We start from the raw sequence: 68,062 nt of genomic DNA on the forward strand, positions 1-68,062 counted from the left end.
GCATTGTTCCATCCTTCTTTTTCACAAATAATACTGGTGCACCCCAAGGCGATACACTCGGTCTGACAAACCCTTTGGCTAGTAACTCTTCAAGCTGTTCTTTCAATTCTTTCGGAGCCATGCGATACGGTGGGATAGATATAGGCTGGGTATCTGAAGCCAAGTCAATACAAAAATCAATATCACGATCAGGTGGCATACCTGGAAGATCTGACGGAAATACATCGGGGAACTCCCGAACTACAGGCACTGAATCAATAGCCGGAGTCTCTGCAGTAGTATCCCGAACATAGGCTAGATAAGCCAAACAACCCTTCTCAACTATGTGTTGAGCCTTTATAAAAGAAATAACTCGATTAAATGAACTATCAGGCGAACCCTTCCACTCCAGCTTAGGCAATGCTGGAATAGCCAAGGTAACAGTCTTGGCATGACAATCTAGAATAGCATGATATGGAGATAACCAGTCCATGCCTAGAATAATTTCAAAATCGGTCATCTCAAGCAATAGGAGATCTGCTCTAGTTTCATAACCACAGAATGTAATAATACAGGACCGGTAGATCCGATTCACAATAACAGAATCTCCCACAGGAGTGGACACATATACAGGAGTACTCAAGGACTCACGAGAAACACCCAGGAATGGAGCAAATAGAGATGACACATATGAATACGTAGATCCTGGATCAAATAATACTGAGGCATCTTTGCCACAAACAGAAATAATACCTGTAATCACAGCATCTGAGGCCTCTGCATCTGGTCTAGCCGAAAAAGCATAGAACCGAGCTGGAGCGCCAACTTTCTGGCCTCCGCCTGGCTGACCTCCACCTCTAGGACGGCCCCTACCCACCTGTCCTCCACCTCTGGGTGGTCAGACTACTGGTGGAGCAACTGGTCCGGTACGCATAGGCTGCTGACCCTGCTGTACTGGTCTACATCGAAGCCTGGGGCAAAACCTCTGCATATGACTGGGATCCCCGCACTCGTAACAACTCTTCGGTGTGATGGGCTGCTGACTAAGTGTCTGGCCCTGGGGACCTGAATACCCACTGGGAGGACCCTGAATAGCTGGTGGGCGGTAAGAACTCTCTGGAATAGCACTGAGATAAGGTCGCACTGGAGAACCTCAAGGAGGTGGTGGTGCTGGATATGGGGGTCTACTGGACTGTCCCCTCACGAACTGACCTCTGCCCCCGAACAGAGCACCTCTGAACTCTCCAGAGTACCTGAATCGCTTATCTCTCATAATCTGCTCTCGGCTCCGCTGACGTACACCATCAATCCTCCGGGCTATCTCCACAACTCGCTCATAAGAAGTACCCATCTCAACCTCTCGAGCCATAGTGGCCTGAATACCAGTATGTAAATCGGCTACAAACCTTCGCACTCTCTTCGCCTCAGTAGGGAGTATCATTAGTGCATGGCGAGATAATTTAGAAAACCTCGCCTCATAATCGGTCACTGATATCTGACCCTGCTGGAGCTGCTCAAACTAAAACCGCAACTCTTCCCTATGGGAGGTTGGAATATACCTATCCAAGAAGATACGGGTGAACCTGTCCCAAGTCATGGGAGGAGAATCTGCTGTTCTGCCAAGAGCATAAGACTGCCACCATCTACGGGCTCTACCCTCTAGCTGAAAAGTAGCAAAATCAACCCCATTGGATTCCAATATCCTCATGTTGTACAGTCTATCCTTGCAACGATCAATAAAATCCTGTGGATCCTCATGTCGCTCATCCACGAAGACAGGAGGATGTAGTCTAGTCCATCTGTCCAATAGTTTCTGAGGATCGGCGGCTAAAGCTGGCCTGGGCTCAGATGTAGCTGCTACCACAGGCTGGACTCCACCCACGGGTAGTGCACCCTGGGTCTGATATACAACAGCTGCTTGTCCATGAGCCTGCGCGGTAGGGGTCTGTGCTCCCCCGCCCGCCTGAGATATGGATGGGTCTGCCGGAAATAAACCGGCCTGAGTCATATTGTCCATGAATCGCAGCATACGACCCATGACATCCTGAAATCCCGGTGCAGATGTGAAGTCCACCGGAGCTGGCTCTGCCACAGGCACCTCACCCTGCTCCTCAATAATGGGATTCTCTGCTGGATCCACTGGCGGCATAACCAGAATAGTCTTGGGACATCCTCTCCTTCTACCACGGGATGGAGCCCTCCCTCGGCCTCTGCCTCGACCTCTAGCAACTGGAGGAATAGCTCTTCCCTGGTCTAGAATCTCATTAGAGCGTGTTCTCACCATCTATGAGAGAATAAGAGAAGGATATTTAGTACTACATCAATTGCACGATAGAATATGAAGAAAGGTAGTTTCCTAACACCATATAGCCTCCCGAAGATAAGTACAGACGTCTCCATACCGATCCGCAAGACTCTATTAGGTCTGCTCATAACTTGTGAGACCTACGTGAACCTAGCGCTCTGATACCATGTTGTCACGACCCAATTTCACCTATAGGTCGTGATGGCGCCTAACACTACAGCTAGGCAAGCCAACTAATAAGTCATACGTACATTGGTTAAACTTTTATTCTAAGAAAATAATAAAATACCAACTTCTACCAATGTGTGTGTGCCAAGACCCAGTGTCACAAGTGCATGAGCATCTAGTAGATTATACAAAACTCCAAATACTGTCTGAAATAAAATAGACAGAATATAAATATAAGAAGAGACTCTGGTAGCTGCAGAACGACTCAGAAAGGCAGCTCACCACTATACCTCGGGATGACGTGGGTATGTGATGATAGGTCCTCCACTAGCACATGTCTCAGATCCTGCACAAAAAGTGCAGCAAGTGTAGTATGAGTACGTAAACAACGTGTACCCAGTAAGTATCAAGCCTAATCTCGAAGTGGTAGAGACGAGACGACCGACTTTGACACTCACTATGGGTCAATAATAATAACTGAAATATATCTAGAATATTTAAATCAGCATGATTTATAGAATTTACAATAATTTGTTTAATCAGCAGAGATAATCAAATTCTTCAAATGTAACAATTCTCAATATATTAATTAAATTCCTTCAATTCAGAAAAATTCCCATTTATCAATTTAAATCTCATTTACAGGAGTAACAATTAATCCCATAAACAAGCAAGAATAATAATTCATTAAATTCCAAGGATTTTTCCAATTTATTAATTAGCTTCTCAAGCTGAAATAAATTATTAAAGTATCGTGTAATTATTATTATTAAGCACGATTTCTGCCGCGGACGTACGACCCGATCCAGAGTGTCGTGTACACTACCAAGGGACGTGCGGCGCGATCCATAGATGCATCTATCCTGCAGAGGCGTTCGGCCCGCTCCACAAGAAAGGAGGACATTTTCTTATGTGCCTCCGGAAGGAGAGTATATTCATTATAAGATGAATTTGGGAGGAGAACAATTTCTTTTAACAATTAATTGATTTAAACAGACAATCAATCCTATGAGATTTCCATCCTTTAATATCTTTATCTAACAATTCACAATATATTCATATAGATATCAATTAATATAAATAAATCAAAGAATACAATTTACACAAGTAAGGCATGCTTTGAGTCCTAAACTACCCGGACTTTAGCATTAATAGTAGCTACGCACGGACTCTCGTCACCACGTGCGTACGTAGCCCTCCACAATTAGCAACAATTATTTAATTTTTAATCACCTATGAGGTAATTTCCCCCTCACAAGATTAGACAAGAGACTTACCTCGTCTTGCTCCAATTTAATCCACAATTTTGCCTTTTCCACGATTATCCAACTCTGTCTGGCTCGAATCTAGCCAAAATAATTATATACAATCACTAAAAGTTATAGGAAATAAATTCTATAAGGAAATACTACATTTTAAAGAAAAGATCCGAAATTAATTAAAAATTCGCCCGCGGGGTCCACATCTCGGAATCCGGTGAAAGTTATGAAATCCGACAACCCATTTAATTACGAGTCCAACCATACCAGTTTCACTCAAATCCGACTCCGAATCGATACCGAAATCTCAAAATTTCGTTTCTATGAGATTTCTAAACTTTTTCCAAATTTCAATCTCAAAACACTAATTAGATTGTGAAAACGATGATATACTTGTATATGTAGACCAAATCCGAGTTAGAATCACTTATCCCAATATTTTTCCCTTGAAAATATGCCACAAGTCGTCTCTACTCAAGCTCAAGTTCGTCAAAAATGGCAAATGGGACGAATGCCCTCTTTTTATAAAACTGCCCAGCAGCCTTCGGAACTGGTCCTCGAACTGGGCCTCGATCGCGGCATCGAACAGGTGCCTTCGATCAGGGAATCGAGGTGTACCTTCGATCAGGGTATCGAGCTTGGGCCTCGATCCTAGCCCTCAAGCCATACCTTCGATCATGTCCTCGAGCCTTGCCTTCGATCGCGGCTTCGATCACAGGCTCGAGCCTGGACCTCGGTCATGGCCTTCGATCATAGCCTCAATCATGGCATCGAGCTTGAGCCTTTTTGATAACGGAGTCGGAATTCAGTTCCGAAAATTTTCATAGCTCCATTATGTAATTTATGACTTGTGTGTAAAATTTGAGGTCAATCGGAGTTGATTTGATGGGTTCCGACATCGAATGTAGAAGTTGAAAACTCTTAGTTTCATTAAGCTTGAATTGGGGTATGATTCATGGTTTTAGCGTTGTTTGATGTGATTTAGAAGTTTGACTAAGTTCGTATGATATTTTAGGACTTGTTGGTATATTTGGTTGAGGTCCCGAGGGCCTCGGATGAGTTTCGAATGGTTAACAGATTAAAAATTTGAGTTAAAAAGCTGCTGCAATTTTTCCTCTTCTGTTGGACATTCTGGGCTATGATCGATCCCAGATATCGAGCCAGATATCGAGCCCAGGGTTGACAAGGTACAGGCTCGAGCTAGTGTATCAAAGCCATGATCGAAGGTCCAGCTCGAGGGCCAGTATCGAGACCCAAGATCAATCAACTCATCGGTCAAACTTCCAAACTTAAGTTCTTGTTTTTAGCCATTTCATGCCTAATTTAGCTACGGACTTCCAAATAAAATTCCGAACATGCTCCTAAGTCCAAAATCACCATACGGAGCTGTTGGAATCATCAAAATTCTATTCCGGGGTCATTTTCTCAAAATGCTGACCGAAGTCAAACTTAGTACTTTAAGGCCAACTTAAGGAACCAAGTGTTCCGGTTTCACCTCAAACACTTCCAAATCTCGAACCAACCATCCCCGCAAGTCATAATTCATTACAAGCACCTACGGAAAGTTTTATTTTAGGGAACGGGGTTCTAAAAGTTAAAATGACCGGTTGAGTCATTACAGCTTATATACTATGTATATATAGTATAGTATATATATATACACACTATATATACATCTTACTATATTAAGATGTATATATAGTATATCGTAAGATGTATACTATCGATTATGGCTTATATAATATGTATATATAAGATGTATATATAGTATATATATATATATATATATATATATATATATATATATATATATATAAGATATAAGATATATATATAGTATAGTATAGTATATATACTATATATACATCTTACTATATACATAGTATATAAGCCATAAAGAGATATTCAAAGCAATGCGTTATATTTTTATTATAGCATTAAAAATTTATGGCAATATCTTTCTTAGTCTTCCTCCCTCCTATGGAATGAGCACAACAAGGTGCTAATACCACCATTGAGAAGAAAAAGAAACTAATCAAGATGTGCCAAAATATAAGTTACATATTAATTTACATGGTATCTCTTACAAATTTCATAAATCCTTCAAGGTTCGGAGAAATTTCCATTGGTGGTGGCGGAAATGAAACTTAGTCATCACCGCTTCCAGGCGAAGCATCATCCTACGCAAGTTCAGCTAGCATTTCTTCATAAGCTTCGTCTACCTCTGGTTGTGATTCAGCAAGTCCAAAATTTCTTCTTTCCGAACGGATCCAATCTCTGAAAAGTACTGATTTTTCCAAGCTCTCCCTCATAGACGCTCTATAATCATCGAGTTGAAGTCTTGCTTGACTGAAAGTGCTCTCTGATGCCACTATTGAAGCTTGAATAGTTAAAATATCTCGGGCCATCCTTGAAAGAATCGGAAAGTATTTTTCTTTGTCTTTCCACCATTCCAAAATATTAAAGGAGCCGTCGGGATTCACTTCCTCAATTACCTGTGATAAATAAACTTCAAGCTCATTTAGTTGTGAAAAATCACTAGTACTAGAACCTTGAGAACCCCTGAACCCTGCCCAAGCACTAAGTGCTCTTACTCCCGCAGTTCTTTTAGATGATTGAGAACTAGAAGAAGAAGGAGTTGGAATATTTGGTCTAGCATGATCTAATGCAACTTGATAAGCATTATAAATAGTTTGAACATTTATTTTAATTGAGGCTATTGCGTCTGCAAGTGTAAACAACTCCTCATCTTCAAGTGCTAAACCATTATAAACAGTTTCATACCAAAATTGAGGACCTCCTAATTTCATAGTAGGATTTAACAATGCAGCAACACCATAAATAGGGGGAATAGGGAAAAAATACTTTTAAAATTTTTTTCTCATGGAATCAATAGCAAGTTGATAAATTTCCCCACCCTCTGAAAAATGATCAAACAAATTTGCAAGTTCTGCAATATAAACTAAACAGTTAGAAATAGTAGGATAATATTGCCCAGAAAATTCATTTGTAGCAATATAAAATTTTTCTAAAAACTCTATAAGCATTTTAACATTAGCCCAATCCGCATTTGTAAGGTGCTCATCATCATCACTTACATGAGCATTAAACGTTGAGTTTATGAGGTTTCTATATTCATATGCAACAACTAAACTTTCATACATGTAATTCCATCTAGTTGGACAAGGTTTAGGAACCTTTCTTTCTCTTAGGCCAAATTCATCGCATCTTTTAAAATATTCTCTAAGTCTACTTCTACGGTTTGAATCAAAAAGCCAATTAAGAGCCATTTTAACCTTTTCAATTTCAACATTTAAAATTCGCATACCATTACCCATAATTAAATGGTAAATATGACAAATACATCTAACATGAAAAATGTTACTAAATGTATGACTTAGTGTAGTAGTAAGCAAGGCTATAACATTTGTGTTACTAGTAGCATTATCCATTGAAACTGATATTATTTTATCACTAATGCAAAAATATCTACAAATATCCGTAATCGTGCTAGAAATAAACTGCCCTGTGTGACGTGAATTAATTATTCTATAAGCAATAATGCGCTTTTGCATTATCCAATCCTCATCAATCCAATGACTGGTAACAGTAAGGTAATCGCAGTCATTACCACTTCTATCAATATTAGTTGTAATAGCAACACGATAATTTATATGAGTAAATAAATAGCACAAATATTGTTCATATTCATGTTTATATTTATAAATATCACTCTTTACGGTTGTGTGAGGAAAATCTTTATAAGTAGGATTATAAACTTTTCTAATATAATGCACAAAGTGAGGGTTAGAAGGAAAACTATTGGGTAAGCACATAACAGTAACCATTTTTGTCAATTCTTCCCGATCTTTTTTTTGGATCATAATATAAAATACCACCGGTAACAGTGTTAATTCCCGGTTGAAATTGATTTGACCCGGTACTAAGGTCAACCTGACTAGGTGCACTTGTCCCCTCAGCCAAAGCTTTCATACGAAAATATCTAACTTTATCTTGAAGGTGTAGCAATATGTGTCTAGTCAAACTTCCTGCCCCCCCTCCCCCTCCCCCCCCGGGACTTCCAACATATTTAAAAACTAACTCTTTGCCACAAGTTTTACACTTAGCCCTTTTTTTCTCTTAATTGAGTAAAAAATGGCCAAACAAGAGATGTTTCTGCCCGTTTAGAAGGTTGTCTAGAAAGAGTAGGGGCAGTAACAGGAGAGTCAGACGGGGGATCATTTGGATTATTGTTAGTTGGGTTAACTTCAGGAGCAGGACTAGTAGGTGTATCGTCATCCGGTTGCGTTTCATCAAAATCTATTTCTTCATCATCATTTTCATCAATAGTTGGATTACCATAAAGAGCATTCATATATTCATGGTTTAATTATTCATCGGGTGCAATATTATGACAAAATTGACTCTCGGTAAATTATAATAAACTATTATCGCTATCAAGAATAGCAGGAGTAGGACGGGTAACAGGTTTCGGCCGGGGAGCCGGGGGAAGTGGAGGAGGACTAGATTGGCCACTAGATTCACCACTCTTGGATTTTCCCTTATTTTTACTAAATATTTTTTTTTAGGGAATAAGCCATCTTAATTAATCAAGCAAAGTAAATAAAATAAACAAAACTATAATATTAAAACTTAAGAGTTGGAACGAGTTTACCGAATTGACGAACAACTTGTTGAAAAATAATTATCGTTGAAAACTTAAAGACTTCAATTCACCAATTTCACAATTTTGCACAAATTATAACAATTAAGTAAGCAATTATAGAAGAATATTAGAGAGAGTTTGAGAGAGATTGATAATTTTGTGAGAAAAATGAAAGAATGAGGGGGTATTTATAGTTGAAAATAGGAAAAAAGTGTAATTATAAAAAGTTTGGTATTAAAACAAAATTTGGGGGGTTAAATGGCTATTTTGCAAATAGCCAACGGCTATTTTGGCAGACCAAACGGCTAGTTTTTAAATGGCCAAACGGTCAAATTTTTTTTTTTAAAAAAAATTATCCGTTGGGCCTATTTAGGACCGTTTAGGACCGCTTGAACCGGCCCACTTCTCAACCGGTCCCGGTCCTAAACGGTCCCAGTCTCGCGGGCCTCCCCTATGAGACCGGCCCACTACCCGGCCCACCACCCCACGGTTCTGGTCCTATCCGGTTAGGACCGTTTAGGCCCACCGCCCATGTGGGCTTGCGGTCCTGGGCCGGTCCCGGTCCTAACCGGCCCACATGCCACCCCTAATACCAATTGATAAATATGGGAATTAATAACAGAAATGAACTATAAAATAAAGCAAACCAATGTTAGAATGGAACTCAGCCCTCGAGTCTGGATACCCTCTAACTGGTTGATGCAAGAACAATTAAAATATAACAAGTTGATGAACAATCGTATAAACGAGAAAAAGAATTATATTGCTTTGATCTCTCTGAACCGTGGTCTACAAATGATTAGGACCTCCTTTATATAGTAGAAGAATCCCACTTATGGTATAGTTCTAATTACAGAAGGAAATCTCATGATTAGCTAATTAACCGTTTCTGATTTGATCCGTTTCAAGATTTACGCCATGATCCTCGGCCAGTCACCGAGATTTACGCCGTGATCTTCGACCAGTCACAGATATCTCGTCTTTACGTTATTATGCTATCTTTGATCTTGCTCGATGTTTGTCTCATTTGGCTTCGATCGCTACTAGCCTCGATCTCGACAGGTACATCGGTTCTGAACTCGGTACCTTGTCCTCGTATTTCAGTCTGCTCCGTTATGAGGCCGTCCTCTGATGCAGTCTCCCGGTCTCGGTCAAACAGTAAAATCGGGTGGGTCTGGTTTTATCCGTATACAAAGTTCCTAAGGAACAACAAGACATCATATTGTTGGTAAACCTGTAACTGAAGAGGAGCATAAGATTTTTAAGTTTTCAAGTTCAATCCAAGTGAAAGACGATGTAAACTTGTGTTATGAGATCACATTTAACTTTAATCTAAAATGTTATTGTGAGAATAGAAAACTCTCGAATACCTATATCTTCCTTGAAGATGAACCTACAAAAATATGCTTCTCCACAATACAAGGACAATAGGCAGTAGCATGGACAAATTTGTTTGCCAATTTCTTTTCTTTTCTACTTTTCTTGATTCTTCTTCATTTTTTGCCCTTATTTCTTGGGTTGTTAATGTCTTCACTTTCTCGATATATGCATTGTGAAGCAAATGTGAATTTCCATTAAATTAATTCTTTAAACATAAAAGCTTGATCTTTTACAAGGTTCTTAAATCAAAATACCTATCAAAAATTCTTTGGCATTTAAATAGAGGTACAAACCTTCTATTACTCTTGATGAATTGTAAAGTTCACCACAATTGAACTTCCCAAAAAAATGTTTTTGTATGTGCACAAATTTCCAAAACTCTGGAGGAAAACGGCATTTATTTGATAGAATATCCTCATAATATTCAGTTTCAGATAGAAGAGTAGCACTCTGTATTTGGCATTTCAGGCAATCCTCGAATCACCCAACTCATCAAATTATCATAAATAACAATCACTTTGTTAATGTTAGGATCGAAAAATCGGGTAGTACGAAATTTAGACAAATAACGTTATAATGACAATAACAAAGATAATGCAAGTTGATAATAACAACAATTAAAGAAGATAAAGAAGACACAAATTTAACGTGGCTCGATCAAGGTGACCTACGTCCACAAGCGGAGAGGAGCAATTTTACTATACCAACAAGAGTACAAAAGAGAGTACAAAGTTAGAGTAAATACTCTAATTCCCAAATACCCCAAGAGAATAACCTCACAAGATTACTCTAAAGAAAGGGTTCACACAAGTGTTTCCCAACACTCACTCTCTTACAAAATACTCTATAATAAAGGAGGAGAAAGAAAGACAAGAGTGACAAGCTCTTGAATTGGTGTGTTTTCAAATGAGAAGAAACTCCTCTATTTATAGCAAGAAATCCTTGGCCTAATAGTGGATATTATGTCATGGCAAATGTCATGAAAACTTGGTCCACAAATTGTGTTATAGTGGATATTATGTCATGGCAAATGTCATGAAGACTTGATCCACAAATTGTGTTATAGTGGATATTATGTCATGGCAAATGTCATAAAAATTTGGCCCCCACTTAAAAATAAGCCAAATTAATGGTCATATTACAAATCTCTATCTTGGCCTAATTTTGGCTTATATATAGTAAATTTGCTCCACCTTCTCCGCAAAAACTATAATGGGCAAAATCATTCTTCATAAATGTCAATCAAGTCCAGGCAAAGCTTGAACTTGGACACTAGAAAATATTTTTGTGAACATGTCAGCAGGATTGTCTCTAGTGTTGGTCTTCTGAACAGAAATTTTTCTTTCAGCAATGGTTTCTCGGATGAAATGATACTTTATATCAATATGCTTCGTCCTCTCATGACACATTTGATATTTAGTCAAGTGAATGGCACTTTGACTATCACAAAAAATGGTAATACCACCTTGGTGTGAATTAAGTTCTGCAAATAGACCCTCCAACCATAAAGCTTCTTTGATCGCCTCGGTCACTGCCATATATTCTGCTTCAGTAGTAGATAAAGCTACTACATGTTGTAATGTAGCTTTCCAACTAATAGCGCAACCACTAATGCAAAATACATAGTCTATCAGTGATGTTCTTTTGTTAAGATCACCTGCATAATCTGAGTCTACAAAACCAACCAAAGTGTTAGTATTTCTCCCAAACTCCAAACATGTATTTGAAGTAACTCGCAAGTATATGAGAATCCATTTCACAGCATGCCAATGTGCTTTACCAGGACAAGCCATATACCGTCTTATCACACTCACTGCTTATGAAATGTCTGAACGTGTACAAACCATTGCATACATAATATTGCCGACTGCACTGGAATAAGGAACTTGTGCCATGTATCTCTCTTCTTCCTCTGACTGCGGGGTCTGAGCAGCTGATAACTTAAAATGAGCAGCAAGAGGGGTACTAACTGGTTTAGCATCTTTCATGCCAAACCTCTCCAAGACTTTCTCCAAGTACTTCTCCTGGGTCAAAAATAACATGTTGGCTTTTCGATCTCTTTTGATCTCCATGCCAAGGATTTTCTTAGCTGCTCCCAAATCTTTCATCTCAAATTCACTTTTCAGCTGACTTTTCAAATTGTGAATTTCTGTTAAATCCTTAGCAGCAATGAACATGTCATCAACATATAATAATAGGTACACAAATGAACCATCATTTAATTTACGGAAGTAAACATAACTATCATACATGCTACTCGAATAACCATGACCCAACATAAAGGAATCAAACCTTTTATACCATTATCTTGGATACTTCTTTAATCCGTACAAGGATTTTGTCAACAAGCAAAAATAATCTTCTTTTCCTTCAATTTCAAATCCTTCGGGTTGATGCATATATATTTGTTCCTCAAGTTCGCCATGTAAGAAAGTTGTCTTAACATCAAGTTGTTCTAATTCCAAATCATACATGGCAACGAAGGCAAGCAAGATACGAATAGAGCTATGTTTAACAACATGTGAGAAAATATCATTAAAATCAACTCCTTGTACCTGACTATAGCCCTTTGCAACTAATCGTACCTTATACCTCGCATCTTCAACACCTGGAATGCCATCCTTTTTCTTGAAGATCCATTTGCAACCAACAATTGTTTTTCCTCGTAGCAGCATCACAAGAGACCAAGTATCATTCTTGTGGAGAGACTCAATTTTTTCATTCATTGCAATCAACCACTTGGTTGAGTCAGCACTAGAAACTGCTTCTGAATATTTTAATGGTTCTCCAATTTCTTCAATTTCCTGTGCAAATGAAAAAAGTAAATGCAACATAATCTCCAAACCTTAATGGTTGTTTACCTTCTCTTCTTCATTTATGTTTGGCTATAGAATACTCCTCTTCTTCTGGTTCAACTTCAGGAGTCTCAACTTCAGGGATTTCAGCTTCTGGCTCAACTTCAGGAGTTTCAACTGTATTTTGCTCCAAAGTTGATGAGCTTGGCTAAGAAGGAATGACAATCTCAACATCCACTTGCTTCTCTGTACTCTTTCCTTTATCTGTATTACAAGAACTAGAAGACTCTTTTCTAGAATGTAACATAGAGGATTCATCAAAGGTTACATCTCTGCTAATTATAAATTTTGGTGCCGTGGGATCAGGATACCATATTAGTATCCTTTCACCCCAGATGCATACCCAAGGAAAATGTACTTTTTAGCCCTTGGCTCTAATTTTCCATCATTTACATGCATATATGCAAGGCAACCAAATATCTTTAAATCAGAATAATTAGCAGGAGTACCTGACCACATTTCCTCTAGAGTCTTAAAGTTCAAAGGTGCAGAAGGAGCTCGGTTGACAATATAACATGCTGTAGAGATAGTTTCTGCCCAAAAGGCATTTGTCAACCCAGCATTTGAAATAATGCAACGAGCCATTTTCAAAAGAGTTCTATTCATTCTTTTTGTCACACCATTTTGCTGAGGTGGCATTCTCACAGTACGATGTCGAGCAATTCTTTCATTCTTGCAAAATTCATTGAATTCATCATTACATAATTCCAAGCCATTATCTGTTCTAAGTCACTTAACCTGTTTTCCTGCTTGTTTCTCAATCAAAATTTTCCATTATTTGAAATTTAAGAAAACATCACTTTTATTTTTCAGAAAATAAATCCAAACTTTCCTTGAATAATCATCAATGAAAGTTAACATATACCTGGCACCACCTTTTGATGGGGTACGTGAAGGACCCCAAAGATCTGAATGAATGTAATTTGGATAATACCTTTTGTTCTATGAATCGTTGGAGATTTGATGCTGACTCTTTTCTACTTCCCGAACACACAACTTTTACAGAACTCCATATTTTCGGTACTTTGGCCACATAAGAGACCTCTTTTGCTGAGGATGGAAAAACCTTTTTCACTCATATGCCCCAATCGCATATGCCACAATTTGATGATATCAGAATTTGATTTATCTGATATTGAAACTGCAGTAGCACCTATAACAGTAGATCCCAAAAGAGTATACAACGTACCAGATCTGCGTGCTTTCATGATCACAAGAGCACTATGAGAAACTTTCAGAACTCCACCTTCACCTGTGTACTTGCACCCAAGAGATTCTAGAGTGCCCAAAGAGATGAGATTTTTCTTCAAGTCAGGAACATGTCTAACATCCGTGAGAGTTATCACCATACCATCGTGCATTTTGATTCGGACTGTACCTTTTTCAATAACTTTGCAGGTAGCATTGTTGCCCATCAAGACAGCTCCACCTCCAATATATTCATATGTAATAAATAAATTCCGATTGGGACACATATGATAAGAACAACCCGAATCTAAAATTCACTCATTGTTAGATTTGAAACTATTATTAGTTGCTAAAAAAATAGTTTCCTCAGTCTCATCAGCATCTACAGTTGTTTTGGCAGTGTCAGTATTTTTATGCTCATTTTTCTTTTCTGTATGCTTTTCTTTGTTTTTCAATTTAAAGCATTCAGAAATAATGTGACCTTTCTTATGACAATATTTGCACATGACATTTCTGTATCTGGATTTTTACCTTGATTTAGGTTTCTCACTACTTGAATCTTCTTATTGGATCTACCTCTTATGAATAAGCCCTCCCCCTGGTTCCAACTAGTTTCCCCAGTAATATCTCTATCTATTTGTTCTTTTGATTTCAAAATAGATTTGATATCTTTATAAGAGATATTATCCTTTCCATAAAGTATAGTATCTCTTATATGTTTAAACGATTGGGTAAGGAAACAAGCAATAACACAACTTCATCCTCATCTTTGATTTCAGCATCTATATTACTTAAATCCATAAGAAGAGAATCAAAAGTATCAAGATGTGTAAGTATAAAGGTACTTTTATCCATACGAAAAGTGTAGAGTTTTTACTTTAGGTAAAGCCTGTTTTTTACTGTTCTTTTCATATATAGGGTTTTAAGCTTTTTCCATATGTCTTTGGCTGAGCTTTCTGCTGCAACTTGACGCAAAACCTCATTTGAAAGATTTAAAATAATACCTGCTTTTACCTTTTTGTCTATGACGGCAAACTCTGCATCCGTCATTTTATCCTGCATCTTCTCCTTTCCTTGCAGTGCCAAATCTAAGCCATCCTGAATTAGGATAGCTTCCATCTTTAATTGCTACATTTTGAAGTTTGCACTTCGGTCAAATTTCTCAACATAAGACTTTGTTAGAGTCATTTTGGCTACTTAAACTAACTCGGTTAGATCTGGCTCTGATACCAATTTGTTAGGATCGAAAAATCGGGTAGTGCAAAATTTAGCCAAATAACGTTATAATGACAATAACAAAGACAATGCAAGCTGATAATAACGGCAATTAAAGAAGATAAAGAAGACACAAATTTAACGTGGTTCGGTCAAGGTGACCTACCACAAGCGGAGAGGAGCAATTTCACTATACCAACAAGAGTACAAAAGAGAGTACAAAATTAGAGTAAATACTCTAATTTCTAAATACCCCAAGAGAATAACCTCACAAGATAACTCTAAAGAAAGGGTTCACACAAGTGCTTCCCAACACTCACTCTCTTACAAAATACTCTATAATAAAGGAGAAGAAAGAAAGACAAGAGTGAAAAGCTCTTGAATTTGTGTGTTTTCAAATGAGGAGAAACTCCTCTATTTATAGCAAAAAATCTTTGGCCTAATAGTGGATATTATGTCATGGCAAATGTTATGAAAATTTGGTCCACAAATTGTGTTAATAGTGGATATTATGTCATGACAAATATCATGCAAATTTGGCCCCCACTTGAATATAAGCCAAATTAATGGCCATATGACAGTTAATAATCGTGCTAACAAGTTCGCGTACTAGTGTGCAAACTGGCTCGCAGAGATGGGCTGTTGCAAAGAATGAAGGGATATTAACACATTTGGAAATTTGTAAGGAGCATTAGGATTTGAAAGGGGAGTTTCAAGGAATTAAATGTTTGGGGTCTTACATATTCAGGGGGTTGAAAGACAAGTAAACGGTTCATGGGGTTTTAGGATCGGAGAAATAGAAGGGGCGTGGTTGGTGTTTCACTGGATCGGTGGAGGAACCAAAGTAGGAGCTAGACTTGAAACACGGGCGGAACTTTACTCTTTTTTAGGAGAGTTGCGACAGGTATATTGTACGGTAACTTTTTAAGTACACTTATCAGCCATTGGAAAGTTTTGCGAGGTGATAACACAGTTAAAAGGACTAGAAAAGTATTTAGAGAAGAGAAATCTTAGAATTGCATCTTGCGGATAACACATACAAGTGTATATATAGGTAGAAAGTATGACTTTTGAACTCTTAGTTACATGTTTCATATTAATGACTTATGTACAATGAATTTTGGTCGCATAGATAATCTAAAAGTCATATGCCGCTATCAGAATTAACTTTGATCATAGATAATCTAAAAGCCACATAATGCACCTAATTAATGTTATACACCTAATTAAGAAATGTATACAAAATCATTCTCCACATCAATCCTGTAGTCTGCAAAGTTAGAACCAGATTAGCTGTTGAATTTTGCTCTTACTAACAGACATACAAGATCATAAACTAGTCTGAAACAAGATTTTAAACATTGCAGAATCAAAGAAACTGAAAGCAATATAATGAACTAGTATGAACCAAGAAACAGACAGTTGACTGATTAATTTAAAGAAAAATGAGAAAAGTAACCAAAATACTTGAAAATTCTGGTGAAAAGCAAGTCTATCTTGTGATATGCGCAATGAAAGAATCCAACTGAATTCGAGAAGCTCCCCCTTTCTCTGTGGACTGCCTTACGGCTTCTCCCAATTCTTTTACTCTTTTTCTAATTTCATCGCCTTCTTCTGATGCCATTAACTTCCTAACAACATTCTCAATGGTGGATGCACTCACCAACTCCTCGCGCTTCTCCCACTCCCTAACAATCATGTCTATTTTCAGTATTTCCGTCACCAAGAAACCATTTTTTAGTTGGTCAGAGTGCATAGGCCAAGCAGCTATAGGAACCCCCATAGTAATGCTCTCTATGCAAGAATTCCAACCACAATGACTCATGAATCCTCCTGTCGACGAATGAGCCAAGATTTCTGGTTGTGGTGCCCATTCTCTTACCACAAGTCCTACATCTTTTACTCTTTCCTCAAACCCTTCTGGCAATTCAACTTTTCTAGCTTCACCAGTAAAAATATCTCCTCTATCGGCATCTCTCAAAACCCATATAAACCTGTGTTTGCTCTGCTCTAATCCCATCGCGAGCTCCTTGATTTCCCTATCGGAAAATGAAGTTGTTGTTCCAAAAGATACATAAAGAACTGATCTTGGAGGTTGTTTGTTCAGCCACTCCAAACATATATTGTTACTATTTGAGATGTAATCGAGTTTAGCTGGCAGAGTTGGTCCAATTGCCCATTGTTTCTTGTTCTGTGTACTTGTTACTTCTACCATCAAATCAAGAAACTTGCCTTCGATTACTTTGCTCGTATTATGGATATCACCTGCTCTAATATCCATGTATGGACTCTGAGAAGCTCCAAGTTCCCTGACTTGATCTGTCACAACTCCTTCAAGGGAAGGTAGCTTTTTAAGCATTTCTTCTTCAAGTTGGACAGGCATCCCACTAGACAAGCATATACAACAGTACAAAGTGAAAAATGAAATGCAATTAAATATATAGGATTCTGCATTGGACAAGGATGAAACATCCTGAACATTATAGGACATTAAAGAATCATGAACAACAACAACTCGTCTTGCTTTATATGAAATATCGCGAAAGAATGAAGCAATAGGCTCGCGCAGAAGCATAGAAGCATCACATGATGGCTGAAGATGCGAGGTGAATTTGCTTAAGGAATTAAAGTCAGGTGGAGATGAGTCAAATTCAGGAGTTGGGAGATCGTGGAATCAGATTTTGGCTATGTCCGAAGGATTTAAGGCATTGGCACGAACCCTAGCTTGGCGATTATGTGTAGCTGAGCTGACATAATAAACGGGGAGACCATAGGAAGAGATTAAACAGGAAAGTTGGAGAAGTTGGTTGAGATGGCCTTGTGCTGGAAATGGAACCATCACTATAGCTACTTCATCTTGTTTTTTCAAATTGCTGAGTTCATGGCTTTGTATATTCTCATAGCTATCCATGGAAAAAATTAACAGGTTTTTAGTATACAACTCTTTTGTATTTCTTCAAAGTAAAAGCTATGAGAATTGAATAAAAGTAAACAGAACTAAGACTTGGAAACTTTGGTTACCTTCCATAAAATTGTTCTCCAATTATTTATAGATATACACATGTATAAATGCGGCATACAATTTGTTCAATCTCATAAGAAACAATATGAATCCTCACTGACCATATTTAAAAAAGGCAGCTCGGTGCACTAAGCTCTCGCTATGCACGGGGTCCGGGGAAGGGCAGGACCACATCCACAAAGGTCTATTGTACGCAGCCTTACGTTGCATTTCTGCAAGAGGTTGTTTCCGCGGCTCGAACCCGTGACCTCCTGGTCACATGGCAACAACTTTACCAATTACGTTAATGCTCCCCTTCTCACTAACCATGTTTCTAATATTACACAAAATAAAAATAAAAAGCATTACAAGTTTTTTTATATTTTCTAGTGACATAAAGATCTCATATAAAGCTAAAAGAACTCCTAAAAAGTATAAGACCTAAGTAAACATACCAATATGGCTACAATATATTCCACCTAATTGGATCGTCTATATAGATATTTTATTTTTCATTGTGCCATATCTTTCGCTAATTAAGTATTCTTTGATAGATTCGAAGAAATTATATGTCTTTCGAGACTTCTTTTTACATGACACTAGGTCTCCCTCGTCATTTTTAATACCTTCACTCGCCATGATTTTACACCTACAAATCGGTGCATCTGAAGGTCGATGTAGGACATGACCAAATTAGTAACTATTGTCGTACCATTGATTTTAAATCAGGTCCCTTCCACCTTGTCACAAAATGAAAAAACAAATTATATGGGGGGGGGGGGGGGGAATTGAACAAAGTTTTCACGATTTGGTTTGATCGATTTTTACCTAAAAAGACACCAAACAACCAAAGTAGGTCTTGTTTCAATATTTATCGTTTTTTTATATTTAACATATAAATTCAATTCATTCAATCTCCAAGAGTCAAAAGGTAAATTTTCTCAAATTTCGCTATATATATATATATATATATATATATATATATATTCAGTAGGAATCAAATAAATTGATGAACCTATTATCAATTGAAACATCTATGTAAAAAATACCGTGAAATTTGCTTTCCTAAATCAAACAACAACCTCCTATATCGTGACCAAAGTTTTGCAGTCTTTCACGAAAGTTCCCATCAAAAGATTTGGCTTCAGCACAAAAGAAAAGAGACCTACACAAAATCCTAATAAGAAAAAAACAAATTTAAATGGATACCAAAAATACATATCGACAAAAAAACTACGCACTCAACCTACAGTTCTAGTAATCGCCGTTTCGACAAGGTTTTTTTTTTTTTTGGGTAGAAATTACACTAGACAGCCATTTAACGCTGCTATCTAGGAATTAGCTAATATATTCTAAATTTTAATTTTTCAGTTTAATTTTTTGGGATAAAATATCCTGAATTATCATGTAATTAAGATTTTAGTTCAAATTTTCAGGACAAAATTATTGGGATTGAATAACATGATGCATGCGAAAGCCAACAAAGATAACTTTGATAACGATAAATCAGGCATAAACAAAAATATCAAAAGAGACTATCATTTAAAAGTGGTTTGGTCAAGTTATCTACATCAATTTACTAAAAAAAACTTATAGAGAGAATAAATTCTCTCCCTAAATAAAACTCTTTGAAAAAACTACATTGTGGTTATTGTTGTTCTTGTTGTTAGAAACAGAGATCATCAATTTATAAATGTTCAAGACGTTTCCTTCAAGAAAAGAATAAGGCATATGCAGAAGAGTTATTCCTTTTAAGAGTCTTTTTTCATTTTTTCAAGAAATAGAGTCATAATAGATTAGAATTTCAGGGCAAAACCCTAACAATTTTCCCACTGGCCTGAATTTTCTTGACAAAACTTTATCCTTCTTCGTCACATAATCTTCATCACTGTTGCTTGCTATGGTTAAAAATAGCTATGTGGGTAAAATTAGAGCCATGTGCGTTAAAAGTGAGCAAGGGTTAAAAATATTGAAGCCCATAAGTATGGTTTAAAATTGATGATTTGCTTCTAAAGATGCAGCAATGAGAATGTTGAAAATATGGTTGAAAATTTTATCTTCACATGTAGTTTTCAGAATATTGTTTTGACAAAAAAACTTCATTGTCGTCAAATTGGCGTTGCTTGATTTTAGTCTTCAACCTCATTTAACCATCAGTTCTGATACCACTTATTCGGATCGAATGGTACATGTGAAAGCCAACAAAGATAACTTTGATGACAATAATCAGGCATAAACAAACATATCAAAAGAAACTATTATTTAAAAGTGATTTGGTCAAGTGACCTAAATCAATTTACTAAAAACAATTATAGCGAGAATACATTCTTCCTCTAAACAAAAAATAAATTATAGATATTATTATTCTTGTTGTGAGAAACAGAGATCATCAATCTATAGATGTTCAAGACTTTTCCTTCAAGAAAAGGATAAGGCATATGAAGGAGATTTATTCCTTTTAGGAGTTTTTTTAACCATCCTTCAAGAAAGAGAGTCCTAATAGTTTAGAAATTTAGGGCAAAACCTAACAAAAATAAGTAATGGCTAATCCCTAAATAGCAGCCCTAAGAATGGTTGTTTGTGCACTTCCCCCAGTTTTTTGCCATTTTGTAGGACTGCTTATCAGATGGATCAGGGGGATATTTTATTTAACAGCTTTACTTATCGGTTATCGTCTTGTAAATGTACTAACCCGCTAGCCATCCGATAAGATATCGAACGGATTGGTATCGGGTTAGCGATTATCAAGCGATTTATCGGCTAAATCAAATAGAAAATAAAAATTTCATTAGTAAGCAAGACAATAAACAATTGATAGACGATCCAATTATAATCACACTCCAATAGGCTATTGAAACTCTCATTATTAATGGCAATTTCTTCTTCTTTACTTCTTTTACAATAAGCAAGGTATTATAAACTCTTGACCGGTAATAGAAGTTCAGTTAACATAAATTCTAGATATAATTTTGCTTCAGTTACCAAGTTAAATAATTTATGTGAGCAAAAAGGTATCATGAACTATCCAGATCCGCCTAATTCTATCCCAAAAATGAATTATGATGACGTTGAAGCTTAGATGCTAAAAAGTTGCTTCATTGTAAGTCTGACCAGTGTCGTTATTTCCTAAGGATTGTTGACAGAAATAGAGAATGTTGGTGAGTGCTGCTGTATTTAGGGAAATAAGAAATTAAGGTTTCAAATAGTGGAAGAGATACTTTATATTCATAAGGGTAAAAATATAAATATAATAATTCTTAACGGCTTAACGGTTTATCTGATAAGAAAATTGAGTAAAGTACTCCCTAACCGGTAAATCGTTCATTATAAAATTTTAAATCGTTCACCAACCATTAATTCGATAACCTAATTCCAATAAGTCAATAAACCATTTTTGTCGTTCGGTTAGTGATTACGGTTTGATTTTGAACAACCCTACGATTTTGGATTTTACTATTGTAATATGTGGGTTTACCTTAAACCTATAGTTTTCAAATGAGGAGAAACTCCTCTATTTATAGCAAAAAATCTTTGACCTAATAGTGGATATTATGTCATGGCAAATGTTATGAAAATTTGGTCCACAAATTGTGTTATAGTGGATATTATGTCATAAAAAATGTCTTGAAGACTTGGTCCACAAATTGTGTTAATAGTGGATATTATGTCATGACAAATATCATGCAAATTTGTCCCCCACTTAAAAATAAGCCAAATTAATGACCATATTACAGTTAATAATCGTGCTAACAAGTTCGCATGCTAGTGTGCAAACTGGCTCGCAGAGATGGGCTGTTGCAAAGAATGAAGGGATATTAACACATTTGGAAATTTGTAAGGAGCATTAGGATTTGAAAGGGGAGTTTCAAGGAATTGAATGTTTGGGGTCTTACTTATTTAGGGGGTTGAAAGACAAGTAAACGGATCATGTGAGTTTTATGATCTGAGAAATAGAAGGGACGTGGTTGGTGTTTCACTGGGTCGGTGGAGGAACCAAAGTAGGAGCTAGACTTGAAACGCGGGCGGAACTTTACTCTTTTTTAGGAGAGTTGCGGCAGGAATATTGTACGGTAACTTTTTAAGTACACTTATCAGCCCAATTTTTTAACTTTTTAAGTACACTTTTCTGTGGACTGCCTTACGGCTTCTCCCAATTTTTTTGCTCTTTTTCTAATTTCATCGCCTTCTTCTGATGCCATTAACTTCCTAACAACATTCTCAATGGTGGATGCACTCACCAACTCCTCGCGTTTCTCCCACTCCCTAACAATCATGCCTATTTTCAGTATTTCCGTTACCAAGAAACCATTTTTTGGTTGGTCAGAGTGCATAGGCCAAGCAGCTACTCGCTATACAAGAATTCCAACCACAATGACTCATGAAACCCCCAGTTGACGAATGAGCCAAGATTTCTGGTTGTGGTGCCCATTCTCTGACCACTAAGCCTACTTCTTTTACCCTTTCCTCAAACCCTTCTGGCAACTCAACTTTTCTAGCTTCCCCAGTAAAGACATCTCCTCTATCGGCATCTCTCAACACCCATATAAACCTCTGTTTGCACTGTTTTAATCCCATCGCGAGCTCCTTGATTTTCCTATCAGAAAATCAAGTTGTTGTTCCAAAAGATATATAAAGAACAGATCTTGGAGGTTGTTTGTTAAGCCACTCCAAACATATATCGTTCCTATTTGAGACATGATCAAATTTAGTAGGCAGAACTGGTCCAATGGCCCATTGTTTCTTGATCATTTTGATATTTTGTTATCAATTTGATTACACGAGAAGACAAGATCCTTAATAATCTAGTGATCACAGCATTAAAGGAAATCCTTGGACAAATTTACATTCTTTGAAAGAGTTGGATAGTCATCAACCCTTTTTGAATGAGGAACTCTGAAACTGACTATGAGTTACGATATGAGTATTCAAGTGACTACTCCAAACTATGTACATTCTTGAAGATAATAACATGTCAAACCAAGAAACAAGATCCTCGGGACTTGGCTGAGACTGTCCTGAACTAGGATGTACTATTTCCAATATTCTCAATACCACTTTGCAAAGCAATGAATGTCTTAGTCCAACCTTGTCTTGAATAGCAGTTTGGAGACAATCAAGAGCAGAAAATTGAACTCCATGGCAATAACTTGATTGAACAAAACCATTAGAAATTATGGGAGTGTTTGGTACGAAGGCCAGAAAATATTTTCTAATTTTTTCATGTTTAGTTGGCTTAAATGTTTTGAAAAATATTTTTCTCATTTTCCTCCAATTGGAGAAAAATATTTTCCCAATCAAAAGAAAGGAAAACATTTTACAAAACTTTTTTTCAACCTTCCCTACCATATTCCTCATCTCCACCAACCCCCACTTACTCACCCCCACCCCCAGCCCCCCACACCACACCCACCCTCTCCCCCTGTAACACCCCAGAAAATTTTGAAGTATTTCAGTGTAAAGCCCCGTAAATTTCGCAAGTGAATTTAAGGTTTTGTGGTGCCAGAGTAGGCTTACGTGTTTGAGGATGGTATAAAATCTTCGCTGCGAGCTTACTCGCCGCGGTTCCGACTTTTTGGGTTGAACAATGCACCGGAAAGTGAAGGAAAAAATTTTGGCAGAAAAATGCATTTCTGCGATCCATTATGCGACTGCAGAACCACTCTGCGGGCCGCATAATGGCCGCAGAAGTGAGCAGGAGAAGGGCCAGTCTGGGGGCAATTATGCGGTCGACTATGCGACCACATAACTGTTATACGGTGCATTATGCGATCGCATAACAGTTATGCGGACCGCATAGTGACCGCATACACGGACAGATTTTTGATCGTTTTGGTCTGTAATTATGCGACCGATATGCGACCGCAGAACCTGTTTCGGAGCTTTATTTTTGGGTTCATACAACCCGACCCTACTTCGTTAAATACATGCAAAGGGTTATTTTTGAGCAAAAATTCTAATATTTTAGAGAGAAGGGAGAGTGTTTTAGAGAGAGAGGAAACCCTACGCTAATTATTCATCAAGTCTTGCTCAAATCTTGGAAGACTAATAAGGAAAATCCACAAGTTTTTCATCTAAGAGGTAAGGTTCCATACCCTAGTTTTTAATTTCGAATTTGGGTAGAAAATGATTGATTAGGAGTATGATTCATGGGTATGAGATTATTATTTATACATGTATGTACCAATAAGAATTGTGGGAAGATTGTTGAGCTGAAATAAGTAAGGATTGGGTTTTGGAGTGAAGAAAATCTTGTAGAAGAACCTTGTGGTTAAATTTGCACACCTAGTGTCTGATAAAATGCTCAAATGAGCTGAGACCATGAATATCTTCTTAATTATGGTTCAATTTTGTTATGTCTCAAAATAGGTCGGGATTGCTAAGAATTGTGGATCATTCTAGAGTTAAGGAAGCTCGATTGAGGTATGTTGGCTAAACTTTCTCTCTTGGAATTGAAGTCCATAATATTTCCGTAAGATTCAAAGTATGGGTTGCGTATTAAAAGGTTATGGCTTTGAGTCGTGTTTCAATGAAAGATATTATGCTAAATTGTGTGAAAAAATTTTAATATTCTTAAGACTCTTAATTGCTCATATGTGTACCTAAAGTCTTGATTTGGAAATGTCTTATTGTTGATAATCTATAAAGATAGTTGGAAGTGAAATAAGTTAATTGGGGATATAGAGTGTGGCCAACGTGCCAAGAATTTAAGTTATGATTGTGTCTAGTAGTGCAAATAATTTGAGAAGATACGATAAAGAATATGAAATGAGCCTCGACTCAATCATTTAAAAATGACTTCGAAGATAGAATTACCTAAAAGCTTTTGTACTCAATTCATGCCCAGTAGTGGTTGCTTTAACTAATGCTTTGCTTTATAAATATATCTAGTGTGATTCGAGTTCTATATACTCATGTGTTGAACTGGTACATTGTCATTGCTAGGGAAGAGCATTGTAAGAATAAATGGTGTATTGATTGTTTATGATTTTCATGTGTATTTTAATTGTTGGATGGTATGCCTCATTCTTTGGGAAAAAATCATTTGTGTTTGAAGTTTCCATTTCAAATGGATTTGAAGTATATGATTTCGGAAATATCCTATATGTTGATACTTGATGGTGATCTTTGAAATTGAAAGAAATGGAAGTGTGGAATATGAAATACGGCCATCGTACCAGGAATAAAGAATCTTTTGAATGGCCTAATGAGCCAAGGAAATATTGTCGTTGTTAATGAATGGGAATAATAATGAGAATTTATACAATGTGAAAGATGTTGAGGTGAGTACAATTGTATTTATGATATTTCTGTTTGCAAATCAAATCAAAAATATTTTTGGGAGCATCATTAGCAAAACCGAGGAAGGGTGGGTCATAAGACCCACACCTTAAACTACACGTGCCGGTGTGGGGGTGGATTATGATTATTCCCCTTATTTGGGATGAAATTGGAACCTTTGAGAAATTGTGATATTATTTCCCTTAATTGGGATAAAACTGAAACCTTTGTAGATTGGAAAAGTCAACCCGCACGGCATATGTGGGAAGGCGACCTAGTTAATCGGGTGGAGATCAGACGCCATATTGAGCATATGGTGGTACTACTCTAGGTAATAATTTTCTTTCGTATCACATGTCAAACCACATTGTTCGTGGGGATATTACCTAGCCGATCGGGCTTGATCGGACTCCGTGCTAACAAAGACGGTGGTATATCAGTACTAATGATCTCCCAACCAAAATTGTATATGAAGTTCGTATTTTGAAAATTATTATGTTTTAACTGAACATTTGGATATTGTTGATTATGACTTGTTGTTTCTATGTGTTGCCTTTTCTTATGTGGGTATTCTATTTTGAAAGAGGACTTTTATCTATGCATACTAGTGCTATTCGGCAGTACTAACGTCCCTTTTGCCGGGGGCGCTGCATCTTTAATGGATGCAGGTGGTTCAACAGCAGGCGGCATTGATCAGTGATAGCAGTGCACTCTTTTCAGCTGATTTGGTGAGCCCTACCTCATTTCGGGGTCATGTATCTTTTATTTCTCACGTACTGTATTTTGAGGTATAGCCGGGGTCTTGCTGCTGGCATTTCTATATTACTCTTCTATTGTATTTAGAGGCTCCGTAGACAGGTTGTAGGTTGTGGTTGAAGTTAGGAATTGGACTAGAAATGTTGATATTTGGAAATCATGTTTTTCATTAATTCTATAAACTCTTAATATTTTGGAATTATGAATGAAACTGCTAATGAGAATAAAAAAGGACGTTGTTAATAAAAATCTTTTCAGTGAATGATTAATGGAGTACATCTCCTCTTTATTCATGGATGAGTTTGGATAGAAGGAAATCTAATAGGCTTGCTCGGCCGGGTCTCTCGGTTGAGCGCCGGTCGCGCTCCCTGAGTTTGGGGCGTGACACCCCCACCCTAAATAGATATTATTAATATTACTTTCTTTTCATGTTATAGATAGCGTACTTTTTTTAATTTCAACAAATGAGTATTTTCTTTTCATGATTTTTATTTTATTTTAACAAAAAAGTACTTTCTTTTCATGATGTAAAAAAGCATTTTCTTTCATTTCAACAAAATGATATAGTAAAAAGTATTTTTTTTTATTTCAACAAAATGATGCAGTAATTATTTTTTTTTTCATTTCAAACGATCGATGTGAGGCCTAGGTCAAGGCAGGAAGTTAAATTGCGACTTTCCCTGTAGTTGGGGTTTCTTTTCATGATATAGAAAAAGTATTTTCTTTCATTTCAATCTATTCATAATGTAGAAAAAGTATTTTCTTTCATTTTAACAAAATGAGTATTTTCTTTTCATGACGTATGTTGGTTCCCCAAGTACACGCAAGTATACGTAGCCGTCAAGTAATAAAGTAACTCGAAAGTCGGATATCGAACCCACAGAGACTTAGATTAACCGTTAACTAAGCAAACAAAAATCAATTTACTATCATCAAGAGTTTAACTTTTTTATTATAACTACTATTGTGAAATTTAAACACGTAACCAAGGGAGATATTAATTTCAGGGTTCTGGTCGGTTTATCAATCCTATTGAGTTCATAATTACACCTATTAATCCAAATTATCTATGATTGCTAGTTGACCGGATCATTTATATAAATAGCATGTTCTCACAATACTATCCGTCTATCCATAATATTTCAATCCTATATTCCTATGGTCTTGAATCTATCATGAACGAATATAATACGGTATTCAACTAAGCAAGACTGTTAAGTATATTGCTACCCTAACCGCGAAATCTTTCCCCGAGCCACGGGTTCAAAAACAAGTTCTCTCCAATTCTACTCTAATCTAAACACGGCTTTCCCTAGCATAGCATAGATAGTAAATAGAACTCAACTGCTGGCCAAACAATTAAGCAATTATGCACAGAAATAGAGAAACAACCAAAGAAGATAACTCGAACTAACGGTAATATAATTAATAAACTTCAATATTCATGACAACCACAATCCTAGAATGTGGAATTTAGCTCCACATAGCCATGGTAGCAAAATAATAAATCATCAAGAAAAAGTAAAGATTACTAAATTTGATGGAAGAAAGATGGAATCTGATGAATTTCGGCCTCCACGGTGGCTCTGTGCTCTCCCTCGATTCAATCTCAGGTCTCCCCCTCTAAAAATGGTGTTTAATGACTATTTACATGTGTAGGAAAAAGGCCTAGATGAAATAACCAAGTCAAAAATCAAAAAGGAGAGAAAATAGACTTAAAACCCGGACCATGCGTCGCCACGCGAAATACACGATGAACCTCGCACTAGACCTCGCGTCGCGAGGCAAAACGCGAGGAGAATTGCTCGCCTCGCCTGCTGCTCTTCGTTTGCAATTTTGATTTCTTTGGTTAGTGCTAAAGGTGTCATGTGGGCCGATCCCGGGCCTAAGTGGGCCGGTCCTAAGTGGGTCGGTCCAGGTCCCATGCCGGTCCCAATTTAAACGGGCTTCGCAGTCCCGATCTTGGTGGTCCTTTTGTAGGAACCGGCCCGGGATTGGGCCCACGAACTAATGGTCCCGGGCTAAGTGGGCCCAAGTGGGCCTAATTAGTCCCAACGGATATTTTTTTTAAAAACAAAATTATATAAGTTAGAGAAAATAATATGGTAATAAAAATATCTAAGGCAATTCCTTGTAAATTATATTATAGAATTGTGAGCTAAATTTTTTAATTCAAATTTAAAGACAAAAATATTGTAAAGAGATATTCAAAGCAATGCGTTATAATTTTATTATATCATTAAAAAAACAGGGCAATATCTTTCTTAGTCTTCCTCCCCTCTATGGAATGAGCACAACAAGGTACTAATACCACCATTGAGAAGAAAAAGAAACTAATCAAGATGTGCCAAAATACAAGTTACATGGTATCTCTTTCAAACTTCATAAATCCATTAAGGTCCGTAGGAATTTCCGTTGGTGGTAGGGGAAAAGAAGCTTGTTCATCACTGCTTCCGGGGGAAGCAGAATCCTCCGCAAGTTTAACTAGCATTTCTTCGTAAGCTTCGTCTACCTCTGGTTGTGATTCAGCAAGTCCAAAATTTCTTCTTCCGAATGGATCCAATATCTGAAAAGTACTGATTTTTCCAAGCTCTCCCTCATAGACGCTCTATAATCATCAAGTTGAAGTCTTGCTTGACTGAAAGCGCTTTCCGATGCCACTGTTGAAGCTTGAATAGTTAAAATATCTCGGGCCATCCTTGAAAGAATAGGAAAGTATTTTTCTTTGTCCTTCCACCATTCCAAAATATTAAAGGAGCTGTCGAGATTCACTTCCTCAATTCCCTGTGATAAATAAACTTCAAGCTCATTTAGTTGTGAAAAATCACTAGTAGTAGAACCTTGAGAACCCCTGAACTCCGCCCAAGCACTAAGTGCTCTTACTCCCGCAGTTCTTTTAGATTATTGAGAATCAGAAGAAGAAGGAGTTGGAACATTTGGTCTAGCCTGATCTAATATAACTTGATAAGCATTATAAATAGTTTGAGCATTTATTTTAGTTGAGACTATTGCTTCCGGAAGTTTAGACAACTCCTCTTCTTCAAGTGCTAAACCATTATAAACAATTTCATACCAAAATTGAGGACCTCCTATTATCACTATCAAGAATAGCAGGTATAGGACGGGTATGGAGTTTGGGTCGGGGAGCCGGAGGAAATGGAGGAGGAACAGATTGGCCACTAGATTTGCCAGTCTTGGATTTTCCCTTATTTTTACCAAAATATTTTTTCTAAGGAAGTCATCTTAATTAATCAAATAATAAAAAATAAATAAAACAAACAAAACTATAATATTAAAAATTAAGAGTTGGAACGAGTTACCGAATTAACGAACAACTTGTTGAAAATTGATTATCGTTGAAGACTTGAAGACTTCAATTTACCAACTTCATAATTTTTTCACAAATTGTAACAATAAAGTAAGCAATAGTAGCAATTATAGAAGAAAATTAGAGAGAGATTGATAATTTTGTGAGAAAAATAAAAGAATAAGGGGGTATTTATAGTTGAAAATAGGGAAAAAGTGTAATTATAAAAAGTTTGGAGTTAAAACAAAGTTTGGGGGTTAAATGGCTATTTTGCAAATAGCCAACGGCTATTTTGGCAGACCAAACGGCTAGTTTTTAGATGCCCAAATGGGCAAAAATTTTTTAAAAAAAACTCTGACTGTTGGGACCGTTCGGGACTGTTTAGGCCCGCCAAGGTCCAGTCCGGTCCCGGTCTCAAACGGTCCCGGTCTTGCGGTTTTTTTGTGAAGGACCGGCCCAGAAGACCGGCCCACCTCCACGGTCCCGGTTCTAACCGGTTAAGGACCGTTTAGGCCCAGAAGCCCACATGGTCCGCGGTCCCGGGCCTGGACCGGCCCACATGCCACCCTTAGTTAGTGCTAGTTTCCTAACTTTTCTTTCCATAATTGCTCGTTCTTTTCCTTTCATTTTCAATTTGCAATTGTCTTTCTTTTGTCTTCTTTTATAATACTAAACTTCAATCATTGTCCAATAATTAAATAATCATGAACCATTCTTGTAGTGTATAAAATACACATAAAATCTTTAGTTCGCTCCCAATTTCATCTCCAAAATACCTACACATAAAATAAACTCAATTAAGCACACATATAATATAATTTAGCATTAAAGCACCTAAATGTAAGGTAAGTAATGCACTAAAAATATACAATTATAACCAAACATCACTAACCCCACACTTAAATGTTGCTCGTCCTCGAGTCAACCCCACACTTTATATTTACCACATTTGAAGCACACTACACCAATGACCATGGTTGATAGCAACAATTAAACTCTAGCATATGCAATCACATACACTTCCCTTTTCTTATGCCATACTTCACAAATATTCAAACAAAGACAACATGATCATAACAATCTTAGCCTCAAAAACCAGCTCAATGTCACAATGCACTCATGGCTTGAATACCCAACATCATAAAGAGAAGTCTAATAACATTACCTATCCCTTGTGAAACCATGTGCCCTTACAACAAGAACAAGAGAGTAAGTTGAATCCATACATTCAAATCAAATGATCAAATATATTTTAAGGACTCAAATATATCAAATAAAATCTCTCTCTCTCAAAAAAGAAGTTGCATGTATGTAATTGGCACCATAGGTTTTCCCTTAATGTAAATCTCTACTAATGTAGGTGTCATGACCCAAATCGTAGGGCCGCGACGGGCACCCGATGAATAAATCAACCGAGTACCATCGTAACGTATCATTCTTATCATACTATCATGGGTAAATGAACCGAAAAGGCCTTCATGAGATAACTAGAATAAAACATAAGGGAATACTAGACATAGAACGACCCAACATGATATAGAAACTTATACATGTGACATACGAGCCTATAAGGCCGACATAATCATTTATATACTCAAGACATAGGCCGATAAGGCAATACAAGTATCCATATACATGTCATCCATCTACAAGCCTCTAAGAGTACATAAATGTCATAAAGGTCGGGACAGGGTCCCGTCATACCAATCAATACATATTCAAATCATACTGACCAAATAGGAAACTCCGGAGCAACTGGAGTTCACAAACACCTTCTGCTGAGATGATAGCCTACTAGGAGAACTCTCAACCTCTCTATCAGGAACTGCGAGCATGAAACGCAGCGTCCCCAGGCAAAAGAGACGTCAGTACAAATAAAGTACCGAGTATGTAAGGCATGAAAGAAACATGGAATAAGGAACTCAACCAGTAAGTTTGAATAGCTTTGTGAATCATGAAATTATTTATAATGTCATGCATGTACATATAATTGTCATACCATGCATAAGTATATGCGTACATAATATCATCAAGCCTCTGAGGGCATCCCATCATATCATCTCACCCACTATGGGCGAAATCATCAACGTATACCAGCTGATCAGGTGGTCGTGCGTATATAACGCCATAACATTTTCCCAAATCCGATATACATATAATATACGTGTATATAACGTCATCTGGTCATGGTTCAATGTACATATATAAATGAATGCAATGCATAATGAAGTAAGTCAGTAAGAGGTTTTGGAATGTCATAAGATCAATATGCCTTATGATAAACTTTAGCAACTTATGTATTTTTCTAATACCCATGAATAGAAGATATAATAATAGGACACATGGGGAATCAAGAACATAGGCACCCCTAGTACTTCTATGAATAGAGCCATTTATGAAAGTTCTTGCACGTTTCGTTTGTATCATATGGATCATGACAAAAGAAAAGAAGGGATAGCCTTGACATACCTTAATTCCATTGAGTCCTTAATAATTTCCAAGAAATTCTTCAAACAACTCAACTCAATCTACCATAGCATAAGGAGATTTAAAATCAGTGTTGAGTAAAGGCTAAGTCCGCAACTTAAACTAGTAGCTCGTTTACGTAAATTTGGACAGCATCTCCCCAGTAACTAGGCCCTCCTCTAATATCGTATACCAAAAAAATAAGAATACAACAATAACAACATGTAAGCATCATTTTCCAACCTTATCTCCATCACAATATACCACAAAATAGCCCACACACCCTAATCACTTCATACATAAAACGACTACCAAAGTAGTGTCAAACAACTTAAACAATATACCGACGAATGACCACCCCACCATTACGTCATTATGTGGTGTTTATCCATGACATTTATCCTCCAAAACTCCATTAAATAGTAGAAAAATAGACAGCCCAAAGGCAACACGAAACATCCCACAAAACTGTCAACTACAAGTCAAATAACTCGAACTCACGGCTTTTGATCACCGTCCCGTGAGTTCTAACTATTAGGAAACGAATTTATCAACCTTCCTTGATATTTAAGCACTTAAATACAGAAAGTATATGTTTTCTTAACTATGAAGTACCTTCCAAAACTCAAACTACAAAACAAAAGAGGGGATATAGCGATACTACGTCGCAGAGATCGTTTTAATGTTATCGCTTCTTGATTTCGTGCGCGGGATGATAAGCTTGTTTGAAGCTCTTTCATAGAGATTAAGAGTAAAGTTAGGGATCTTATTTGGTTGTGTGTTCTAGAAAATTGAAGAAAGAAACGAGATAAGGATATAAATATCCATTTTTGTTTGAAAAGTCAAAAGGTGCTGCTTGGCACCCTCGCATTGGTTCTTTTCCAACGCTTATAACTTTTTATTCGGATGTTGTATGAAAGAACGGTTAAGATAATTGGAAACTAAATTCCAAGACCTTCAATTTGGTATATACTATGTCCCAAAAAGACCTCATATATCATATGAAATTTATTTCTCAAAAAGCTTTGTTACAAGGCAAATCCTTAGTCGGATTTTCCGCAACTTTAATCCGATTTTTTCCAAACTTCATATTATCTATCCAAACATCATATATAGTCATATTATGACTTTAAAATTATTTAAATCATGATTAACAAGTCTCATATTCATTACGTCACAGGGTGTAACAAACTTCTCCCCTTAGAAACATTCATCCTGGAATGTTAAACTCCTAGAAATCTATAGAAATGTTGGTAAAGTCTCCTTCATATTCTTGTTCCTCCAAAGTACTTTAACTGAATCTATGTCCTTAGTTCTTAATCTCTGAACTTGTCTATATAGTATAGCAATGGGAGCTTTCTCATATGATAGCTGCTCTGTGACCTGAACATCGTCAACTAGAACGACTCTAGAAGGATCTCCAATACACTTGCGGAGCATAGACACGTGAAAAACTGGATGTACTGACTCCAAGTTGGAAGGCAAGTCTAACTCATATTCTACCTGGCCTACTCTGCATATGATCTTATAAGGTTCAATGTACCGAGGGCTAAGCTTTTCTTTCTTACCGAATCTCATAGCGCCTTTCATCGGTGATACCTTTAGGAATACCCAGTCATCTACCTGAAACTCCAATTCTCGTCGTCGATTATCTACATAGGACTTCTGACGACTCTGAGCTGCTAATAGCCTTTCCCGTATAAGCTTAATCTTCTCAACTGCCTGTTGTACCAACTCTGGTCCTACTAACTTAGTTTCCCCAACCTCGAACCATCCAATAGATGACCTACACTTCCGTCCGTAAAGAGCTTTGTATGGAGCCATCTGAATATTGGAATGATAACTATTATTATATGCGAACTCAATAAGTGGAAGATGATTATCCCAGCTACCCTGAAGTCCATCACACAAGCCCGTAGCATATCTTCCAGTGTCTGAATAGTATGCTCAGCCTGACCGTCTATCTGGGGATGAAATATTGTACTAAGACTTACCTGAGTCCCCAATACTTTTTAGAAGGACCTCCAGAAATTATCTGTAAACTGGGCACCTCTATCTGAGATAATAGATATAGGGACACCATGAAGTCATACTATCTCCCTAATGTAAAGCCTTGCATAATCCTCTGCTAGGTAAGTAGTCCTGACAGATAGAAAATGGGATGCGTTTGTAAGTCTATCGATAATAACCCATATAGCATCGAACTTACGTTGGGTACGAGGTAAGCCTATGATAAAATCCATATTAATCACTTCACATTTCCATGTCAGAATCTTTATAGCCTGTAATAATCCACAGGGTTTCTGATGCTCAATCTTAACCCGCTGACAATTAGGGCACTAAGCAACAAACTCTGCTATATCTTTCTTCATTTCGTCACACCAGTATATTCTCCTGATATCATGATACATTCTCCTGGATAAATAGAATAACGACAATAGTGAGCTTCTCCCATAACCTGTCGGCACAACCCTGCCACATTAGAACACATAATCGACTTCGATATCTGAGGACTCAATCTCCTGTAATCTCGAATGGTGTATTCTTCTTTTGAAGGGATGTATCGCTGTAACAAGCTAGCAAAGGATCCTCATACTGGCGTTCCTTCACTTCAGTTACTAAAGAGGGTGTTGCCTTTTCCGAAATAGTAACTCTGGTATCACCTGAGTCCAGTAATCGAACTCCAAGACTAGCTAGCTGATGAATCTCATGGGCTATCCCACACTTCTCTGGCTGTAAATATGACAGGCTATCCATAGATATACGGCTGAGGGCGTCGGCTACTATATTCGGCTTCCCCGGATGGTATAAAATATCAATGCCATAGTCTTTCAGTAGCTCCAACCATCTCCTTTGGCGTAAATTCAATTCCTTTTGATTGAAGATATATTGAAGGATCTTATGATCCGTATAGATATTAGCATGAATACTATATAAATAGTGCCTCCACATCTTTAGTGCATGAATCACCGCAGCTAACTCTAAATCGTGGGTCGGATAATTCTTCTCGTGCTTTCTTAGTTGTCTTTAAACATAAGCAATTACTTTTCATGGTCGATCTGCCACTTGTTGCATAAATACATGGCTTATATCATTGCCCACAAATACTGGAATTTCCTGTAACTCATATGATCTCAAATATCATCTTTTGATTTATTTTTTTTCCCGCTCATTAGCCACGATAGGTGCCACTTTCTTATGGAGTGCATACAATGTTGTTGTGAGACTATTGTTACAAGACCATTTCTTCCTTATGTCACTATGCTTAAGTTGAAGCCTTCTTCCTTATTCCCTCAGCTAGCCTTTCTTTGTAGTACTTAAGAGAGACCCTTTGACTCCTGTAAAGCTGAGAGCTTATTACATCGTATACCCGAAAGATTTTTTTTTTTTGGACGTTCTTACTCACCTATAATTATCCTTAATTACTTACCTCTACGTCCTTGTGCTCGTAAGGTTGATTCTGGACTGAAATTTTTGACTGTACATCCCCAACTCCTATCTAAATATTTCTCAAGGATTACGATGTCATCATATTTGCAAGACTGAATTCCCTATGTTGGGTTTCACTATGTTTATCTTGCACAACCTGCTGATTTTTCTATATCCTCTTGTTTAGCCATGGCTAGTCTCTTCCTGAATCAACTACTAACTACACGTTAGTCCATTCTCATATCTATATTATGCGTAATCTCTCTTGGGTTATATCTTTTGTCTTAACTTATCCTGCACACTAGCTCCTTATGTATCCAGTGTTCATTTGCACTTATTTATCAATAACATCTAGTGATGGAACCCTTACTGCCTCTCCCCGTCATCATGCTTACATAATGTTCTGGAGTCGTATCATATCCGTAGGATCTGAATAAATGCAATCCCATTCCTTTCGCCTTTCTACCACATTTTTCCTTTACTATTCCATAGTTACCTTAACTATATAACTCCGACTTAATACCATATCACACCATCTTCCCCCTTTAGGGGAGTACTAACATTTATTGCTATGAAGATTTACCTATAAATGTTTCACCTCTTCATATTTGGTGTCTTTTCACATCTTCACAGACTCTTACTTGCCTTGCGGTAACCCTTCTGTATTAGGGATAATTTAATTTCTTACATACAAAGGTGACACCAAGTGTAACTAGCACACTTAATCCCTTAAGGTTAACTCTGCTCACAGCGCTTATTTTAGGGAAGCGTCTTCCTGAATGACCTTTAAAGGTTATTCATCTGTTATCCATTCAATTATCACCAGAACACGATCTCTGAAATTTTCATGATGTCAACTATTATCAAATCGTTTGGTCCCGAATTCATGTTCAGATTATCTTATTCACTAGCCCATACTAATTTCTATTACTCGGGGGTCTAACTTTTCCTTCTGATAATCACGTATGATTCACCAACTCATTTCTCGAAATGGGGACATGACTTTATGGCTTATACTCTTTTATTGTCTCAAGGCCCATAACTTCTTGTCTTTTCCTTCACTTGACTATAGAATCTGTAGTCCTATCATATTTTGATTTATCGCTATCATCCATTTATCACATCTTACTCATAATGCTTCATTCATTTTTTTCTTATTCTCCTGCTAATATTTCTGTCTATCACCTTATTATGAAAACTTCTTCAAAATATTCTTTCACTTTTAGCCCCCCTTGATTCAACTCACTGGCTATTCGGGTCGCCTAACACTCTCTCTTTACTATGGACGAGAGCCATACAAAGGTAAATATTTATCCCTTCTAAGATTCCAATGCCAATCTTCTGAAATTTCTGAACATTCTAGTATTCATCTCTGATTGTACTATTCTAGAGTGCACCGTCTGGGTGTCTCGCAAGGAGAACCATTACCACGTTTGTAATATCCCTCGAAAATGTGAGCTAATGATAACAATCCATCAAGAATTTTGGGTTAATCTAACCCTAGCCGGATGTTGATATCCCATCCTTCTCTTAAATTATATAAGTTAGCTCCCACGTGGCATAACTGAAATGGGTGTTGTCAAGTGAATATATCTTTGTTATTGTTGAAAGTAACTCAGAAGGCTTATATTTCTCTGCCTGAATTGTAAATACAGATAATCTTCACTAACTGGGTACCTCGTATCCTTCTTCACCTAGCTTCTTTTACTTGTTGAAACTTGTATCTACCTTCTGATTCTCTCGTTGCTTTTTACCATAGAGGTAGATAGATATTCATGCCTTAGGGCTCTTTATCAAGAAGCTCGCACGTCGTAGTACACACATAATCTACTGAAGGCCTTACATTTTCTCATCATGAGCATGATGCAAAATCGAGTTCCTCTTACTCAACTCTTCCACAACCACATTTAATCTCTTACCAACTGTCTTTCTAGATGTAGATGTCATTGTATAGCGAATAAAATAGAATTTAGGAGTTTGAATTTCTTACAACTGAGCTCTACCACACGATCTGGAGTAAGAAGAAAGAGTGACAGTCCTAAATGCCATGTAGCCTCCTGCTTATAAGTGTGGTGCATAACACACCCATAAATAAGACTCTACTAGACACAGCTTGTAGACTCCCTAGGACAGAACTGCTCTGATACCACATTAGTCACGACCCAAACCGTAGGGCCGCGACGGACACCCGATGCCTAACTCAACCGAGTACCAATGCAATGTAACATTCTTATCATACTATCATGAGTAAATGAACTGAAAAGGCCGTCATGAGATAACTAGAATAAAACATAAGGGAATACTAGACATAGGACGACCCAACATAATATTGAAATTTATATATGTGACATACGTGCCTATAAGGCTGACATAATCATTTATATATTCAAGACATAGGCCGATAAGTCAATACAAGTATCCATATACATATAATCTGTCTACAAGCTTCTAAGAGTACATAAATGTCATAAAGGTCGGGACAGGGCCCCGTCATACCAATCAATACATATTCAAATCATACTGACCAAATAGGCAACTCCGGAGCAAGTGGAGTGCACAAACACCTTCTGCTGAGCCGATAGCTTACTAGAAGAACTCTCAACCTGTCTATCGGGACCGGCAGGCATGAAACGCAGCATCCCCAAGCAAAGGGAAAGTCAGTACAAATAAAGTACTGAATATGTAAGGCATGAAAGAAACATGGAGTAAGGAACTCAACCTGTAAGTCTAAATAGCTCTGTGAATCATGAAAATATTTATAATGTCATGCATGTACGTATAAATGCCATACCATGCATAAGTATATGCGTACATAACATCATCAAGCCTCTGAGGGCATCCCATCATATCTTCTCAGTCACTGTGGGCGAAATCATCAATGTATACCAGCTGATCAGGTGGTGGTGCGTATATAACGCCATAACATTTTTCCAAATCCGATATACATATAATATACGTGTATATAACGTCATCTGGTCATGGGTCAATGTACACGTATAAATGAATGCAATGCATAATGAAGTAAGTCAGTAAGATTTCTCGGAATGTCATAAGATCAATATGCCTTATGATAAACTTTAGCAACTTACGTATTTTTCTGATACCCATGAACAGAAGATATAATAATATGACACATTGGGAATCAAGAACATAGACACCTCTAGTACTTCTATGAAATAGAGTCATTTATGAAAGTTTCGCGTTTGCACGTTTCGTTTGTATCATATGGATCATGCCAAAAGGAAAGAAGGGATAGCCTTAACATACCTTAACTCCATTGAGTCCTTAATACCTTCCAATCAATTCTTCAAATAAATCAAATCAATCTACCATAGAATAAGGAGATTTAAAATCAGTGTTGAGTAAAGGCTAAGTCCGCAACTTAAACTAGTAGCTCGTTTACGTAAATTTGGGCAGCATCTCCCCTGTAACTAGGCCCTCCTCCAATACCGTATACCAAAAACAACAATAATACAACAATAAAAACATGTAATCATCATTTTCTAACCTTATCTCCATCACAATATACCACAAAATAGCCCACGCACTCTAATCACTTCATACATAAAACGACAACCAAAGTAGTGTCAAACAACTTTAAAAATATAACGATGAATGACCAGCCAACCATTCCGTCATTATGTGGTATTTCTCCACGCCATATATCATCCAAAACTCCATTAAACAGTAGAAAAATAGACAGCCCAAAGGCAACATAAAACATCCCACAAAACAGTTCACTACAAGTCAAATAACTCGAACTCACGGCTTCCGATTACCGTCCCGTGAGTTCTAACTATTAGGAAATTAATTTATCAACCTTCCTTGATATTTAAGCACTTAAATACAGAAAGTACACGTTTTCTTAACTATGAAGTACCTTTAAAAACTCAAACTACAAAAAAAAAAAAAAAAAAAAGATAAGCGATATAGCGATACTTACGTCGTAGGGATCGTTTTAATGTTATCGCATCTTGATTTCGTACCCGGGATGATAAGCTTGTTTGAAGCTCTTGCAGAGAGCTTAAGAGTAAAGTTAGGGGTCTTATTTGGTTGTGTGTTATGGAAAATTGATGAAAGAAACGAGATAAGGATATAAATATCCATTTTTGTTTGATAAGTCAAAAGGTGCTACTTAGCATCCTCGCATTGGTCCTTCTTCCAACGCTTATAACTTTTTATCCGGGTGCCGTATGAAAGAACGGTTTAGAGCATTGGAAACTAAATTCCAAGACCTACAATTAGGTATATAATATGTCCCAAAACAACCTCATATAGCACACAAAATTTATTTATCAAAAATCTTTATTACAAGGCAAATCCTTAATCGGTTTTTCCGCAACGTTAATCCGATTTTTCCCAAACTTCATATTTTCTATCCAAATATCATATATAGTCATATTATGACTTTAAAATTATTTAAATCATGATTAACAAGTCTTATATTCACTACGTCTCCTTGGGACGCACATGGTGTAACAGTAGGCTCACTCAGTCTAAAATCAATTAGGACTTTCCTATGGTTGTAATGTGGGCTAAGGGACGGGAAGGATATATTTAGGAATATTGGCTAACCCTCCTAATCACTTTAACACATCACATAATCAATTGTAAGTGCAAATTCTTCAATCGCAATTTTAATTTCACAACTAAAATCATCCATAACAATGTTCCATCTTTCTTTAAGCACTATTTTAATTCATTCCCACTAGCAAGAATAAAATATCAATTTATTCATCTAAAAAAAAATTTTCTTTTTCTCTTTTGCAATTTCCACTAGTGGTGTATTCTCTTACAAAACAAGTGCACCTTTCTTTCATTCACTGGTTCCACTCAAAAGCCACCCCACACTTAGTCATTTCTTACTCATTTTAGCGCTCGTCTCATAATTAAAGTGCTTTAAGAGGTAAAACAAATTCAAACAATGTCAATTTAGAACAAAAGAGGTTTAGGCTTGTAATGTGGGTGCCAAATAAAAGTCTATAAGCTCAATGGTTAACTAGAAATATATTTTATTTGTGATAAACATTAAACTCAAAAAGAACAAAGATAGCCTAAAATTATTTTTCAAACCGAGTATCACCTAAAATTTCGCTTCGACTCACCTACCGGGCAAGTTCTAGACACAAGCACAATAACATGGACTATACAAAAATCTCACCACACATGGCACATGACTTACTAAGGACGGTTTCATTCCAACTCTCAAACTAATGCAAATATTCACGGAGCCACGAGATGTTAAGCATTAAGCACAAAGTGAACATAAGTCAAGAAAATGAGACATAGGCATCACAAAATATGTTATCCAAATAACCAAGGCAACATAAGTAATTTTAGCACATAGGGAAGATAGTACACATGCCAAAGACTAAATATGCTACTATTAAACAAGTCAAGGGCGCCTAGAAAACTCATCTTTCTTCCTCCATTTTTTCCTAAGTCCTACCCTAAAAAAATTAAAAATAAAAGAAAAAACTACTACCCGGTTCAAACTACATCCCATGAAAAAGAACCGAGGCACAAAAAAAATCCAAAGGGGAATTACTACACTACATACAAAGAAAATCTTTTTGTCCTTTTTCTTTATACTTAACTCCCTCTAGAAAATTGTCTAGGAGATCGATCGTCGGGAATAGTCCAATTTTTCTACCTTTTTTTCGATTTTAAAAAAATTAAATTAAGCTACTAAAATACTACACCACTACGTAAATAAAAATAAAAAGTTAACATTTTTCTGACATCCTACTACTAATTATTTAGAGAATTCTCCCACCCTATACTTTAAAGAGTGCAGTGTCCCCAATGCACAAATAAAGTAAAACAATAATGAAGGTGGACAAGAAACTCCCTGAAAGGCCAAAGGCCGAAGTAATAGCGGCTCACGGGTACTCAGACTTCCCCCAGGCATGGTCCTTTGTGTAGTCACCCCACACTTAGTTCTCACCATCTAGCTCACTTTTGCACTCTTTCAATGGCTTTTCCTCATATGCTTATAATCCTACAAAATAAAAACAGACACTACAACAATAATAAGATAAAAATAAAAAATAAAAGAAAGCAGTAAAGATAGGTTTCCTCCCAACAAGCGCCTGATTTAACGTCACGGCATGACTTGAAGCACTTTTTGTCTCCATCTCGAACTTATGAATTGTACCCCTAACTGGGCATCCAGTCTGTGGCTATGCTCTTTCGGTGGGGCTACAAAGAAAACCAGGCCAAGCAATAAAATTTTCGCTCTACACTTCTTGACCTTTAGATGAGGAATATAATTTTTGCTTTTTGGCACAACACATTCAAGAACATAGGCACCCCGTTCCTCGTCCATTGGCTCCTCCAAAGGCTCAGATGACTCGATTTCCATGTCATCATCCAAACACAATGTTGAAAAATGCATGGAATGAGGACCAGTACGCCCCAAATCTAGAATTTCATCACTCTTTACATCCTCATATGTACACAGACTAGAGTCTTCACATATAATATTATCTACTTCCTCACATGACTCTAGAGTGCTTCCCTCAACATGGACATCATTAATAAAAGTACGGTCGAATGATTAACTCTCCGCTTTTAGCTCCTCAATTTGGCGTATAATCTCTTTTTCAGTTTCACACAATTCAGAACTATTTTGTTGGGCGTTAGACGCATCAACCTTTGCAATCAATTGAGCTCCCAAGTCGTGAATAGCAGTACCAAATTTTTTGATCTCTTGTCCCAGTTCAGCTCTCCCTTCTATTAAGTCTCTTATCTCATCTGTAATTTTCTCATGTTGAGCTTCATACATTTCAAATCGCTTAGCTTGTTCCATTAGCCAAGTTTGGCTCAAAATCTCATCTTCTTTGAAATTTTTCTCTTATTGGAACTCACTCTTCTCGAATTTGAAGCTCTTCCTGACTATCAACTAAGGCTGCAACTTGTTGATCATCGAATGTTTCAACCCATTTTTCTATTTTGGCCTTCATTCTCTTATTTATTGCCTTGAGATTTTCCATCTCTTTTCGACGTTCATGAGTTTGCTCCCTTAAAAATTGAGTTTGCTCCATTATTTGCCTCATCATATCCATTATATGAGCATCATACTCCACATTCTCCACTTTGTTCCTACACGAGAGTACGACAAGTAAATCCAACACCAGAATTACAGAACACAAAGAAACGGAAGAATGAGCTCACAATGAAAGGCACGACAAATAATAATGGTTTCATACAAGAACAACTCAACAAGGGGAGAGATAATGTGTAACGACGATATCCAATAAGAGTAACTCAACAATTGAAGGGGTGACATGTAACAATGTTTCCAAATAAGCACAACTCGACGATAAGAGAGATAACAGGTAACAATGATTCCAAATACGGATAAGTCAACAATGGAAGGAATAACAAAAACTTCAACTAAGGTTGAGCAATTACGGAAAGAGACAGCATGGCAATAAAAGAGGTAACAACATCAATTAAGGTACATAAGAGTTTATTTGGCAACAAGGTAGAACGTGAATCAATCAACTCCAATTAAGACACGTAAGATTGAATTTAGCAAATGGAGAAATTAACATGATAAGACAACTTCATTTTTAATGAGCATAAGAACCTAAGAGTCTAACACGGTCAAATTTCTACAATTAAGCCCGAGTACGTACTCGTCACCTCGCGTACACGGCCTTCACATGACACAAATAGCACTAACGACTCAAATTCTAAGGGGTAGTTCCCCCCACAAAGTTAGGCAAGATACTTACCTCAAAGAAACTAGACCGATATTCTAAAATGACCTTCTCATGTGAAAAAATCTCCGGACGGCTCAAATCTAGCCAAAATAACTTAATATCATAAATAAAAATCATAGAAAATAATTCCAGATAATAAACCTTCGATCTTGAAAGAGAAATAAAAAAGTCAACTCAAAAAGTCAACTCGGACCCGCGTCTCGGAACCCGATCAAAATTACAAAATTCGAACACTCATTCGATAACGAGTCCAACCATACAAGAATTAATCAAATCCGACTTCAAATTGACTTTCAAATCTCCAAAATTTAGTCTAAGAAGTTTTCACAATTTTTCTCAAATTTCTAACTTAAAGCACTAGTTAAATGGTAAAAATAATGATAGATTCATGTATAACAACCAAAACCGAGTTAAAATCAATTACCCAATTAACACCTTGAAAACCCCTTCAAGAATCGCCCAAATCCGAGGTTTCTAGCTCAAAATATGAAAAATAGTTTCAAACGCTCGATTATGAAATTAATATATGCTGCCCTTCGCGAAGCACACAACTCAACTGCCCAAAAATCCTCTTACGCGAACGCAAAGGCTCCCTCGCGAACGCGATGCTTCACGGAGCTTTTCCTATGTGAACGCGTCACCCTGACCGCGAACAAAACTTAAGGCCTGGTGCCCAAGCCGGCCTCATCTTTCTACGCGACGTGAGCTCTATCTCGCGATCGCGATGCACAATTTTCCTAGACCTTCGCGAATGCGAGGCCTTCTTCACTAACACGAAGAACAATCTTCACCTGCCTCCCATATACTCTTCACGAACGCGAGACCTCTCTCGCGAACGCGTATAAGGAAACTAGACACCCAAAAAATTTGCAGCTCAACAAGGCCCAACTCAATCTGTAATCAATCTGAATCTTACCCGAGGCCCACCCGGGACCCCATCCAAACATACCAACACATCCTAAAACATCATACAAACTTAATCGAGGCCTCAAATCACATCAAACAATATCACAAACACGAATCGCTCCCCAATTCAAGCCTAATGCACTAATGGATTTCCAACTTCTACAATCAATGCTGAAACCTATCAAACCAATTCTGATTGACATCAAATTTTGCACACAAGTCATAAATGACACAAGCCAACTCTCAGAATCGAAATCCGAACCTGATATCGGCAAAGTCAACTCCCGGTGAAACCTCTCAACCTTCCAAAACTTAAACTTTTTCAATTTTTGCCAAAATGTATCAAATCAACCTACGGACCTCCAAATCCAAATCCGGGCATACGCGTAAGTCCAAAATCACTATACAGAGCTATTGAAATTATCATAACACCATTTCGGAGTCGTCTACACAAAAGTCAAACTATGGTCAACTCTTACCACTGAACTTTCTAAAACAAGGATCATCCTTCCGAATCAATCCTGAATCATCCGAGAACCGAACTCAACCACACTCGCAAGTCATAATACATAACACGAGGCTACTCGAGACTTTAAACCACCGAACAGGACGCTAATTTTTAAAACTATCGGTCTGGTCGTTACATGAAGTGCATGCCGAACTAGCTTATTTCTATCCAAGCATTTCTCAGGCAAATGAGTCTGAATCCTGACCGTAACAAGCTACATGCCATTGCAACCTCCAATCTTAGACGGGCCATCATTCTAATGAACTGAACTAGCTAACTAATGCAAAATAAAATCGAAATCAAGAGAAGCGTCACCTATCGCAGCATGCTGCTTCCTGCCATGGTTTTGGTTTTAGTTTGGTGGTGAATGACCAAGATTTTGCCAAACCCCATCTCATCAGAACTTTAAGATTGTTATGCTTTCCTACTTATATTATATAAATTATACAACAAAACACGATAAGCAGGTATTTCAGACACTACCTTTGATCTCTTCACCTTAAGAATGGATTCTCTGAGGTGGCTCGAGAGTAACTCCATTTGATCATGCTGGCATCTGAAGTTACAACACAGCCCAAGAGCTTCAATGGCAGCTCAGGGATAATGGATAAACTGAGGGACAAGCCCGAGAGAAAGGTATTCTTCACAGATCACAGAGGATTTTGCATTGCCGAGACAAGTGGAAGCCACTTTGAGAACTGATCAAATGAATTCCCAACGCCCTTTTCATCTTTTGTGATTTATATATGGGAAACGTGAATGCTTTAACACACGCTTGGTTTTGATGAAAAAATAATTATTTTTCTACCGTTCTGATCACAGTTCAGTAGTTTTAACCCGAATCATGTATTTGTATTAAAAAATTCACTTAATATGTATATATAAATAATTTATCTAGAATTCAATAAGTTGCCTTTCCTATAGTTCAACTTCAAAATCCATAAATTTAAAACTCTAGGTCTGCATTTGTTTACAAGTTAAGGTTTGACCATCTTCACTATTTGCAATCTTCCCTATGAAGTTATTATCAAATATTTAAAATTTTTGAAGCGTATTTGAAGTAAAATAAAGATTTTCACTCACAAAAATTTAAATATGTTAAACTAGTGATATAGGCCACGAGAATTTTGTAATGACAAAGATACTCAAGTAATATATTTCTCTACTGGGGAAAAGTCATTGACATTTAATGTACGGGGAAAAACTATGTAATGTAGCCATTTCGCCTTCTCTTCCTATTCAAATAATGCTCATAATTTAACTATTGTAAGTAAATACTTTTATTAGAGATTATGTTTAATGTATATGTTATGTCAAACGCTACTTCCCAGGAATACATAACCGGAGAGATAAAAAGTGCTTGTCACAACCTGGATAAGAAAATCAGATTGCTCGAGTCAAAAACTCCTTTGTGTTAGAACTACATATTCTAGGAATATAGCCAAATTGCGGCAAGCCAACAATAAACAAAATTATAAAAATAGCATCAGCATAAATTTTTGTTCATTACGAATCAAGTTAAAAAATTTGGAAAGACTTTGGCAAAGCAATAGCTTCGAGCTCGCCTCTCTATTATTCTGGAAGGAGTAACGGATAGGCACATATATAAATCATAACGATCTGCATAATATATACTGTATAACGGAAGAAGAAACCGTTAAGGTGTAGTTATTTAAAAATTAATAAGGCAACCGTTCAAAAAATGATCCAACTGTTGAAATAACATAAATGTGATTTAATTACGGAAAAAAATAAAGAGGGAAAAGAAATGTAGGAAAAAGGAGATAAAAGATAAAATCAAATCGTGGCCAATGAAACATGCCACATCACTTGCCAATACCCCTCAATTTATAAATATATATATAGATAGATCATAAGTTTATGAATAAATATAACTTGCTTCAAATATGAGTACTTTTTTTTTCTCCAAAGTTCAATCATATATTATCCAAACTCCAACTAAACAAATTGAAAGGAAATATTAAAACTTTTTCTAGTTTTCACAAAATGCTATTAACGGTCATGCTAATTTTGCGACCCCTATTTTATGCCCTAGTCAGACAGACATACGCAGAGACTCCATAGTTTCCAAATTCAACCATGGCGATGAGCAAAGCTGAATACCTACCCCAAGAAATCATCATTGATATACTCTCCCGGCTGCCTGCAAAAGCCATAGGCCAGTTCAGATGCGTGTCAAAACAGTGGCTCAATTTTCTCTCAGACCCACAATTCATCAAATTTCACCACACCATCCATTCCCATAAAGAAGATGCGAAACTCATTTTCGTATCTAGTTCTGCCGCTCTTCACACTATCACGTTTAACCAAAACCCCCAAAATGCCATTTCAAGAAACCTTAATTTTCCGCAGCTCTCACACAACTGGGTAAAAGTTGTTGGCTCATCTAATGGCTTGGTCTTGGTGGAGAATGCGGAAAATATTAAATATTTAATCAACCCCACAACCTTAAAGTACCATAGAATTCCAAACTTTCATTTGGCTCTTCCTGTGCCTGGTATCTTTAGCATGTGTGGTCTAGGGTATGATTTTGCTAGTGATGACTATAAGGTGGTTACGCTTTCTCGATATAAACGGGATTTAGACAATATTTTTGTTGATGTCTACTCTGTTAGAATGGGTCTATGGAGGAGGCATGGGAAGCTACCTGTTGATCATGGAGTTCCTATTGGCGGTTCTGGGGTTTTAGTAAATGGGGCTTTGCATTGGTTGGCTAGGAAATCTCCTTATTATTCCTCTGTAATTGTTGCTTTTGATTTAAATGATGAGACATTCTTGGAGCTGCCAGTACCTAATGCACTCGATGACAATAATTTTGTGCTTTGTGATCTTGTGGCTTTTAGAGGGTGTCTTTGTATGTTGTTGAATGATACAGAAGAAAACAAAATTGAGTTTTGGATGATGAAAAAATATGGGGTTGAGGAGTCTTGGACCAAACGTAGGATTGCTGGACTGGATTTAGTGCATGGTTTGGTGCCATTTTGTTCAATTAGTGATGATGATGTTGTATTGAATGTCGATAGAGAGAAGTTGATTGTCTACAACATGAAAGAGGATCTGTGGAGGGATATGAAGGTTGGTGGAATAACTGCTAAGTTTGAAAGAACTAGATCTTTCATGGAGTCTCTTGTATCTCCTATGTTAGGCAAGGATACTGATGGTTACGGTATTGCTTGATGCAATATTCTGCGATGATGTTGTACTCAGGTATATCATCATTTTTTTCATGATTTTTTAGTCATTTTTAGTGTATTTTGTATAATATTTTTTATTTGGTCCTCATATTTGATCCAATAAAATGAACCCTTAGAGTTTTATGAATGGTAGTTCTTTTGTCCTTGAAGTATGTTTTGATGGTAATTCTTCGATCCCAAAGAAAAGTTAACTGTATTAAATGAAGGAAAGAACCTGGATTTGTAGATTGAATTAATTCAGCATTATAGAATGGTGGCGTCTTAAAGAAAAGAATAGTTCAATTTTGAGCACACACAATGTCTTAAAGAAAAGAATAGTTCAATTTTGAGCACACACAATCTTGAAAAGAAATAGATTTAGATGTTTTTACTCTTCTCTGAATCATGACACTGGTCTCAATAAACTCAGGTAAAAATTAGTCTTGGCCACTTCTGTGCGTACTTTTTTTAAGCAATTTGACTTTAAAACTGTTATCTAGCTGCTTTAAAAACAGAATTCATTTTATGTTGTATGCCTCTTTGAATGTATAATTGTCAAGATCAATCACTACAAAGACCGTAAAGATATATATCGGGTTAGTGGTTCATCCTATTTCTATCCTAATTAAGATGACAAAGGTTCAAAGAAGCTATTTTATGAAGAAGCTTGTTAATTTCTGTTTATGATTTATTTACTACAATAGAATGGCTTGTAGATAATTGTCATCTTTTTCCAGTAATTTTTTCAATAGCTGCTGTGTTTTCTTTACCTTGGAAAACTCTGCTTGTGATTTTGTTAACTAATTCAGCAGCATTATGAGAATTCACTTTTAGCCAGCTCCACTGCCTTCTAAGGAATGGTTTTCGTATTTATTCTTTTTTTTTTCTTTTTTCCAGAAGCTACTATCACGTTACATTGGAAATAACCTCTCTATCTCCACAAGGTAGGGGTAAGGCTGCATACACACTAGTCTCGTATAACCCCACTATGTGGGATTATACTGGGTTTGTTGTTGTACTATCATGTTACAAAATACAGTCTGCGTGAACAGCCTAAAGAATCTCCCGCACCTTTCTCCTCCCCGCCCCCACCCCGCCCATACAAGAGAAATGGTTTCATCAATTAAAGAGTTGGATTTTTGAGGATACATGGTGGTATTTCATGGATTTAAATAATAGCAAGCAGAGAAAACTCGCACACCCGGTGTTTCCACTATATCAATGAATGTACGAGATATGTCTTTTATACACATTTATCTCTTAACTATAGTTAATTTGTGTGTATTCTCATCTCAAGTTATTCTCAACTGCGGTAAATTCACATGGTTTGGTTTAAACACCATGTGTGGATAAGTTTCTCTCGTTGCAAACTGATACTTGTTCTGTGCCTTGCACATGAATTAATCTACTCTAAGCTGTGTACGGAGGCTTGGTGTTTTGTGTGATAAGAATGTGCCGCATAGACTTAAAGATAAGTTTTACAAAGTGGTGATTAAACCGACTATGTTATATGGGCCATTTAAGAACTCTCATATCCAAAAGATGAAAGTAGTCGAGATGAGGATGCCGAGGTGGATGTGCGGGCATTTCAGGAGAGATAAGATTAGGAATGAAGTTATTCGGGATAAGGTAAGCGTGGCCCTAGTGGATGACAAAATGGATGAAGTGAGGTTAAGATGGTACGAGCATGTGAGAAGGAGAGCCACTGATGCCCCCGTGAGGAGTTGTGAGAGATTGGTTGTGGTGAGCATGAGGAGAGGTAGAGGTAGGCCTAAAAAGTATTGAGGCGAGGTGATTAGGCAGGACATGACAAAACTTCAGCTTATTGAGGACATGACCCTAGATAGGAGGGTATGGAGGTCGATGATTAGAATAGAAGGTTAGGAAGTAGTTGGGTGTATTCCTTTGTCATCCTAATGGCACTAGTATTAGTCTTGTAGTTTTTTTTTTCATTTTCCTGTTCGTAGAGCTATATTCTTACCTGTTATTTCTTTTGCTTCAGTTATTTTACTATACCGTTGTTGTTTATATAACGATGTTGTTATTGCTTATTGCTACTGCTCCTTTTCATTTTGTCCTTGAGCCGAGGGTCTACGGAAACAATATTTCTATCTCCACAAAGTAAAGGTAAGGTCTGCGTATACACTATCCTCCCCAGACCCACTTGTAGGATTATATTGGGTATGTTGTTGTTGTTGTAATCATAGGCTGTACCGCACGACTGGTGATTAACATTTTAATTATGTGAACGATCGAAGGTGAACATGAAATAAATGAAGTTAGCTAGATTGAAGGAAAAGATGTATCAACTTCACCAACTAACTAAAAAAAGATAACGTCGTATAAGCGTGACTCCAATAGCAAGACACCTATGCTCAAGGGCGGAGCTACAGTGATGATTGCGGGTTCGGTCGAACCCTATAGCTTTTGTTCAAACCTTATATTTGCATTAAGAAATTCAATGAATAAGTATAAATTATTAATTTAGAACCGAGTAACTTAGAAGGATTATAATTCCGAACCCATAAGATTCAAATCCTAGCTTCGCCTCTACCTATGCTTTCACTTTGGAAAAGACGCCCTTGGTCACTAGTGGAGAGTAAAATAGAAATTAACGCATGTAGGTTCCTGCAATGGCTTTGGTTTTGGTGGTCTAATGACCAAGATTTAACCAAACTCCACCACCTAATGGGTATTGAAACTCCATTGCTAGGAAAGGTTATGATCCTAATTGTGATAATAAAAGTACCTGGTCAAACTATGGCAATCAAAATACTGACACAAGTTCTAGTTCATAGCATGTTTGACAAATTTATAAGTTATCTTTATTAGCCTTATTGTCCTCAAATAGGAAAAGCATTCAGTTCCATGTCGGTTCAAGTTGAAGATTTTAACTTCCGGAAAAAGGTTTCTGACTTCCCTATTTCTTGTGGGATTTGTGCTTAATTCCATACTACTACAGTCAACCTCTCTATAATAACATCCCTATATAACAACACTTCTCTATAAAAGTTAATTTTTATGTTATGTTATAATATATGTTCTCTATAACAGTACCTCGCTATAACATCCAAAAATATTCTTAACAAACGAGGCTGTTATAGAGATGTTTGACTGTATAGAAGTTTCTTAATAAATCCTTTACTTTTTGCAGTGCCATATTGTTTGCTAGTGTTCATTCCGCAAGTGGTATCTTTTCCTCTTTGTCCAAGAAACCTGTAGAGCAGATTTAGCTCTTATATGTTCATTTTTGGAATTTATCCTTTCTTCTCTGATTTTTATACCCTCTTTTCACCAGAATTAACCATGGCGCCCAACATGCTGAACACAAAAAGGTGCAGACTTGAATATCATTACCAGCATCCAGCTGGAAGCTCGAGCTCAAGCACACCACATCATAACAAAACTGAAGTTCGAAGTCTTATAACTCCTGACTGAATGAGTGGGTTTTCAGGCAGTAAAAATAAAGAAAGAGCTCAGTTATTTGGTAATAATAGTTACTCGGTACGAATCAATCAAGATCATAAGATGCATAAAGTTGAAATGGACTAGCTTGTATCTGGTTTAGCTGCACTAGCATCATCAATTCAAGTTGAGGCAATTCATATTTTTTGCAAACAAAGTTTCAATCTTTCCTTCTAATTGCAAAACCATGGATAAAAAGTGCAATGGGTGTGTTTGGTACGAAAGAAAATGTTGTTTTCAGGACTTTATTAATTTTCAAGAATTTAATTATTCTTTTAAAAATTCATACAAACCCAAAGGAAATAATGCGTTGCGTTATTTTTTTACGCAAAAACAACGTTGAAATTACTCTTTTTTGGTTGAAAAAAAAAGTACTTTTTCTATAACATGTAAAAAAAGTACTCATTTTGTTGAAATGAAAGAAAATATTTTTTCTATATCATCAAAAGATTGAAATGAAAGAAAATGCTTTTTCTACATCATGAAAAGAAAATACCCGTTTTATTGAAATGAAAGAAAATACTTTTTCTACGTTGATGTTTGGTTATAATTGTATATTTTTAGTGCATTACTTACCTTACATTTATGTGCTTTAATGCTAAATTGTATTATATGTATGCTTAATTGAGTTTATTTTATGTGTAGTTATTTTGGAGATGAAATTGTGAGCGAACTAAAGATTTTATGTGTATTTTATATATTACAAGAATGGTTCATAATTATTTAATTATTGGACAATGATTGAAGTTTAGTATTATGAAAAAAACAAAAGAAAGACGTTTCATTACCACGAAGTTGAAGAAAACAAAAAGGCAGGACTACGGAGGGACTTAGAAAAACCTACTAGCAACCTCTCTGCTTCCTATACTTAGAAAATGATCCCAATGAAGCCAATGGTGAGACAAAAGGAACCCCAGGATTGATTATTCCCTTAGGCCTATTCTCACTCCTTCAACTAAGAAATTCAAATCAGCACTTGAAGCAGGAGTCTAGCTAAGGCTAGTGCGCTAGAATTCAAATGTCTTGTTCTATTCTAAGGCTCGGACGTGGAGCTGGCTCTATTAATCGATAAGCAGCGGTTGCTTACCCACGGACACCTAAGCCTTCTAGGCAAGTGCATAAAGAGAGAGGGGAGGTAGCTTCCAGAAAGATAGAATCCGCGAAATGGATACAAAAAAGGTGGCAAGTTTTTTCTCAATCGAGAGTCATTTCCCTTAGTGCGGAGGGGGTTCGATTCCCGTTATACGCTATGTGGCGAAAAAGACTGATTCAACGAGATAGCTAAGCAGATAGATAGACTCCTTTCCCGCTGCTGTCCATAACTCAAAATAGGTGACCTAACGTCCGCCGCCCGACTAAACATACCAATAGTCACCAGGCATTACTATAGTGGGATTTCAAAAAAAATGGGCTTCATTTTTTAAGCTTCTTATCACCTGCAGGAGTCCCACTGCCATTAGCACCTTTTTTAGTACTCCTTGAGCTAATCCCTTATTGTTTTCGAAGGTTTCTGGAAGCATCCTTTACTTTGTTGTTCACAGTAGCAGCTTGCCAAGTGGGAGAATGAGGACCGTCGGATCGAGGGCATGAAGGCTATAACATAGAATTGCAAATTGAAAAAGAAAGGAAAAGTACGAGAAATTATGGGAAGAAAAGTTAGGCAACTAGCACTAACCAAAGAAATCAAAATTGTAAACGAAGAGCAGCAGGCGAGGCGAGCAATTCTCCTCGCGTTTTGCCTCGCGACGCGAGGTCCAGTGCGAGGTTCATCGCGCGTTTCGTGTGGCGACGCATGGTCTGAGTTTTAAGTCTATTTTGTCTCCTTTTTGGTTTTGGTTTTGGACTTGGTTATTTCATTTATGTCTTTTCTCTACACATATAAATAATCATTAAACACCATTTTTAGAGAGGGAGACCTGAGATTGGACCGAGGGAGAGCACAGAGCCACCATAGAGGCCGGAATTCATCAGATTCCATCTTTCTTCCATCAAATTTAGTAATCTTTATTTTTTCTTGATGATTTGTTGTTTTGCTATCATGGCTATGTGGAGCTAAATTCCGCATTCTAGGGTTGTGGTTGTCATGAATATTGAAGTTTATTGATTATATTACCGTTAATTCGAGTTATCGTCTTTGGTTGTTTTTCTAATTCTGTGCATAATTGCTTAATTGTTTGGCCAGTAGTTGAGTTCTATTTACTATCTATGCTATGCTTGGGAAAGCCGTGTTTAGATTAGAGTAGAACTGGAGAGAGCTTGTTTCTGAACCTGTGGCTCGGGGAAAGATTTCGCGGTTAGAATATGAATATACCTAACAATCTTGCTTAGTTGAATACCGTATTATATTCGCTCATGATAGATTCAAAACCATAGGAATGTAGGGTTGATATATTATGGATTGACGGATAGTATTGTGGGAACATATTATTTATATAAACGATCAGGTCAACTAGCAATCATAGATAATTTGGATTAACAGGTGTAATTATGAACTCAATAGGATTGATAAACCGACCACGACCCTGGAATTTATATCTCCCTTGGCTACATGTTTAAATTTTGCAATAGCAGTTGTAATAAAAAAGTTAAACTCTTGAACATCTTGAACAGTAAATTGATTTTAGTTTGCTTAGTTAACGGTTAATCTAAGTCTTTGTGGGTTCGACATTCGACTTTCGAGTCACTTTATTACTTGACAGCCACGTATACTTGCGTGTACTGGGGAATCAACAAGTTTTTGGCGATGTTGCCGGGGACTTAGTTATTCATTGTTTATCTAAGTTAAGCTTTTAATTTATTTTTGTTCAAGTTTTTAATTTTCTTATTTAATTAGTATTTTGTTTTCTTTTACTTACTTTCACATGGCATCTTGGAATGTAAATTGTTCGAATGATACTTATTCTTATTTTGATGATCCTTGTCCATATTGTGGAGGACCCCACTAGTAAAAAAATTATCAGAATATCCCCGGGAGCGAGTTGTGCGTACAATCTCAATCCTTTTCGTGGAATATTTGTAATATATGTGCTGGTCAAGGTGGCCATTGGGATGGCTGTCCTAATTCTTTTTATCCTTCTTCGAGCCCTAAGTATGATGTTTCTGATAATATTTGTTGTTATTGTTGTACTCAGTGTGGTTGAGCCGAGGGTTATGTGTGGTTATGGTATTGGAATTGGTTTGAGGAAATATTGTGCATATGGGCACATGTGGTGAAAGTCATTATATTGTGTTGTTATATTTTTTGGCACACGTGGTATTTTAAAAGGATTGTCGGGGTGTTCGCACGTGAGTTGTCTGTGCTATTGTTATTATTGATATTTGCACATGCGGTGTGACAAAGCGGGCTATATATGCGGGTTTGCGCATGTGTCGAGACCAGGTGGAAATAATATCATTATGCGCGTGCGGCAAGACAAGGCAGGCATTTGTTTTATTGTTGCGCACGTGGCGAGACAAGGTGTTCTATGTCGGGGATGATGTGTGATGACTTGTGATGGCCCGAGGACATTGTTATTGATGATATTTGTATAGTGGTGTGCCTACCTTGTGTGAGTTATACATTTTTCATTGTGTTGTGTTGTTTCCTACGTGCCTTTCGTTGTCTTCACTCTTACTTGTCGACTTGAGTTGTGATAGAACACTTGCACAAGCATACATGTAATTAATCACCCGTATCAGGTTAAGAAGATGAATCCTGATATTATTGACCATTTACATGTACTCTCGTTTACTTGCCTTCTGTGTGAGAGGCACGTGAGTTGTCCGTGCGGTCATGAGTCACTGTTATTGATGGCACGTGAGTTGTCCGTGCAGATATGAGGTATTAATGGTATTGGCACGTGAGTTGTCCGTGCAACACGTGAGTCGTCCATGCAGCTATGAATTGTAATGTAGGCACAAGATGCCAAGTGATTAGGGTTCATGAACTGAGACCCGTGAATTGTGACTATGAGGTGAAGTACCTCAGAAAAATTCTTAAACAAATCTTGTGTGAAAGTGGTTGCTCTTATTGAGTTGTTACTTGTTTTCCTTACTTGGTTCACCAGATTTAAACTGTGTTCAGCTTACTCTACGACATTATTACCTGTTTGTTCCCTGTTGCTAACTGATGTTTCTAGTATTCTATTGTGAGTATTGTTTTGCTATCTTTACCATGCTTAGCTTTATATTGACATCGTTTCCCTGTTAGTTTTACATTCATACTTGTACAGGTTGTTAAGTCTAGTAGGTGTCTTGACTGTCCTTCGTCACTACTCCACTGAGGTTAGTCTTGATATTTACTGGGTACCGTTGTGATATACTCATGCTACGCTTTTTACATATTTTTTTGTGCAGATCCAGGTACTTATGAGTCGGATGATCACTAATTAGATGATCGGGCTTTGCCGTGGAGACTCAAGGTATACCTGACATCGCGTTCGCAGGCTTAAGAGTCACCTTCTGATATTGTACTTGTACTGTTTATTTCTATTCCGAAACAGTTGTACTTAGAGATTTCTTAGTAAACTCAGCAGAGCTTATGACTTGTACTACCGGTTTTGGGGTATTGTATTGCACTCGGGAGTATTGGTTTACAATAGAAATTTCAGTTTCATACTTAATAGTTGCTTCTGGTTAAATTCTGTCATATAATTCAGTAAGTGTTAGGTTTGCCTAGTCTTAGTGACTAGGTGTCATCACGACATCCTACGGAGGGGAAATCGGGGTCGTGACACTTCAAGGCTGTTTTTAACTCATAGAAAAAAGACTCAACTATTTTGACTTATTATACGATCAGAAGATTCTCTATCTATTAGCATACTCACACTGGCAGTTACAGTAAGTGGCTGCAAGAGAGTTGATTGTCTAATATTTATCAAATAAGCAATCTGTACCATTTTTCCATCCAAAAATAGAAATAAGACAGGGAAGCACAATTATTTGATATGCTAACAAAACATTGCAAAGCTAAAGATTTGTTTACTGAAATTCAAAGGATAATCCTGCTTTCACAAGAGGAGAAGACTTGATGTAAAACAACCTGTTAAATGCGCGTTTATCGCTACTCAGATCATCTATTAAAACTCAACTGAGATATGAACGATCAAATCTCAAGTATGAGGGTCTGATCAAAAGGGACCCTTTCTCCACACGTTGCTACTACTGCCTTTGCAGGCTTCAAAATATACCAAACACAAATGCATGTCTCAACTACTACCTTTGTATACTTCATCACATTATACAAACCACTATTGGGATTAAACATATCGAGATGCAGGCCTTTGTGTACAACTCGATTTTGATAAGGCTTTGTATACATCTCTCTTAACTTGTATTGTGCCTAGAGTAGATTAATTCCTGTGCAAGGCATAGAAAAAGTGTAAGTTTGCTATGAGAGAAACTTATTCATACCTGGTGTTTAAACCAAACTGCATGAGTTTACCATAGTTGACAGCTATATTGCACGGACTCTCCAAAATGCTGCTATACCCGTGTCAAATCCTCCAAAAATACACTACTTTTGGAGAATCCGACACACACCCGGCAACATTTTCGGAGAGTCCGAGCAACATAGTTTAACAGTAAATTGATATTAGAATATACACAAACTAACCGCATTTAAGTGATAAAATGTGTATGAAAGGGATATGTCATATATTCATTGATATTGGAAACACCGGGTGTGTGAGTTTTTTCCATTGATATGGCGTAAATCCATGAAATACCACCACGTGCCCTCAATAATTCTACTCTTTAATTAATGAAACCATTTCCCTTTTATGGGCAGGGAGGTAAGATTCTTTAGGCCGTTTGTCCATAGACTAATTTTGCAGCATGATAGCAATTGGTGCAATCAAACAATCCACGCTCCCACGTATTGACTCGGATCACTCTCCAATTATCCTAGAGTGTGGTCATTGGGCTAGAAATGTCTCTTATTTTAAGTTCAAAATATGTGGTTAGAACACCCTAATTTTGAAGAATTGGTTAGAAATTGGTGGATGCCTTTCAATATTTTGGGCAGCCCGGATTATATTTTTGACAAAGAAGCTCGAGTTATTGGAACTTAAGCTTAAAGAATGGAACAAGCCCTCTTTTGTCTTTTGGAGAATAGGAAAACTTCTATACTGAGTGAAATCATGGAAATTGATCAAGAAGCTGAAGAAACACCACTCTCGGATGATCTCTTACACTCCAAAGCAATCCTTCATATGGAGCTTGAGGAGATTTTCAAAATGGAAGAAATCACCCGGAGACAGAAGTCTAGGTGCCTTTGGTTGAAGCAAGGGGACAACAACACTGCTTTTACCACAAGATGGCAAACTCTCATAGTAGATTCAATCATATTGACAGGCTGGAGGTTGGGGGAGTACTTTATGAAAATGAAGAGGTCATCAAAAAATGAGATTCTTAGTTTTTATGAGGCATTATACAAAGAGAATGAAAACTGGAGAACACATTGGGAATATGTCAATGCTCCATGCATTTCCAGCGAGGAAAAGGAGTGGCTTCACAGACCTTGCCAGGAAGAGGAGATACATGGGGTCATCAAAAGTTGCGAAAGTGACAAATCGCTGGGTCCAGATTGGTTCTCAATGTGTTTCAACAAAAGGTGTTGGCTGATTCTAAAAGTTGATTTGTTGAATGCTATTAATCACTTTCATGATTGTGAATATTTTGAAAGTTTAAATTCTTCTTATACAGCTCTTATCCCTAAGAAGACTGATGCAAAGGAACTAAAAGATTATAGACCTATCAGCTTGATAGGTAGTTTCTATAAGATCCTTTCCAAAACTTTGGCGAATAGGCTTAAAAATGTGCTGCCAAGTCTTGTCAGTCCTTCTCAGATGGCTTTTCTTAGTGATAGAAACATCATAGATGCAGCCTTGATCGCCAATGAATGTTCGGATTCAAGGATGAAGTCGGGAAAGCCGAGAATAGGTTCACTTAAATTGAAACGGGAGGAGTAATATAGAGATTGATATGTCTTGATTCTTGAGGCAAAATTGTGAGGTTATTCATTTTAAGGGCCTTTTTTCATCGTTAGTTACTCTTATCTATGTATTGCTACTGTAGATATCTATCTTAAGAGTCTCTCCACTCTCAACAATGTGGTTAGCTTCTTAAGTAGTAATACCACCCGATATCTATCTTAAGAGTCTTTATAGTTATAGATCTTGCAATTATACAATCAACGAGGTAGAAAGCTTAAATTTGTTTCCTTTTTTAGAGCAGCCAAATCATAGTTCTACTGTCGGTATTGTTTAAAAATGGTATCCATAGGAGTGGCAAACACTAATTTTACATGAGTTCATTGTGAGATTAACTTATGATTCGAAGAAGCCAAAACTTCTAAAATTATTCCTTTTCAAGACTACATGTGCTCAAAATTGAACTATAAGTTTTCCTTAAAGAGCCACCATTCGATGATGTTGAATTGAAACAAGTTACAATTTCAAGTTTTTCCCATTTCAAGTGATACAATCAATCACTAAATCTATCTTCGGGGTGGAAGAATTACCATCACAAACTCTATGAAGAAAGAATTACCCTTTGCGATCCTTTATGGGGTTTATTTTTATTGAATCAAATACGGGGACAAAATTAAACATACTATACAAAGAAATTGTAAAAATGCCTTTATAATACCTGAAAGTGATAGTGTGAAAAGCATGAGAAACAGAGATATAAATGAGTTTTTCTTCTTTTTTGTGGGCATGGATAATGTGGTGAGCTTTGATGAATTGTGGGTCTGAGAGAAGATTGCGCCACTGCTTTGACACGCACCTGTATTGGCCTATGAATTTTGCAGGCAGCAGGGAAAGTATGTCAAATATGATTTCTTCGGGTAGGGTTTTAGCTTTGCTCATCGCCATTGAAGGAGTGTAGGATTTTTCTTCCGTAGTTTTTCAATTATTGGGAAAAAATGAAAATAAGGAATTTACCGTTTGGATGGGAAAGCTTTTTTCAATTTGTTTCAAGTATTGCGAAAATTAGAAAAAGTTTTTACCCACCAAATTTTCTCTTTTGATGTAAATTTGAAGTGCAAATTGAATAAGAGTACTTGAAAGTTGAAATTGTATTTGGGCATAAATTTACTCCAAAAGTTGTATTTTTTTACTTAAAACCATTATTTCACTAAAATAAGGTTTCAGTATTTGTGAATAGTCACTTCCAATATTTGAAATATTGTGTAATTAAAAATACTTGTTTGAGGACTATTTCAAGTGAAATCATGTAATACACTAATACATCAATTTTTGCACAACTTATTGCAGAGTGTTATTTTACGGTGCAAACCAAACTGCATTGCTTATGCCAGACTTATAGCATCTTTGGCAAAGTTTCTCAAGAGGTCAAAAGTATTTTATTTTTTTTTCAAAAGCACTTTTTTTTCTTACTTAAGGTGTTTGGTCAAGCTTTTTTGGTGAAAAAAAATAATTTTGGGAAGAAGCAGAAGCAGTTTCTGATAAGCAAAAAAAAAAAGTAGCTTCTTCCCAAAAGCAGTTTTGACTTTTTTTCTTACCAAAAATACCCTTAATAAAATATAGTATATACCAAAATAACCGTTAAACCTAATGCTTAGGATATTAATGTATAAATATTTCTTATTATTTTTAGGATAACTTTCTAATATATAGTGATTTTAGGAGTGAATTCTTTTATATTTGTTGAATGATTTTTAATATATTTAACTTATATTAAAAGAATTAAGTACTTTTAAATTTTATTTTCATATTTTACTTAAATAAAATAAAAAAATTAATTATTGCCTGTAATAATAATTTTTTGAGATTATTTATTTACTTATAATACTAACTATTAAGTAAATCTATTCATGTCCTTATTCGTAATTTAATACTTAAAATTATTTTCTGAAAAGTTTGGTCAAATATAAATTATTGTTCAAAAATATTTCAGATTAATTAGTCAAACACAAACTGATTCTCTCCAAAAGTACTCTTTTCAAAAGTTCTGGACATTCTTCATTAATAAGTGGGATTAATCATACCATTCTCGTTACCGAAGTAAGTTATATTTGCCCTTATTGACTAATGGAGCTAAATAGCATGGTGCAAAATGCCGTATGTCCAAATCTCAATAACGAGAGTAGTCAAATTTCTTTAACTGTGAGAAATGGTCTACATATGCCTCTGTAGCTTAAAAATTATCCCATTTTACCCCTCCCCTAAAATACTGTATTCATTTAATCTTTTTAATCGATAAACAACGATAATCTAGAAAGATGAACATAGTGGGAAAAAATTAAATTAATTACGGGTAAATACAACTGAAACAACAATGCTACCAAAATTGGCCCATATTTTTACTTTGGGAAAAGGGTCAAATATACTCCCCTACTTTGATATATTGTTCACATGTATCCTCCGTTATACTATTGAGCCACATCTACCCTTACCGTTAGCCAAACTTTTTAAAAATACCCTCCACCTAACGGAAAGCCACCAAATTAAAAAAAGACTTATTTTTTAACTAAACCCATTAATAACATGTTAAACCGCTTTTATTTACTGTATTTTTTCTCAAAGATTAGTCATCTCCTTCATATTCACTTGTTGAACTGAAGAAGTGAAAGACATAAAAATACCGACAACCATATATTCATTTATATATTCAGTCACAATTCTTTTAATATCATTATTGTATGTTTATTATATTCAGCCTTTTTCGATTTCTTTTTTCTTCTTCTAGTTTTTCTCTTTGTTTTTTTTTTTTTTCGTCATGTCAAACTGTATCAAGTATTCACCATGATTTTCTTTCCACCATGACTTGAATATTTATAGTATCTTATTAGGTTGACAGTTCTGAAGTCTTAAGGCAGCTACCGAGGTATTTTTTCCTCCATTTGTGAGCCTTTGTTGATGAGTATTTAAGCATTATGATTTTCTTATTCTACTTTAAGCATTTGAGCTACGAGTATTATCGTCAAATCACGCCTTAAGAACCAAAGTTAGAGTCCAAGCTATGGGGTGTGATCAGCGGCGGCCTCACCCTAAAGCAAGTGAAACACTTAATTTAGGCCCCAAAAATTTAAGGGCCCCAAAATTATTATTTTTCTATATATAGTAGTATATTATTTATATAATTATCTCTTATTATTGATAAATTTATTTCTTTATTGTCATATTAATTTTTAATAACTCGATTTTTTCCTCTAATTAATATAACTAAAATAGTTTTCTATCAATCTTATTTTACTTTTTTACTTAATTATATTTCTCTATTCGTTAGTTGGTCACGTAACTATATCTAATAATCTAACTTATTATTTATTTTCCTTACATAAATTATACTCTCTCCGTCTCAATTAATATGAAAGTGTTTGATTGGGCATGAAGTTTATGAAATAAAGGAAGGCTTTTGAAACTTGTAATCTTAAATAAATCGTAGAAATTTGTGGGCTAGAAATCATTTCATTAATGGTAAAAAGAAAAATCTAAAGTTGAATTGTTACCAAATATAGAAAGGGGCTTACTAAAAAAAGGAATCACTTAAGTTGGGACGAAGGAAGTATGTTTTCTGGGTTCTCCCATTTCAGTTGTGATGCAATCAACGTTAAATTCATTTAATTTTCTGTACTTTATAAAACTAAGTTCTCATTTTTTTAATTCCACATCCTCACTTGTCTAATTTTTAAAAAAACGATGTTCATTAAATAAATAAAAATATATATATATATATATATATATATATATATATATATATATATATATATATAAAGGCCTCTTATTAAAGCTTTGCTTTATGCCTCGGATGATGTTGGGCCGCCCCTAGGTGTGATACTCATAATTCTTAGTAACAACTGAACTTATAATGAACAGAAATTATTAAATAATAAGAGGAGATTCAATTTAATATCAAGTTACAGTCTAAGGAGTTCATCAAGAATAAAAGAAAGTACACCACCAAGTTGGAAAGTAACTTAACAACATAAGCACACTAACTTCATGTATTAACCAAACACAAATATTGTTAAAGTATATATCAATTGTTACCATACATACAAACCAACTATCAAGTGTGATAACATGACAACCTAATGCCACCATGAACAACTAAGAACCAAAATATAAGTTTTTACTAATCCTACCGCCACCATCATTCTCACTCTCTCTCTAAATGAATAAAATATGTTAAGGCGTGTCAGAAATTTAGGTTCCGTATTTTAATATGATGGGTTTAAAGGGTTGTGGGTTAATGTATTTTTTTTTTAAATAATTTTTTTTAATTTGATGATTGTCTGTTAGGTGGATGATATTTTTAAAAAGTTTGGCTAACGGTAAGGATATATGTGGTCTAATAATATAACGGATGGTATATGTGAACAATAAACAAAGTAGAGGGGTATATTTGACCATTTTTCCTTTTACTTTCTTACCTGTTTTGGCCCAGTTTATATTTAACTTCTATTTTGTTTATCCCTTAACCCAAAATTATAGACCTACTTCTAGCATTCTTTTTTCTTTTCTCATTTTGTTCTTTCTTTCTTTTATGTTCTGCTTCACGGTGGCTGGTGATTCTATGCCACAAATCCACCTTCATCCTCTTGAATCTCTTTTTTAATTCATGGGTATGACTCATGATTAATATGAGCTAAAAATTTGAATTCCAATTGATGGATGTTCAAATCTGAAATTGAAGTTTTGCTGCGGTGAGACTCGAACTCCATTGAAGGAGCTTCAGAGCACGAAGTTCTATTCAAATCTGGAAAATTTTACGGTAAAATGATTGGGTGAAGTTAAAAATTATTGGAAAAGCTTGTAGTAACTTGAATCTTGAATGCTCGATTGATTGGGTTTGATTAACATTAATTTTGGGAATTACAACTGAAACTTACAACTGGAAATGCTGGATTGATTGGATTGAAATTACAACTGAAACTTACTTAAGTAAGGACATTACATAATGGTATCCTGAAGTAAAATAGCATAATAACATTTTATCTCTTTCTATGCAGCCAACTATACGAAATATTTAGCATCTACAAGTTTGTTATAACAGAGAAGAACGAATTTATAATGAGAAACATAGACATGTTTACCTAGTTAAAGCCCAGAATTTGCAATGTTTGCACAACATAGTGTTAAGATTGGTGAAATCGATCAGAAATGGAGAAAATTGAGACTAGGGTTTGATTAATCGGGCATGTTTGCAGAGAGAAGAATCGAGAGAATTCTTATTTTCTTTTCTCAGAAATTGAATGCAAATACCTGAGTCTAACTATTTGTACTGGGACAAAATGGAAAATACAAAACAAAGAGAAAAAATGATTAGGTTGCATTGGCTAATAAATACAAACAAGCCCAAATGATTACAAATCAGATAACTCCAACACATAACTTTCCACCATTGCAGACAGTCAAATATTATTTTTAAGGTAAAACTGGTGCCCTAACACCACCTTGGATAATACCAAATCATAATAAAGAGCTAAAACACCCAACAGTAAATAGAAACAATGAAGTCGGGTAATAAACAACAAAAGAGTTGAGCAAGCGCTTCACAACTCCATTGGTAAAGCAACTGTCATTGGCCACGTTTTCTCTGCAGGACATCTCTTACTGCCATTGTTAAGTAACAGGCACTCAGCTCTTGTTACACACCATGTGAGCCCTTTGAGAATTCACATCTACTGAAATATTATGATTTACCCAAATTATTAGATGATGGCCTATCTAGACCATTTCACATAGTTTATAGAATACATGAACCTTTTTTGTTCTAAATTTTGGACGCCGGGAAGCAAACCATTTTTCACTTTTGCAAAGGCAAGGGCATGATTGACACTAACTATTAACGAAAAGCATATATAGATTATTTTCCATAATTCAAGGACATATTTTACCCTTTATCTCTCCAACCAAATGTTGAATTATTTTGGCAAGATATTATGATGGGATTATTTTTTCTAATCTCTTCAACCAAATGATGCCTAAGTGCAGAATGATTCTCACTTTTGTGTGAGTCGCACATAAAATAAGTGTGAGACAAATAGGGTTAAAATTGGTATCTTCGGTTAAATATATTGTTTATCCTTGAAATGGATACCAATTAATTTTTTACGCGTTTAATAGATATGTGATTTACTTTAACACAAATGATCAAAGAACAGTAAATAATGGAATTGAAATGAGATAAAACGATCAAACCAATGTGGCGAAGTAATCAAGCCTCGTGTCAGGCTTAAATACTAACGGTCGGTTTCAATCGAGCCCTCGAGATAGAGCTCGGATCCAGCTAAATGAGTGAACAATTGAAGAACACTTAGATCAATTACTGACAGTCAAAATAAATTTTATTGTCTTGATATGCATGCCAAAAACAGTTTCAAAAAATGAAGGGGTCCTCCTTTTTATATAGTAGAGGAGTTTTAGCCCTAATACAAGTCTAAATAAGATAAAAATCTTGTTCTTCCTTTTCTCCCACGAAAATATGATCCGCAGTTAATACCGAGCGTGATCTGCACCGCAATATCCAGCTAATGGCGGATATTTCGGCTCCCCGTTTGTCTTTTTTAACTAGCTTTCCTTTCCCCCTCAATTCTTCATCTCATTCTAGCTTGATTCTTTCCGGGTTCGGCCATGCTCGAGACCCGTTGTACCATTTATTTATCCCTGGTTCCGATCTATGGGTACCTTTCGGTCTCACTCGAGCCAGTAACGAGTAACGTCGTTCCTTGCTTCACAACGGGAAATCGGGATAACTCTATCCCCGATTTTACCTGTATACAGATAGTTCCATCACTTCTCAGAGAGTAGATTATAGGAACAATGAAAGAGGACGAATTGACCCTGGTTCCTTTTTTCGTACATCATGAGCAAGCTAACGAACCGAAACGTCCCATCAGTCACGTTGCTTTAATTTTGGACATGCGTTAGCTGTCAGTTGAATATCCCCCGGTAGTTACCGAATTCGAAATGTCTCGCAATCATTACTCTTTCCCTTTAAAAGTTCTGGTATCCTATTTTCACTTTTTTTTACTTCCTGACTTCAAATTTCCTTAAGTTACCCTCGAGTTTTTTATATCTTCATCTGTTCATCAATCCTTCAAATCTTCATAACTTGTTCTTCATATCTTCATATTATCACAGTTCATCTTCAAATCTTCATATAAAGTCTTTAAATATTCATATCAAGTCTTCAAATCTTCATTCACTCAGATAGAAATGGTGAAAACTTCAAAATCACTACCTCAAAACATTGCACCAACGAATTCTTCCTCGGCCACCAGTATCAAGGCAGTGCCTCCCATAGTAACCTCAGTACCTCCCCATACAGATTTTATCCCCGACGGCTGCTCCATAGATAATAACATTAAAATCTAGAAGGCCTCTGCACAAGGAGATTAGTGTAAGGAGGCGTGAAGGTACGTTTGCTCCATTACCGATGAGACGCTCAAGATTGTCCGAGAGAACTGCAAATGGGAAGGCTAGGACATAGTCGTTCCCAGTCATGACGAGGACATCACGACATACATGGAAGGATACTTATATGTTTATACATATCCTTTCACATTTGGCCCTGTTGATACGGTGATCCTTGAGTTCTGCAAGAGGTACGAAATTTGCCCCGGGCAGGCTCAACCGTTCATTTGGAGGATCGTGACACTTCTCTATCATTTTATGAATAATATGGAGGAGCCTCGGTTCATGGTAGATCACTTACTCCGAGTTTACAACCCCAGAATCTTTCGAGGAGGGGTTAATCAAACTTGTCTGTCGGTAAAGAAGGCTCCCTTCTCTTGTATAGACAAAGACAGGGACCGAGGTTGGCAGGGTAGGCTCTTTTGGATAAAGACCGAGGACCTCATTCCTCCCGAATTCATGTCGTTCCCTGAGAAGTTGAACCAGAATCGTAAGTTTACTTCTTCTTAAGTCATCAAAGTCCTTTCTTGTATTTACTTTTCATTCTCATGACATGTTTCATTTGATATGCAGTTGTCCCCCGAGTCCCCAATGCGGTCCTGTATTTTAGGGAGTGGGTGGAAAGTATATGCAAACAACTTACCTATTCCAAGCGTGAGTTCTTTTTTTCTGGTTGAATTTTGTCCTGGTCATTTTTATTCTGTTATTGTCATGACTAAATCCTTCTTTCACACGTTTGCCTAAGACCATCAAGCTTCAGAAAACCACCAATATCATGGTATCAACCTCGTCTTCCAAACCCTCCTCTTCTCTACAGCCCGTTGTTGAAGTTGCTGCAATGAAGGAGGGAAAACAAAGAAGAAAAAAAGATCCCCTGACTCCTTGGATGTTCCTGCCAAGGTCAAGAAGAGAAAATAGATTGTGCTTAAGGTCAGAAAGAGCACCAAAAAGACTTCTGATGCCCGGGTCCCAGATTCGGAAGCTCTTTGTCACCTCAAGGATTTTCTCGAGGATGACGAGGACATGGAATTCTACATATGGGTGTTTAACGGGCGGGCTGGGACGGACTGGATACAAAAAAAACCAGCTCGTTCGTTTAACATTGCGGGCTGTTAGCGGGCTGAGTTAGCAGGCTGTACTTTTTTGAGTTTTTTTTTGTCCGTCCGGGTTCGGGCTTAGCGGGCTGGACCGGGCCGTGTAATTTTTTTAATTTTTTTTTAAGTAAATTTTGTTTTTCTTATTCAATGTTATTGATACTCAAGTGTTTGCAAACTTTTAAGGCTTAGAATTAAACTTTGAAGTTTAAAGTTTTAAATTTAAAATTTGAATTTTACAATTTTAAAATTAAAATTTGAAAGTAAGTGGCTACAAAAAATTATTTAATAAGACCAATAGGCAATATGTAAGGATCAAGCTCCGAAGACTTTCATTTGTTATTTTTATTGAATAATATATAATACTTCAAATTAAGTTGCAAATTCTTTTTTGATTTTGTTATTTTTGAACTTGCAAATTAAAAGTTTACAATAATTATAAAAAAAAAAAATAGTACATCACATGCTTTGCATCATTTTTGTAAGTTCATCCATGTCAACATGAGGTTCTTGGTTTTCGGCATTAGTTGAATCAGAACCATAAACCATTATATCTCCAATTACTTGGTCCTACGCTTCATCTACCTCGTCACGCCCTTGATTTCGCCGTTCTGATCTTATCCAATCTCTGAAGCACACTAGAATTTCCAAAGCATTGCTGCCCAATGAATGACGGGTATCTCCTACTTGCTGCCTTGCTTGGCTAAATACGCTCTCTGATGCGACTGTTGAAATCGGCACATTTAGCACGTCTCGAGCCATGGCCGAAAGAACAGGAAATTGATTTGAGTTGCTCCTCCACCAACCCAGTGGTAGAAATTCCTTTGTGTGGGGCTCTGCTGACTTTTGCAAGTAGAATTGAAGTTCATCAATATTCCTGAACTGGTTTGTTGATGCTCCCCTAGTGTAGACCAAATCAAATAATCTTCAACACCATCATTATCATCCAAAGCATTGGTCCCAGATGTTGAAACTGAACTTGAAGGAATATTTGCATCTACAGCAGAAGAAGCATCAACAATGTTAGCATGATAATTATATAGTGTTTCTAAATATTTGTGTAGATCAGAAATACAAGTGTCAATATCAGGAGTTTCAGTTGGTCCAATATCCATATAAGAATATAAAGCAGTGATTAATTGGCGACAAGTGGCCATTTTGATAGAAGGGTTTAAATAGCACCAATTAGGTAAATAGGGAGAATTGGTAGAAATATTTTTTAAAATTATCTAGCATAGATTCAACAACAGAAGTATATCCTTCTTTCTTTTTCAAATTATGTATTAAAAGAGAAATTTCAGCAAAATGAACTAAACCATTTGCAATAATAGGATAATAAGCTCCAGAAAACTCAAATGTAGCCATATAAAATTTTTGTAAAAACTTTACAACATCTTCAATGACATCCCAAGTTCTAGATGTTAACAAACGGCTAGGATTGGTACAATGAGAATTAGCAACTTCAGTTATAGGAATTCTATATTTATAACAATATTTTAAGAATAAATAAGTATAATTCCACCTAGTAACTATTTCTTCAGGCATGA

At 36.6% G+C, this 68,062-nt stretch overlaps 1 protein-coding gene, 2 long non-coding RNA genes and 1 pseudogene across 5 annotated transcripts; 2 read left to right on the plus strand and 2 right to left on the minus strand.

Moving 5' to 3' along the window:
- Positions 1 to 9,720: 9,720 nt before the first annotated feature.
- Positions 9,721 to 23,178, minus strand: LOC104112243 (zeatin O-xylosyltransferase-like; annotated as a pseudogene).
- Positions 23,179 to 23,185: 7 nt separating this feature from the next.
- On the plus strand, positions 23,186 to 26,276 carry LOC138899571 (uncharacterized). 2 transcript variants are annotated; one of them, XR_011411281.1, is made up of 4 exons: positions 23,186 to 24,094; positions 24,383 to 24,436; positions 25,528 to 25,625; positions 25,963 to 26,276. It is a non-coding gene; the product is annotated as an uncharacterized lncRNA (long non-coding RNA). The 2 variants fall into 2 exon arrangements; XR_011411282.1 differs by lacking the exon at positions 25,528 to 25,625.
- Positions 26,277 to 46,325: 20,049 nt separating this feature from the next.
- On the plus strand, positions 46,326 to 51,280 carry LOC104111179 (F-box/kelch-repeat protein At3g06240). Of its 2 annotated transcripts, none has more exons than XM_009620819.4 (2): positions 46,326 to 47,624; positions 50,889 to 51,280. In XM_009620819.4, exon 1 carries the CDS (start codon positions 46,497 to 46,499, stop codon positions 47,592 to 47,594), a length of 1,098 nt encoding a protein of 365 aa, XP_009619114.1. In that variant the 5' UTR covers positions 46,326 to 46,496; the 3' UTR covers positions 47,595 to 47,624; positions 50,889 to 51,280. The 2 variants fall into 2 exon arrangements, with proteins under 2 accessions (XP_009619114.1, XP_009619112.1); XM_009620817.4 differs by lacking the exon at positions 50,889 to 51,280 and adding an exon at positions 48,488 to 48,897.
- A 4,714-nt stretch (positions 51,281 to 55,994) lies between these two features.
- Positions 55,995 to 58,971, minus strand: LOC104111178 (uncharacterized). Its single transcript, XR_689624.4, has 2 exons — positions 58,685 to 58,971; positions 55,995 to 56,392 (listed from the first exon to the last, which is right to left on the minus strand). It is a non-coding gene; the product is annotated as an uncharacterized lncRNA (long non-coding RNA).
- Positions 58,972 to 68,062: the final 9,091 nt, after the last annotated feature.

Source organism: Nicotiana tomentosiformis, chromosome 9, assembly GCF_000390325.3.
Source record: "Nicotiana tomentosiformis chromosome 9, ASM39032v3, whole genome shotgun sequence".
Classification (NCBI taxonomy): Eukaryota; Viridiplantae; Streptophyta; class Magnoliopsida; order Solanales; family Solanaceae; genus Nicotiana; species Nicotiana tomentosiformis.

Excerpts from the sequence above, each read along its gene's own strand:
- LOC104111179 (XM_009620819.4), top strand. The coding sequence starts at position 46,497 with ATGGCGATGAGCAAAGCTGAATACCTACCCCAAGAAATCATCATTGAT.